The sequence below is a fragment of the Capra hircus genome, chromosome 25 (assembly GCF_001704415.2).
Source record: "Capra hircus breed San Clemente chromosome 25, ASM170441v1, whole genome shotgun sequence".
NCBI classification, from domain to species: domain Eukaryota; kingdom Metazoa; phylum Chordata; class Mammalia; order Artiodactyla; family Bovidae; genus Capra; species Capra hircus.
In genome coordinates, this window is record NC_030832.1 from 38,334,842 (window position 1) to 38,405,956 (window position 71,115).

The 71,115-nt window shown below is 49.2% G+C and overlaps 1 protein-coding gene and 1 long non-coding RNA gene across 4 annotated transcripts; both read right to left on the bottom strand.

Moving 5' to 3' along the window:
- Window positions 13,349-18,682, bottom strand: LOC108633923. Its single transcript, XR_001917295.1, has 3 exons — window positions 18,385-18,682; window positions 16,405-16,574; window positions 13,349-14,359 (listed from the first exon to the last, which is right to left on the bottom strand). It is a non-coding gene; the product is annotated as an uncharacterized LOC108633923 (long non-coding RNA).
- Window positions 35,991-48,083, bottom strand: NPTX2 (neuronal pentraxin 2). Of its 3 annotated transcripts, none has more exons than XR_001917282.1 (6): window positions 47,470-48,083; window positions 45,577-45,793; window positions 40,346-40,590; window positions 38,381-38,560; window positions 36,634-37,419; window positions 35,991-36,271 (listed from the first exon to the last, which is right to left on the bottom strand). XR_001917282.1 is itself a non-coding variant. In XM_018041059.1 (5 exons), the coding sequence occupies exons 1-5, from the start codon at window positions 47,893-47,895 to the stop codon at window positions 37,192-37,194; spliced, it is 1,296 nt and encodes a 431-aa protein (XP_017896548.1). In that variant the 5' UTR covers window positions 47,896-48,083; the 3' UTR covers window positions 35,991-37,191. The 3 variants fall into 3 exon arrangements, 1 of the variants encoding a protein (XP_017896548.1); XR_001917281.1 differs by having other exon boundaries at window positions 35,994-36,076; window positions 36,196-37,419; XM_018041059.1 differs by having other exon boundaries at window positions 35,991-37,419.

Genomic DNA, 71,115 nt, shown 5'->3' on the forward strand with positions numbered 1-71,115 from the left:
CAGGCTTTTTACATACATTATCCAACTGCTGCTGCTGCTGCTGCTAAGTCGCTTTAGTCGTGTCCGACTCTGTGCGACCCCAGAGACGGCAGCCCACCAGGGTCCCCCGTCCCTGGGATTCTCCAGGCAAGAACACTGGAGTGGGTTGCCATTGTCTTCTCCAATGCGTGAAAGTGAAAAGTGAAAGTGAAGTCGCTCAGTCGTGTCCGACTTTGCAACCCCATGGACTGCAGCCTACCAGGCTCCTCCATCCATGGGATTTTCCAGGCAAGAGGACTGGAGTGGGGTGCCCTTGAATGCCCCCTAAAAATCCTGTGGTTGTATTATCTACCCCTGCTTATGAATGAAGAGGCAGGGTATAAAGAGACAAAGTTCTATTTCACAAGGCTTACCATTTACCAAAGGCAGACTCACGATTTGAAAGCTGCTCTGTCTTCAAGTGTCACAGTCACAATTTTCTGATTGAGTGTGTGTGTGTGTGTGTGTGTGTGTGTGTGTGTGCGCGTGTGTGTGCTCAGTTGTATCCAACACTTTGCAGCCCCATAGACTGTAGCCCTCCAGGCTCCTCTGTCCATGGAATTTTCCAGGCAAGAATACTGAAGTGGGTTGCCACTTCCTCCTCCAGGGGATCTTCTCAGTCCAGGCATCAAATCCACGTCTCCTGTCTTGCAGGTGGGTTCTTTACCACTGCACCACCAGGGAAGTTCTTTGATTATAAGAGCAAACTTCTATTGGTCCTGGAGAGCTCACCTATCAGGACCTCAGGCTTGCTGAGCAAGCAGGTCTGACCTCTTGCTGACAGCTCGTCTGGTCCTGTAGGTCCCGGTGGGAGAGATTTAGCCAGGAGTCAAGTTGCCACCCAGCACCCAGGGCCACCCTATTAGAGTGTGGGATTCCCCTTCTGTCTCTGGACCCTCTTCCATGCTCTTCCACGCTGCTCTCTGCCAGGGGCTGCCCTGTGAGGCCACACCTGTTGGCTCCCTACCCACTGACTTCTTGGTTCAGTGATGGGGAGCCCAGCTGGTGATAGAGGGGGGAAGGTCTGTGGACGGAACCCTCAGCTCTCTTTTGGCAGAGTCACTGCAGGCTGGCTGCTCCCTATGACCAGGGCCACAGGCCCTCTCCCCTCGAGCCTCTACAGCGTCGGTCTCAGTGGCCATGGCTGCCTCCTATTAGAGTGTGGGATTCTCTCTCCTGCCCCTGGATGCTCTGGAAGTCATGGGGTCCAGGGCACTGCCCCAGCCTCCTGGTCTTCCTGTCCCCAGCTCACGCCTTTGACAAGGTTCTGGCAAGCTCTCCTCAGATAATCCTATTGTTTGATGTTTCCAAATATTGTCGGTATCAACACATTCCTCCTTTCTCATCACACTCAGCATTTGCTTCTCCTGGTGTGGTCCCTTGCGTTGGTACAGATCTGGGTCAGCCACCTACACCAATCAGAACCCAGCTACGCCGATACAATCAGAGCAGAGCGCAGGACATTTTGACTTCGGTTATGGGAAGCTGTTCTCTAACTCACTCTCCACATCCTCTCCCTTCCCACCCCTCACCATGAGAAGGATGACACCTGCAGCTGCAAGTCTGCTGGCAGCCGTCTTGTGACCATGAGGGAAACCAGCCCCGGGGATAAGCTAACAAGCGGAGGAGGGAAGATGAGAAACAGCAGAGAAACTGGGTCAGAGCCTGCTCAGACGGCCTGCTGTAGAACTCTTCCATTTCATAAGATAACAAATCTTGCTTAGCTCAAGCTCATTTGTATTGGATTTTCCACCATCTGCAAAATATACCCTCAAGTGATTTACTAAGGACAGTCCCTAAACCTCTTTACCTTCCTCATCTTTTCTCCTAATGGATTCTACTCTGCGTTTCATTTTCATTTCTCTCTTAGATACACAGCTGATTATTTCACTTCTAGAAAGAAAACCCGGTGCTTATCTTGTTTAAGTAACCACTTTCATTTCAGGTCTGTATAATCACGTTTATTCTTACCCCCGAGTCTGGCACCATCTTCCATTAATATGTCAGCGTTGAGTTCCCTGAAATAAAGTACCAGAGCACAATTGTTGAGTTGGGCTAATTAAAGATGTGTATCATGGGTGGAATTGTCTCTTTGGAACCAAGAAATTAATTATGTTTCTTTGGCCTGGTGACCAGATTTGGAAAACAAACCAGCAGATACACCTAATTGTTTGCTATCTAGAGTCCTCCCAATAAATTATCTCCGGTCCTCATTTACTTTCTCAGAGTCTATGGGTACCCGAGGATGACAGTCTAATGGGAACTAAGAAGACTGACTTCAGATGGGAACTTCTCAGAAACACTCTCTTTCCTCCCGGGACACGTGACCGGGGAGGAGGAGGAATCTGGAACCAAAGGGTGAGGCTCGCAGGGAGGGAGGGTCCACAGAGGGTCCGTCTCTCAGTGCCTCAGAAATGGATCTGCTTGTTTGCTGAAATCAGCAGAGAAGTGGGGATTTCTGAGACCCAGGTGGCAGCCGCCTGAAGTTCTGAGGAGGCGTAGCTGCTGCAAAGGGCCCTGTGGGACTCCTGCCCACCCTCTGTCACGTGCTCCAGACAGCCAGGTGTTCGGTGTGTGCCTTGCGAATGGTCCGCAAGACCACGCGCTTCTTTTTTAAAAACTATTTATTTGTTCATTCATGATTTCTTCTGCGGCTGTGCTGGGTCTTCATTGCTGCACTCAGGCTTTCTCTGGTGCGTGGTGCGCAGGCTGCTCATTGCAGTGGCTTCTCTCATGGCGCACAGGATCTAGGGAGCACTGACTTCGGTAGCTGGAGCACTCAGGCTCCCCTCGTGGCCCTGTGAGGGCTTAGTTGCCCCGCAGCATGTGGAATCTTCCCAGACCAGGGACTGAACCCAAGTCCCCTGCCCTGGCAGACAGATTCTTAACCCCTGAGCCACCAGGGAAGTCCCACTCTCACTTCTGACACCAGTGGGCCCTAAGACCACCCTCTAGTTGGGTAATTCACTAAAAGAATGCATGGAACACACTTGGAGCTGTGACACGCCTGCTGTTGCTGCTGCTAAGTCGCTTCAGTCGTGTCCGGCTCTGTGCGACCCCAGAGACGGCAGCCCACCAGGCTCCCCCGGCCCTGGGATTCTCCAGGCAAGAACCCTGGAGTGGGTTGCCATTTCCTTCTCCAATGCATGAAAGTGAAAAGTGAAAGTGAAGTCGCTCAATCGTGTCTGACTCTTAGCGACCCCATGGAGTGCAGCCTACCAGGCTCCTCTGTCCATGGGATTTTCCAGGCAGGAGTACCGGAGTGGGGTGCCATCGCCTTCTGTTACGTGCCTGGTCGTGATCTATTGCATACAGCAAAGGACACAAGTCTGTGCTCCCGGGCAGAGTCTTAGAAATTCTAAACATGGAGCTTCCAGCTGTCCCCACCAAGGGAGGCAGGACAGTGCTGACATCTCCCAGTAACAGCTAGCAGGGGTACTGCCCACTGGGAAACCCCCCGAGCCCTGGTGTCCAGTCTTTATCAGGCTGCATCACACAAACACAGCTGACTCAGCATGACTGACCTCAGTCTCCAGCCCCTCTGGAGGTCGAGCTGACTCCGTATGAACCCAATCCCTTATCCTAAATCACATTGTTAGACCATCTGGTATGTCCCAAGGCCCCCCAGGTAAATGAAGACGCTCTTATCAGGCAGGACATTCCAGGGGCTTAAAGATCACCTCCTAGGAGCGGAGGGCAAAGACTAGACCTCTCTGAGCAAAGGTTAAAATTCTTCAGTATATACCATCCCATTGTATTTTTTTTTCCCACCCATATTCGTCAGGCTTTAATTCACCTACAGTAAAGCACACAAACCTTAAGAAAGGAGCTTAATGAGTTTTCACACAAATACCATCAGGCAGTCATCATCCACAGGAAAACACATGGTATTTTCAGCCCCTAGAAGGCCCTACAGATGGGGGCACCCCCACCCAGTCAGCATCACCCCCCCGCCCAAGGCAGCCACTATCTTGCCTTCTATCACCACGAAATAGCTTTGCATGTGGTCTCAGCACAGCTTTGCATGTGCTCAGCGGTAAAGAATCAGCCTGCAGTGCGGAAGACACAGGTTCGATTCTTGTGTCGGGAAGGTCTCCTGGAGGAGGAAACGGCAACCGACTCCAGTATTCTTGCGGGGGAAATCCCACAGACAGAGGAGACTGGAGGGCCATAGTCTAGGGGGTCACAAAGAGGCGGACACAACTGAGCAACTGAGCACAACTTTCAAATAACCACCCTGTGGTTTGGAATCCGCGCGCTTGGTTTCATTGGCTCAGCATCCAGCCTGTGAGATTCATCCGGGCTGTGGTGGCCCAAATTGTTTTCCACTTTCACCTAAGCCCCACAATATGTCATGCATTCTGCTGTGGATGGACGTTTGGGTTCGTTCCAGCTTGGAGCAGTTCATACAAAAGCTGATGAGAAGGCCGGTGGCCCGGTCTGGTGGCACCTACATACTCCTTCACGTCTGTGGAGTGGAATTGCTGGGCCACGGGGCAGGGTAGGCATCAGTAGGTACTGCCGGATTTCTAAACTGGTTCTACCTATTTACTTATCCGATGCTGCTTGGAGCCATATTCTGAGATGAGTTGGGATAAGGGGACCTGGAGTCAGAAGTGGATTAATTTGCTGGTGCAGGTGGAGCGCCCCCCGCCCCCCAGCTGGAGGAGGGGTATAGACCCTGGAACACCAGGTGACCAGCTCCTCTTCAGGGCCCATTTCTGCCGTGGACTGTCCTCCTGCAGGAGCACACCTGGAAAGGGTTCCTCCCAGGCCGACTAGGCCTGGCACCTTGAATGCTTCACTGGGGACTTCCCTCTCCTTTTCACTTGCCCTAAGGAAGGTCCTGGTCCAGAGGGGGGTCCCAGGGGTGTCTGGCTATGACTTGTTTCTTTCTTTTTATTAAGAAAACCATCACATTTATTTATTTTATATAAAATAAGATTATATAATTTATATAAAATAAATTTACATAAAAATTTATAATTTTTTATTTTCTTTATTTGGCTGCATTAGGTCTAAGCTTCCTTACCTGGATCTTCACTGCATCAGGCGGCACATGGACTCTCTAGCTGTGGCTTGTAGACTTAGTTCCTCCAAGGCATGTGGGATCTTAGCTCCCAGAGACGAGGGATCGAACCTGAGTCCCCTGTATTGCAAGGCAGATTCTTAACCACTGGACCACCAGGGAAGTCCCATATGACTCGCTTCTTTAAAGGAACTCACGACTCTCGTAGGCACACCAGCCAAAAGTTCTTGGGTCTTTCCCACTTGCAACCCTTCACTTACACTGATTTTCTTCTCCAAAATCCTTGTTTCTTTCTATCTATCCAGCCAATCCCACCCATCTGATGAGGTTAACCCAGCCTACCTCCTGCTACAAAGCCTCAGAGACCCTCTTCAGCCTGGTTTCCTCCCCACAACCTCCCCAGAGAATAGCTTATCTTGCTTTTGCAAAAACAGTTACAAAAGGCACTGGGAAATTTGCCCAGAAGGCGAACCCAAATGCCCCAGCTCATCCCCTATACAGATTCTCTCCAGGATTTCAGGGTCTCCTCGAGTGCCAGGAATGAATAACAGAGCATTCCCCCAGAGTTATTTGAGCACAGTGCAGCCAGAATGTCCTGGGAGTCTGTTTTTCAGCTTTTCTACCAATGTCCAGATCCACTCATACAACATGGGGCTAAGACAAGCTACAGAAGTCACATTCTGAGGAGTAAATTGGAGTTTTAGAATTTGAGGGGGTCTTACAAGGAGAGTGCTTATATGCAGAGTAGATATACATGAGAAATATATATGAGAAATGCTGGGCTGAATGAAGCACAAGCTGGAATCAAGATTGCTGGGAGAAATATCAATAACCTCAGATACGCAGAAAGCAAAGAAGAACTAAAGAGCCTCTCGATGAAAGTGAAAGAGGAGAGTGAAAAAGTTGGCTTAAAACTCAACATTCAGAAAACGAAGATCATGGCATCTGGTCCCATCACTTCATGGCAAATAGATGGGGAAACAGTGGAAAGTGTCAGACTTTATTTTTTTGGGCTCCAAAATCACTGCAGATGGTGATTGCAGCCATGAAATTAAAAGATGCTTGCTTCATGGAAGAAAGTTATGACCAACCTAGACTGCAAATTAAAAAGCAGAGCCATTACTTTGCCAACAAAGGTCTGTCTAGTCAAAGCTATGATTTTTCCAGTAGTCATGTATGGATGTGAGAGTTGGACTATAAAGAAAGCTGAGTGCTAAAGAACTGATGCTTTTGAACTGTGGTGTTGGAGAAGACCCTTGAGAGTCCCTTGGACTGCAAGGAGATCCAACCAGTCCATTGTAAAAGAGATCAGTCCTGAATATTCCTTGGAAGGACTGATGCTGAAGCTGAAACTCCAATACTTTGGCCGTCTGATGTGAAGAACTACCTCACTGGAAAAGACCCTGATGGTGGGAAAGATTAAAGGCAGGAGGAGAAGGGGAGGGCAGAGGATGAGATGGTTGGATGGCATCACTGACTCAGTAGACATGAGTCTGAGTAGGCTCTGGGAGTTGGTGATGGACAGGGAAGCCTGGCGTGCTGCAGTCCATGGGGTCGCAAAGAATTGGACACAACTGAATGACTGAACTGAACTGAACTGAACAAGGAGAGAGCCTGGACCCAGCCCCTCATTTATAGATGAAAAACTAGGCTCAGACAAGGACGCAGGCTTACCTCCAATTCCTCCCCACCAGCCTCTATCTGTTTGCAGATAGAACCCACAGTTAAAAGGTTTTATAATTAATATAATGAATGTCATTCTGTGGGCCTTCTGTAAAACTGTCAGCTTAGAAAGGCTAAAGTGAAATCTTAGTATGATCACATTTTAAGCTCTGTGATTACCCAACAACACCGCTCACAGTCACAGAAAGTACAAGAACTGCTCCCAGCTAACACGGAGTTTTCATGAACACTGGTGATTGAGACGTAGGGAGACCCCCAAGACTGGGCCACTGCCCAACTTTAAGAAGGAAAGGTCAGATTGGAGAGTAAACAGAAGAGGCCCCAGATGACAGAGTTCGTGGAAACGGACCCTCCATTAAGGCGGCTTTCAGGCACATGTGCTGGGCTCTGAGCATCTTTTTATGGCTTTGTTATTCTTTTGCATTTGTTACCAAAAGCATCCTTTTCAGCTTTGGGTCCAATTTAAGGACACACATGTGTAATTAGGCCAGTGTTATATGGCTGCACATAAAGCCTGGTGACTGCGGAATCTCATTAGTTTTCGCTTTGGTAAATCACCAACCTCAGTCCACTCACCAAAGTGGCGGTGTGTCCTCTAAGTACCTGTCAGCAGGAAGACTGCCCGCTGGAAACTCCTTAATTATGAAGCACTCTCAAGAGCTCATTAGGAACTAAATTACATCCTAGTCACCAAGGAAGCCAACTTCTTGGTTTGCAAGGAAGCGCACTGGTTGGATAAAGGAGCGTTGCTGTATCACTCACGCACTCATTCCTTCATTCATTTACACGGTATCAAATTGGACATTGCTTCCTCTGCCTGGAACGTCTTTTCCCAGCAAAACTCATTTCTCCTGCTCCTTCCAGACTCAGATCAAGTATTCATGTCTATGACGCTTTCCGGATGGAAAGAAGTCCTTATTCTAAGGTGGAACAGAGCATTCAGAGAGGAGAGACTGAAACACAGGCAGCAACAGTCAGACGGACTGTGAGAAATAGAAATCGTCTAAACCACAGCCTGAGACGACTTTATCCCCTGGCAACTGCCCTAATTTTGTCCCTGCTTCCAATTTAGAGCCCACCAGAGAAAGCCAAATATACTCCCCAAACTAGTCCCATAGGCTGCTGCTCTGTGAGCCCGCCCCGGTCCCCCAGGCCAGCCTCCCCTTTGGTCCACTCTAAATCTTTCCTACCGACTTCTGTTAAGTCAGTTCAGTCACGTCCAACTCTGTGTGACCCCATAGACCGCAGCATGCCAGGCTTCCCTCCTTCACTGTCTTCCAGAGTCTGCTCAAACTCATGTCCATCAAGCCGGTAACGCCATCCAACCATCTCATCCTCTGCCACCCCCTTCTCCTCCTACCTTCAGTCTTTCCCAGCACCAGGATCTTTTCCAGTGAGTCAGTTCTTCACATCAGGTGGCCAAAGTATTGGAACTTCGGCTTCAGCATCAGTCCTTCCAATTAATATTCAGGACTGATTTCCTTTAGGATGGACTGGTTTGATCTCCTTGCAGTCCAAGGGACTCTCAAGAATGTTCTCCAGCACCACAGTTTGAAAGCATCAGTTCTTCAGTGCTCAGCCGCATTTATGGTACAACTCAATCCGTACATGACCACTGAAAAAACCATAGCTTTGACTATACGAACCTCTGTTGACTAAGTAATGTCTCTGCTTTTTAATATGCTGTCTAGGTTTGTCATAGCTTTTCTCCCAAGGAGCAAGTGCTTTTTAATTTCCTGGCTGCACTCACCATCTGCAGTGATTTTGGAGCCCAAGAAAATAAAGTCTGACACTGCTTCTCCTTCTTCCCCATCTATCTGCCAGTTCCCATAGGCACAACCTAAAAGTCAACCAACGCAGGGCAGTCTTGAGGATTCTGCGTGGACACGTGGAGGACTAACAAGTTTCTGAGTATCTCTAAGTGGAGTTGTAATTCCATCACTGATCTGCACCCCCAGGGGGCACCAATGAGCAATTTCCTCCCACCCCAACCCCTCCACCCCACCACACCCCCCCACCCCACTCCCCCCACCCCCTGCCCCCATCCCACTCTGTGGCTGGGCCTGACCCTGGGGGCAGAGGCCAGGGCGGGGCATTCGTGCTGCCAAGGCTGGGAGCCTCTGTTGAAAACAACCCCAAATGCCAAGCACCACGAATTATTCTGTGAATTTTACAGGAACCATAAATATTACATAGCGCATCGCTTCAGTCCTGCCAGCCCTGGAAGCAGGTGCTCTACACACTCCAATGCAGTAATCAGGCAAACTCAGCCAGGGATCAGCCTCGGCCATAAAGATACAGCCACTCGGCGCCTCCAGACCCGGCATTAGGAAAGACCAAGGTGAGAAGGGTCCAGGGCTGGATGATGTCCGGAGTCAGAGAGTCGCGTTTTTCGTTGTCTCCTAAGAACTCCAAATTTTATTTTAATTCTGATGCTGTCCAAGGCTGGTAACAGCCTCACCAAATCCAAATTAAATACACATTTTAGGGATTTTTAATCTAAGCCATTCCAGCAAATGTGCTGCTTTGGGAATGAATTATTTATTTGTTTGCATCTGAGGGGAGACTTCTACCGATAGACCAAGGCCCTGGGACAGTGGTCAATAAATTAAAAGGGTAGCCTGTAGCCAGGATAAGGGCGGTCTGCCCCTGGCTTGAGGTCCTGACAACCCACCTGGCCACCCTCACGTGTCGTGGAAAACAGACCACGTGGGCCCAGCCTAGAATTGCCTACTGAAGTGCTCACCTCAGACTTGGCTTTTCCGTGTGCTCTTGAAAGCATTTGTCTCTCAAAAGCAGACTTAAAATTTTTACGCTTTGAATCCCCATCGATTCGAGGAAACAAACTTCTAGAGAGAATATCAGATCAATCTGCCTTCTCATTCTGAGCTGGAAAGGATCTGAGTTTTCTTACCCATGCTGTTTGCAGAATTTTGTTGGGGTTTTGTCAAAGTACTGCAAGTTTAGATGGGGGCATTTTTGGGCCACGTGGAGCATGTGCCCTGATCCCAAACCCCTGAGAGTCTGAATTAACGTCCAGATGTGTTTTCATCGTTAATCAGTCATGTCTGACTCTTTGCGACCCCATGGACTACAGCACACTGGGCTTCCCTCTCCTTCACTGTCTCCTGGAGTTTGCTCAAACTCATGTCCACTGAGTCAGTGATGCTATCTAACCATCTCATCCTCTGCCGCCCTCTTCTCCTTCTGCCCTCAATCTTTCCCAGCATCAGGGTCTTTTCCAGTGAGTCAGCTCTTCGCATCATGTGGCCAAAGTATTGGAGCTTCAGCTTCAGCATTAGCCCTTCCAATGTATATTGCGGGTTGATCTCCTTTAGAATGGACTGGTTGGATCTCCTTGCAGTTCAAGGGACTCTCAAGAGTCTTCTCCAGCACCACAGTTCAGAAGCATCAATTCTTCGGCGCTCAGCTTTCTTCATGGTCCAACTCTCACATTTGCACGTGACTACTGGATAAAGCAGCAGTCAGGGCCCCAGCCCAGAGAACACGAAGGCCTGGATTCACCCTGTCCAGCGAAGCTTCCTGCCCCAGTGGAGCATTCCGCATCTGCACTCTCCAGCGCACTGGCCATGTGTGGCCACTGGACACTTGAAATGCCAGATCGTGTGACCAAGGAGCTGAACTTTTCATTTTTAAATTTCAGGTGTTTTTAGTTCATTTAAATTTTAGAAGAGCTACTTGATATAGTTATTGGAAAACTCTTAGGAATGCTTGGGACAACTTGGACATTTGAATCTCCTTTTTCTCAACTGCAAAGTTTATGGAGTCTAAATACAGACCAAGACTGTCAAATGAAAATTTAGGTCTGAATTGAGATACGCAGTGAGTATAAAATGTTTTGTTAATCATGTTTATATTGATTATATGTTGAGGTGATAAATGTTTTGGATAGATTGAGTTAAGGAAAATGTACTATTAAAATTCCTCGCTTCTGTTGCATTTTGCTGTTTTCACATGGCTCCTGGAGAATTCAGACCACCTGTGTGGTTTGTGCAGTGGCCCTGGTGGCAGTATTGATGGCTCAGCCTCAGCCAGGCTCTGGGCACAGAGGTGATGAGGTCTCAGCACTGTGGGGGAGAGAGAAAAATAAGCAAGCATGAAAATAGCACGAAAGAAGAATGTTCTGAAGAGACCCTACATATGCTTGGAACCAGTGTGTCTCCAACCTGAGCGACTGTACACGGCAGACTTGCCGGGGGCCCTGGACACTGCTCCCTAAAGCAAAAGCGGGACAATCAACAGCCAAGGCCCCGTGAAGTCCTGACACCAAGGCCTCGGTGCCCTCATTTTCAGAACAAAAATCAAACCCCAAGTCTAACAGCAAGATCTCCATTTGTAGTCTCAGCTCCTTTGGAAAACATGGACATCATATGTATTAATAAGACGGCCTGGGTGGAGAATACCACCCCCTGCCTCCCAGCTCCCCTCCTGACCTGGCCCTGCCCACGACTGTCACCACAATGACGCGTGGGGGCCTATGTTGCAGCAGGTGGTCCCATTCTTTATAATGGGACGGCCCTTTGCTGACGTCAGAAAAATCCACGTAATAGCCAAGGATGGCGGCTGTGCTCCAAGCATCTGTGGATTCAGACACCACTAGAGAACAAAGAGTGACTGTGAATTAATTCAGGCACATTTTAAAAATAATTTGAAATTTATTTATTGCAGCATTTACATACACTTGAGAATTAATCCCCGGTGGGGACACTTTCTCTGTACCAACTGCAGAACGGTGGTGCCGATTCGGGAAGCCTGGTGGTAAGCCCTGGGCTCAGGTGAGGGGAGGGAGCCATAAGCCAGAGGGAAGCTGGAAGGGGTCCAGGATACCCTTGGGACCCCCCAGGTCTTAAGTGCTGACGTCTCAGCTTGGATCCAGGAGGCATTTTTTTCTGCCCAAGAACCCCAGGAGGAAGGAAGTTTCCTGGGAGGTGTGTTACCTGCAGGAGAAACTGGGCCCAGGACTCAGGGTCCATGGGGCTGGACAAGCTGTGTCCAGACACGCTCTCTGTAGAAGCCACGGTTGAGTCAGTGATACTGAGCCAAGGCCTCGGGGAGGAGCCTTTGAGTGCTCCCCATGTCTTGGGTTGGGTCCCTAGAAGCCGGCTCTGAGATAAGAATTTGAGGGCAAGGTGGTTTATTGGCAGATAAAGTGATGGGATGGGGAAATGAGATGCGGGGATTAATCCCATGGGGGGACCCCAGGACCCCATCAGAGCCCAGTGTTGTCTCCTGGAGTATTTACACACTGTGTTAGTTACCTATTACTGCAGGAAAAAGATCATCCCAACTCATAACAGTTTAAAACAATGAACATTTACCATCATGCTCTCTGTACTCGGGAAATTCAGGGGAGATGCAGTCAGTGGTCCTTGCTTAGGGTCTCTTAGGAGGTTGCAGTTAAGACAGTGGCAGGAAAGTTCAGCTGGGGCAAGAGGATGTGTCCCTAAAATGGCCCCAAATGGCTTGCGAGTCAGTGCTCCGTCACCTGGCTCCAGGGTTATCTCGGCAGAGCACTGGAGCTCAGAGGAAATAGGAGTCTCTGCCCAGGAATCCAGGAAGGCTTCTCAGAGGAGGTGGCCATGGAGAGAGGTTTTCCAAGGGAAGAAGGTGCTCCCACCAGGGAGACACAATTCTTCAACTGGCTGACTTCAGAGACTGTCAGGTGCTGCGGCCAAGGGGAGCACAGTGACGGGGGTGAGAGATGTCATGTAGCCACGTGGCCCGAGGGGGCTGAGAGCGCAGGCTGTCCTGACAGAGACGTTGGTTTGTTGCTGTCCTGTGTTGAGCTTGGTTCTGAGGCTCCCTGTATATGGTCTCACTTAACGTTTTCTTGTGGTTTAGTCGCTCAGCCGTGTCCAACTCTTTTGCGACCCCGTGGACTATAGCCCATCAGGTTCCTCTGTCCGTGAGATTTCCCAGGCAAGGATACTGGAGTGGGTTGCTATTTTCTTCTCCAGGGGATCTTCCTGACCCAAGGATCAAACTCATGTCTCCTGCTTGGCAGGCAGATTCTTTACCACTGTGTCGCCTGGGAAGCCACACGTAAGGTTTACACACACTCTAAGACAAGCAACATTACTATCACCCCGCAGTTTACAGAAGGGGAAACCGAGGCACAGGAACGTCAAGTGGCTTATGTACCAGTTCAAGTTCATTATGGTTGCCAACAGCAGGGGTGTGGGGGAAGGAATAGTTAGGAAGTTAGGGAAGGTCATGTGCACACTGCTGTATTTAAAATGGGTAATTAACAAGGATCTGTTCTATAGTGCAGGGAACTCTGCTCAGTGTTATGTGGCAGCCTGGATGGGAGGGAGGTTTCGGGGGAATGGATACATATATATTTGTGTGGCTGAATCCCTTCAGTGTTCACCTGAAACTACCTCAACATTGTTCATCGGCTATACCCAATACACAAATAAAAAGTTTAAAGTTTGAAAAAAAAAAAACCACCCAAGTTTAAGTTCAGCCTTTCCTTGGCTGAGAGAAAAACAAGTGCAAAGGCCTTGAGGCACGAATGACCTTGGGGGTTAAAGAGAATTTCAAATAAGTGGGTCGAATCTGGTTCTAGGTCCGGCTCTGGGGGTGGGTGGGGGCCGGTGTCGGGGGGGGGGGGGCGGGGATGGGCTAAGTTGTTCCCGGCAGTGGCTCAGCCCACAGACCTCAGACAGAGGACTTGTGTAGCGGGTCCTCTGACTCCCTCCCCAGCTCCAGCCCCGCGTGGGGAGGCTGATCTCCCGAGAGCCAGCTGCGTCATATCTGTTTGGATTTGCCATTAGAACTGTCTTCTAATTTAATTTTTCCTTGGTGTCTCTCTCCGAGTGACTGAACTCTGAGTCATTTCTAAAGAAAACGTGCCAGAGGTAAAAATCAGTGGATTTTAAATGAAAATCGAGAGCTGCATACAGACACTTGGCAGCCTCCAAGGCTGGCCAGCAAGCCTGGCTGGCCCAGAGCAGCGCACACAGTCGGTGCTCAATGTATGCTGAGTGTCCATGAATGACATCACCGGATAGGACGCTCTGTCCCGTCCCTCACAGACCTTCCTACTGCAAAGGAGCATTGGGCAGAGGGAGGCCAGACCCCGGAGGTTTCAGGACACAGGCCGCACACAACAGTGAGTCAGGACGAGCTTCGGGCCAGCTTTCCATCGGGCCCAGTCTGTCTCTGGAGCAGTACCCGGCCCTCCCCGCCAAGCTGAATCTCTGGAGCACCTGCCAGGCCCCTCCCACTCGGGACACAGGGGTTGTGGTTGCTGCCTCCACACAACCCCGGGGTGTGTCCACATTACGGCTGCAGCCTGGATGGTCTTGGGTGGCCCAGGGCTCATCAGTCTCGTCCACTCTCCGTCTCTTGGTCCCTTTGAGGGGCTCTTTGAGGCCATCGGGCCAGATAAGCCAGGGCCAGAGCAGGAATTCTGTCTGCCTGGTCTTCTTACTCCCCGGTCCTCATCCCCACAGGACCCCAGGGGCTGCCCTGGCCGCAACCCCCAGCTCCCGAGTGAAGCCAGTTCCTCCGCTGCGGCCTGCGTTCTGCACGTGAGCGTCAGAGCAGAAATGAGACGCTCCCACGGCGGGATCGGCAGCCTCCAGCTTTCTTTTCATCTTTCCCCTGTTTATTCAAAAACAGAAGAAACAAACACAAACACAGGAAGTGGGGGTCGGGGTAGGGCTGGGGAGGGTTCTGGCTCCAGTGGGGAGAAGGGTGGGCTGGGCGTGCCTCTGGGTGATTCGAACTCTGCGATGCTCCCAGGCAGGCCTCTCACGTGGCCCCAGGACCTCGAGGGGCACACCCCTGCTCTGCTGCCTCTCTGCTGCCACTCCCCGACAGGCTCCAAAGGAAGACAGGGTAGCAGCTTTCACCCTCCTCCGCCTCAGACCTCTTCAAGTAAGACACCAAGCTGCCTCGGCAGGGACACTTCAGAATATATTTCAGTGTAATTTGGGACAGTTCAGTAATTTTCCAGAAGTACATTAACTAAGCCCGCTGCCTGCCTTTCATGTAAATGTTGTCTTCCCATTATAATAATTATCGTGATATTTATCATGCATTAAATGTGTACGTATTCCAGGCTCTGCCGTCCCGGAAGGGAGGTGTTGCTATTGTCCTCATTTTCCAAATGAATAAACAGAAGTTCAAATGAATCCTCTGTGGAGGTCGTGTTCTAAGTGACGTTGCCAGATCTGCCCATCTCTGGCAGACAGTGAGGATCGGATGCCCAAAGCCACTCACAACACCCTTTCTCTTGTTTTCTGCTGCTGCTGCTAAGCCGCTTCAGTCACGTCCAGCTCTTTGCAACCCCATGGACTGTAGCCCACCAGGCTGCAGTCCGCTGCATTCTCCAGGCAAGAATACTGGGGTGGGTTGCCATGCCCTTCTCCAGGGGATCTTACCAACCCAGGGATCCAAGCCACGTCTCTTATGTCTCCTGCATTGGCAGGAGGGTTCTTTACCACTAGAGCCACCTGGGAAGCCCGTCAGCAGGTATGAGAGGCAAAAGGGCCCAAGAGAGGGGCCCACACGACAAGGTCATGTGACCTGCTGCTGCCTGCTCTTCCATCGAAATACCTGACGAGCACGGTGGGACAGAAAGAACAAGCATCACTCGTTTGGCCATCGGAAGGTGAGGGACCAGGTGCACCTCCCCCCAGCTCCCCAGGAAGTGCTCAGTGTGGGCAGGTGCCAACACCGGCTTTGGACCTCACGACACCAGATGTCACAGAGCTCTGCCCTCATTTAACAGATGAGAACACTGAGGCCCAGAGATGCCAAGTCCCAACCAAGTCACATGGCTGCTTAGGCGGTCAGAGTAGGTTTTCAAACCCAGGGCTACTGAACGCAAAGCCTATTCTTCTAGTAGGTGGCTTAAGGTTGGCGGCAGCCTGGACTGCTGGCAGGGGGATTCCAACCTCAGTGATCCAGGAGGCTGGCAGCATTCTGGGAGAAATGGATCAAAAGGGATCTGGACAAGGGTTTGGAACAATGACTTAGGCTTGAGTCTGAAACCCCAGGGTGGTCTCCAGCCCACAATAGTCCTGGGAAGCAGAGGGAAACCCGAAGTACATGGTTGCACAGAACCAGCCCGGACTTCAGACGCCCACCTGCAGGGGACAGACAGACTCGGGTGCTCAGCGAACCCTGCGTGTCTGATATTCCTTCTCCAGCCTGTTATCCAAAGGCCTGGCCCGTTTCCCTTGGTACCTTTGCATTAAAATATTGTCTGCATATGGTGGGGAAATGAATGTCCCGCTTCCTTTTGGAGCTTTAATGACTTAATATGCAACAAAAGGAGAATTTTTCTCCTGGGAGACACTAACAGATGCTGCTATTTGAATCCGGGCTGTGCGTTCCCTTCCAGCTGCCGAGCCCGAATAATGTGGACGCTACACTCTGGTGTCAGAGCAGAGTCAGGACGTGGCTCAGCCTCGCAGTGGGGACTTTGAATCCAATCTGGGCTCTTTGTTTAAGGGAAGGAGATTTGAGCTTCCGTCAGGTGTTCCTGGTTTCCTCCCAAATTGAAAGGACAGTAGAATCAACGGGGATGCCCGCTCAGAACAGCCGTCTTGGGGACTCCTCGCCTCGCTGGAGAAAGCTCCAGATAAACAGACTTCCCAGTTCCCGCCCGCTCCCCATGACAGCCTTCCTCCTGGCCTCACCTCTGTTCAGATGGTGTTGTTCGCAGCCGCTCTCCCCTGAGTTCTTCCCATGACGCATGAGCAAATGTTCAGCTGCAGAGAGGAGATCTGGTTGTCAAGTGACAACGAAGGCTTAGAAATGAGCTGATCTAAGATTTCAAATCCTCTTCTGAGTGACCTGGGCCGAGTTCCTGTATTGAGCGGATGATACAGACATTTTAACATCCGGAGCCTTGTTGACCTTGGAGGGATGACTCACCAATTCTTAGAGGTGGTGAAGGACTCACTCGTTACTTCTATATGCAAACCAATCCATCCAGAGCTCGTACTCTCAACCCCCTCCTCTCTGAGGCTCTCACACTCTGGCCCAGAATCCACCTGCCCTCATCACCCCAGGACCAGGTGCCAGGCAAGTAGGGACTGCACTATTGCTTCAGAACCACTGGAATTATCCACATTAGCCCATCCTAAGCCTGCCTCCCTGTGGAAACCACCTGAAGGTTCTTGCCCATGAATTTCCCTCACTCCCTCTGCTGCCTGGCTGACCCTGGTGCTCCCCATGTGGCCCTGCAGGACATGCCGCCTCCTCTCAGAAGCTTCGTGTGACAAGCTCTCTTTTCTTTTTTTTAAATTTGGCTACCCTGGGTCTCAGTTGCAGCATGCAGGATCTAGTTCCCTGACCAGGGATTGAACCTGGGCCCCCTGCATTGGGAACATGGAGTCTTAGCGGCTGGACCACCAGGAAAGTTCCCAAACTATCTTTCCAATGGCAGTCATCACTGCTGGTCTCACCCCATCTGAATAATAATAAAGTGTTAGTTGCTCACTCATGTCAACTCTGCGACCCCATGGACCGTAGCCTGCCAGGCTCCTCTGTCCATGGAATTCTCCAGGCAAGAACACTGGAGTGGTTAGCCATTCCCTTCTCCAGGGGATCTTCCTGACCCACGGATCAAACCTAGGTCTCCCGTACTGTAGGCAGTTTCTTTTCCATCTGAACCACTGGGGGATCCCAATTTTAAAACAGTTCCTTAGCTATCTGGGCCTTAATTTCCTCATCTTTAAAATGGGGATAAAAATAGTATTTGCTGACTAGAGTGGTATTTAGGATCAGAGTTAATGATTGTGAATGCTAACCACACAGTCCCGCACTTAGCAAGTGCTCAATAATGTTAGTGATGATGATAACAACTAATAGTACATTGGCTGGGGGATTATTGTAGAAACAGCATGATTCTGAGGTCACAGGTTCAATTCCTGACTCTATCACTCCCTAGCGGGATGACCGGGAACTCAACCTTTGGGGCTTCAGTTTTCTCACAGGGAAAGTGGAGATGAGGACCATCAGCTGCCCAATATTAGTGAGAGGATATCACCTAAAGCGTCTGCTGAATGCTGGCACCTAGACCCACTCATAGAAGCAAGTGCTGTGCTGGAAACAGAGTATGTTTTTGCCAAATACAAAAGAACAGGCTTCAGGTCCAAAATATTGGCTGAGAGTTTATTTTGATCTCAGTCCCCAAGGGGGAGAGTTGATTTTTCTTTCATCCCTGGGCCTGATTTTTGCCACTTGGGATTTCTGAAAGCCAGCCTCTTGAGGGATGCGATACCTCATGCTTCCCACCACCCGGTGGTTATAAAAAGCTCTCACCTTCCAGAAGAGTGACTCAGGGTGTTAGCCCTAGAAGCACTGGAAAGTGAAAGTGTTAGCCGCTCAGTCGTGTCCTACTCTTTGTGACTCGCTGGACTGCAGCCTGGCAGCCTCTTTTGTCCATAGGATTCTCCAGGCAAGAATACCGGAGTGGGTTGCCATCCCTGCTCTGGGGGAATCATCCTGACCCAGGGCTTGAACCTGGGTCTCCTGCATTGCAGGCAAAGTACCGTCTGAGCCATGGGCTCAAATCCTGTCTCTGACACTCTGAAGGTGCCATGTGGAGAAGGTGCCTTGGTTTGCCCATCTGTAAAATGGGCTCTGGGGAGGCCAAGAAGGTCCAACCTTACCAAGTGCCCAGAGCAGCACTGTTTGTCACAGGCCCTGGTGTGTGGGGGTCAGCACCTCCTCTGGCCTTCTTGCTGTTCCCCAGAGACTCAGAGCTCAGAGCGCTGGTGGGGGGTCAAGCAACGTTCAGCCTCCTGCTTCACAGGCAAAACCGCAGGACCTAGGGGTACTTAATCTGGAAGAGAAAAGGCTCCCAAACGAACATTTACTGAGCACCTTGTTGTTGTTTAATTGCTAAGCAATGTCCGACTCTTCTATGACCTGTGGAATGTAGCCCACCAGGCTCTGCTCTCCATGGGACTTCCCAAGCAAGTATACCGGAGTGGGTAGCCGTTTCCTTCTCCAGGGAATCTTCTCGACCTAGGGCTCGAACCCGTGTCTCCTGCGTTGGCTCATTACCACTGAGCTACCAGTGAAGTCCTTGTTGTGTACCTACGATGTGCTAATTGCTGCTCTGGGGGCTGCATTTCAAACAGATGAGCCATCTCTGCTCGCATGGAGATGACAACCTATCAGAGGAGAAAGATAATAAAGAAACAAGTAAAACCCACAAAAGCATCACCTAAGGATAAGAGCTCTGGCTTCTAAGAGAAAGTGACGTGGAGGGGACAGTGTGAGATGAGAGAGGAGGGGGACCAAGACTGAGGCTGCCACCTCAGAAGACCAGGATCTGAGTCCGATTCCTATTCTCAGCCTGTCTGGGAAGCAAGGCAGGATCACGCCCACCTTCACCTTGGGGGCCTCCAGCCGGGTCGGGGTGGAGGAGCCCAGGAGGCCCCAGGAGAGCGTGAGAAGCCCCTCAGAGCTGTTTTAATTGAAAGACGGCTTCTTCCCTGTGTTCTCTGTAGGCAGCGGGGGCTTTGAATTAAACATGAGCCGTGATTTATTTATCAAGTCTTTGAAAAAGTCTCTCTCTGACTGTGACTCGGTGCAACCCTCCAGTTAACCCTTCCTGGCCTCTGAATGGGGGTGCTGAGAGCCTCCCCATCAGATCCATCTGCAGAGAGGCATGGGGGCGGAGGGGAGGGGTGATGCTGACTCACCCAGGAGGAGGGAAGAGGAGGCTGAAGAGGGCATCAAGCTGCCAGCTACTCGCTTTGATCAGCCCTCGGATCTCCACCGCTCCCTGGGTGCCTGAGCCTGACTCCGCAGACTTACCCCACCCTCCGAGTGGACTGACTTCTTGGTCACGATTCTTCACTCCCCTGTAGCAGAAACGCACTGCCAAACCCTTGCCAGGGTCTAGGGGCAGACAGAGTGGGCTTCCCGCCTACTAGCTGTGGGCATGGCCAAGGGCAGGCTAACGCAGGAGCTCTGCAGAAATCCCTAATGTGCTTGTGCAGCTTGGCCTGGCTTCTCAGGCTCCTGCCTTTCATGGAAAGAACATGCCCTGGGCAGCTGCATGGGCCACAGATATGAGATGTGAGTGAAGAGCTGCTGAACTGTGAGAGTAAATGACTCTTCTGTAAGCCACTGAAACCTGGGGCTTATTACGAAGTTTGAGACAAACCTGAGGCTGTTTGTTACCAGCCTCAGCATGGCAATATCTGACTAGTACACTCAGCCTCCATTGGAAGGCACCAGTGGGCCCGAGAGCTGGAGGAGATGTTCAGGTATCATCGCCCCATCAGCAATGGCCTTGCTTCCTGTCTGCTTTGCTGCGGTTCTAGAAGCTACAGTTCCCTGCCCTTGCCCATCAGGCCTGGAGGCGGTGACGACTTTCCACTTTTGGGAGTCTGTATCACCCTTCCTGGTTGATTCCTCAGTCCCGCCTCTACCTCTGAACACAGCCCTTCATCCGAAAATGCCAGGAAAGCACACCCATGTCATCGCACCATTATTCACAGTAGCCAAAACATGGACGCAACCCACGTGTCCATCAACAGGTGAACGGATAAACACGACGTGGTCCACTCACACAATGGAAGATTATGCAGCCTTAAAAGGAAGGAATTTGTGGCACGTGTGGCTGAATCCTGAAGACATCACGCTAAAAAGAATAAACCAATCACACATACACAAATTGAATACTGTATGATTCTACTCATATGATGTCCCTAGGGTAGTCAGGTTCATAGAGACAAAACGTAGAATGGTGGTTGCCAGGGGCTGAGATGAGGGAGGATGGGGAGCAGTGTTTAACGGGTGTGGAGTTTCCGTTTTAGAAGATGAAAAGAGTTCTGGAGATGATGGTAGTGATAGTTGTACAACATCATGACTGTATTTATTCAAAAAATTCTTTTTGGTCGCATGGTATGGCGTGTGGGATCTTAGTTCTACGACCAAGGATCGAACCTGGGGCCCTGGCAGTGAGAGTGCCAAGTCCTAACCCTTGGACCACCAGGGAATTTCCCATTTTGACTGTATTTGATATCACTGAACTGTTAGCTTAAAAATAGTTAAGATGATACATTTTATGTTGTACATATTTTACCACAATAAAAAAATTAGAAAAAAAAAAAAACTCCCAGAGGAGAGTGTGCCTGGTTGCCGTGCTGACCCTGAGTGATCTCTGGGGTGTGCCCTCTCTCATCTCCAGTCTCCATCTCCTACCCCACCTGAGGTCAGGCCTCAGGGCCAGAAGCTGAAAGGGACCATGTGAGGCTCCAGGCTCAAGCAGGGCTCTTCAGGGCCTGCGGACCAGCCCAGAGCATCACCCTCATGCATCCTCCCAGACACCGGTACCCAGGCACTTGGGGAGCTGAGCTGTAGCCATGACAATCCGCTGGGACAGCAGGTGACACTGGTCACCCAGTGAAGGACTCCGCCCCAAGGAGCGCAAGAGTCAGTCCTAAGGCCCCCCGTCTGGAGTGGTGAGAAGAAAGGTGTGAACTTGGCCCTGTGAACTTGAACCTGTGAGAGGTTCTGGGATGCCCTCATTGATGGGGGACTTCGGGTTACTCCTGTTCACTGTCCTTGTGGGCTGCCAGGACCCATGGCCTGGGAGTCACAGACCTGCTGGGTCCCCGTCGGTGGGAACATTTGAAATAAAGGATCATATGAGTCAGAGCTCTTTAAGTGGTAAGGAGCAGAAACCTCACTTTTACTTCCTTAAACTAAAAGGGTCTTTAATGTGAGAGTGAAAGCATTGTTCACTCGGTTGTGTCCGATTCTTTACGACCCCCTGGACTATAGCCCGCCAGGCTCCTCTGACCATGGGATTCTCCAGGCAGGAACACTGGAGTGGGTTGCCATTTCCTTCTCCAGGGGATCTTCCAGACCCAGGAAATCGAACCTGAGTCTCCTGCATTACAGGCAGATTCTTTACCATCTGAGCCACCAGGGAAGCCCCCAAAAGGGTCTTTATTAATTCACAAAACTGAAAAGTGCTGAGGAGGTGGGCTTCGAAGTTGGGCTCAATTCAGCTGTTTGACCACACCAAGGACCCGGATTCTTCTGTCTCTCTGCTCTGTCTTGGGCTTCCCCCAAGGCTGGCTTCCCTCTAGATGGGGAGTCGGGCAGCCAGGGAACTTGGCAGGATGTTGGGGGGAGCATAGCCCTGCAGCTGAGAGGCGGTTATTTGCTAAGTTCTCACTTCTGTGTTGACTGCCTCCCCCTCCTGGAATATCAGCCCTGTGAGAATGGGCACCGTCCAGCTGCCCCAGTGCCTGGGGGTGGGGGCGGGGGGAGTTAGGGGCAGAGAGCAGGGGCTCAAGAAACGTGGTGGAAGGGCAGTGTCTGGGGGTCTCGCTTGAAGGCAGAGGGGTGTGAGAGCCAGTAGGGAGTCCTGACCATCACCACTCTTCCCGGGCGTGGGATGACGATCGCCCAGGTCCTCCTTCCTGTCCCCTGGCCCAGCATTGCTCAGGGAGGGCCAGATGGCTCCCAGGAGCGGCGAGGCATGGTTGGGCGATTTGATTAACTTGCCTAATGAACTCTGAATTCGTTCCATTTTTTTTCCCCATGACAACTGTACTGTCTCCCTAAAACTGTTATTGACTCCTCGTTCGTGGGGACGTAGGTGTAACAGGAAAGCATGTTCTGCACACGGCCGACGAGAAACCGAGTGGTGTGGGTGGGGGGAGGCAGAGGCGGGGGAGGGGCTACATTAAGTCAAATGGCAGTCAGGTGGCGTCTTCAGGAGACTGACGTGGACCCAGCCACAAATCCTAGGCGCTGGAACAAGTGGAGAGGGCGCAGCGTTGCTATGTTGAGCAAATAAAAACACAGAAGGCCCAGTTAAATCCAAACTCAGATAAACAACAAAGTATTTTTTAGTAAGAGTCTAGCACGCGCCATTAAGGCCATTCATCTGGTAAGGCAACAAGGCAGGGAAAGGGCTCCCTGACAAGAGACAGAAGGGGACCCCAGCGCTGCTCCCCTGGACAGAGGTCACCGGTGACCCCTCTAGAGTCTCCCCACAGAGGGCCGCTAGTGTCCCAGTGGCAGAGAAGGGCCAGGGTGCCCACCCTCTGGCTAAGGATGTCCCCTAGGGTGGGCTGTGGGGCACCTGGGTGCCCACCTGTTACATTCCTGGGGCTGCAGGAACAAAGCATCTTCAAAACTGGGTGGATTGAAACAATAGGCATTTGTCCTCTCAGGGCTGGAGGCCAGGAGGCCACAGGCAGGACGCTTCGGGGGCCACGGTCCCCTCCAGACTCTGATGGAGCATCCTCCCCAGGCCTCGTCCGGCTTCTGGGGGCCCCCGGCAGCCCTTGGTGTCCTCCGCTTGTGGACGCAACGCTGTGATCTCTACCTCGGCCCTTACCTCCCCTCTCTGTGTTTCTGTGTGTCCTCTCTTCTTGTAATAAGATGCCAAGCAGGGCTTCCCTGCTGGCTCAGTGATAAAGAATCTGCCTGCCAATGCAGGAGACACAGGTTCTGTCCCTGGTCTGGGAAGATCACACCTGCCACAGGGCAACTCAGCCTGTGCGCCACAACTACTGAAGCCCGTGTGCCCTAGGGCCCGCGCTCCACAGCAAGAGAAGCCGCACACACATGGAAGAGCAGGCCCCGCTCTCTGCAACTAGAGAGGAGCCCACGCAGCCACGGAGACCCAGCACAGCCAAAAATCAAAACAAAACAAAAGAGACGCCAGTCACTGGGCGGAGGGCCCACCCTGATCCTGTGTGGTCTCATCGCAACTGATCACACCTGCAAAGACCCTGCGTCTACGGTCACATGCTGAGCCGCCAGATGGGCGTGAATTTGTTGGGGGGGGTGGGGGTGGTATGCTTTCCAGCCCAGGTCTCTCTTCTTCCAGAAACACGCTGAACGCTTTTCCCCAGGACTGCCCTCCACCTGTTCCGTGACCAGCAGCCCCTGCTCTGTTCCTCTGCTCTCCTGACCTCTCACCCAGGAGCGCCCCCCAGGACCCAGGGCCCCACCTGGACTCCCTTCAATGCAACCTCCATGCCTGGACCTCCCATGTTCCTAACCACAGCCTGACTGTCTCCCAACCTCTGGACCCCTGCAGGCACACCTGTGCGCACCTGCACACACCTCCACCTGATGCCAACAAACACCTCCGTCTCCACGGCCGACACTTGACCACATCACCACCCCCCACCCCGGTGCTCCGTCTCAGCCGATGGCATCGCACCGCCGTCCCCCGAGCTCCGGCCCGAACCTGAGTCATCCTCACGCCCTCCTCCTCTCGCACCCACAGCCGATCTGCCGGGAAACCCTGTCGGTTCTACTTTCAGAATCGATCCAGCATCCAAGCCCTCCTTACCACCCCCACTGCCGCCTCCCCGGGCTCAGCCACCATCACTTCCCTCCTGAGTCGGCAGGACAGGCTCCTCGTCCTCCCTGTCCCCACGTGAGCCAGGACGGTCCCGTGAACACCTGTCAGATGACACCGGGGTCTCCACTCTCCAGCGGCTTCCATGACGCTGAACAGAATCCAGAGTCCTCACTGGGGTGGCTCCAGAAGCTTCGGCTTGGAGACCTCCCCCACTCCCGTCTCACCACCTCCCTCCTTCTGCCACGCACAGGCTCTTCCTGCTCTGTTCTCACCACAGGGTCTCAGCACCTGCTGTTCTATTTATATATATCCTGTTGGTTGTCTCTCCAGAGAACCCTGATTAGAAAAATTACCACCTGACAATTTTACTACATCTGTGATAGAGAGAGAGATAGATGGGTATTGCATACATATTATCATGTAATACATTTACTAGAATATGAACTCCATCATAGCAGGAATTTCTTGTTTTTTTTTGTTTTTTTTTTTTTTTCTTTTTCTTTTTTTGACTCCACCATGTGGCTTGTGAGATCTTAGTTCCCTGACCAGGGATCAAACCTGCACCCCCTGCATTGGAAACATGGGGTCTTCACCACTGGGTGGCCAGAGAAGTCCAGGGATTTCTTTAAATTTTCTGAAATAGCACCTGGCACACTGTAGGTGCTCCACTGCTGCTGCTGCTGCTGCTAAGTCGCTTCAGTCGTGTCTGACTCTTAGCGACCCCATGGACTGCAGCCCACCAGGCTCCTCTGCCCACGGGGTTTTCCAGGCAAGAGTGCTGGAGTGGGGTGCCATCGCCTTCTCTGATGTGCTCCACTGTGTTGGCTAAAGTCATCATTATTGTCTTATTCTGCCCAGGCTGTCATAACAGAACACCTAAGACTGGGCCGCTTAAACAAACAGAAACTGACTTCTCCGAGTTCTGGAGGCTGGAAGTCCAAGATCAAAGTGCTGGCCACGTAGGTTTCATCCTGACGCTTCTCTTGGCTTGCAGATGGCTGCCTTCTCACCGTGTCCTCATATGGCAAAGGGAGAGAGTGCTGGTGTCTGTTCTTCTCTTTCCTTTTTTTTTTTTTAATTTTTTTATTGAAATATAGTTGATTTACAATGTTTCAGGAGAACAGCAAACTGATTTGGTTATACATACATAATCTTTTTCAGATTCTTTTCCATTATAGGTTATTAGAAGATATTGACTATACTGTTCTTTTTTAAAGACTTTTTTAAAAATGTGGACCATTTTTAAAGTCTTTATTGAATTTGTTACAATATTGCTTTTGATTTTTTATGTTTTGTTTTTTCTTGGCCGAGAAGCAGGTGGGATCTTTGCTCCCCAACCAGGGATGGAAATTGTACCCATTGCATTGTAAGGTGAAGTCTTAATCACTGGAACTGCCAGGGAGAGCCCTGTTCCTTTTTTTTTTTTTTTTAAGAAATATTTACTTTTATTTATTTATTTGGCTGCACAGGGTCCCAGATACAGCACACGGCATGCTGGGTCTTTTAGCTGTGGCACTTAGGATCCAGTTCCCCGACCAGGGATTGAACCCGGGCCCCCTGCATTGGGAGCTCAGAGTCTTAGCCACTGGACCACCAGGGAAGTCTCCCTGCTCCTCTTATAAGACAGCAATCTTATCAGATTAGGGCCCCCACACTTGTGACCCCACTGACCCTCCTCAAGACCTCATCTCCAAATACACTGAGATCCATGCAGCACAAGCTTTATTCAGTAGCCAAAGCATGGAGAAGGGGAACTTCGTGCACTGATCAACTTCCTTCCCACTTGGCGATGGGGATTTAATTTTAAAGAGAAGAGACAAAGGGAGGCAGAGTGAGATTCATAGTAAGGAGGCACCAACAGTCTGTGGGGGAGGGGCAGGGCTCTGCGAGGGAGTGAGGTGCCCCCTCTTTTCATCCATGTTTGGTCTTCACTGTCTGGTCTGTGTCATTCAATACAGAGTGTGAGACTCAAGGTCTGTTGGAGGTCAGATTCGCCCGTCTGGTTCCATCTGGATTTTTTTGTTTCTCCCTCTCTATTGCTTCCTTTCTTACGTCTGGACCCCACAGCCTAAAGATTTATGCTAATTCCTGCTAAAGGTTGGGGTTGGCGAGTTTTGAGCAAAGACCTAGGACAGCACTGGCCACATTCCCGAGCTCCGATTCCCCACAAAGAGAGACGCTGGGGCAGCCAGCACTGCTGGGAATGGTGGGGCTGATCCTGCTGCCCAGATGTGGACAGATCAGCCACCTGCGGCGGGTGCCTGGGGAGACCAGCCAAGCCCGTTAGACCCCCAAGCCCAGCGTCCTTCCCAGGGGGCTTCAGAGACCCAATCCTCAGGCCGTTGCCCAGTGGGTCCAGGGCGGCATGAGTGCCACAGTCCCTGAGGCCCTTTCCTGCCCCTCCTCAGTAAGGAAATGACCTCAGGACAGAGGACAGTCAGGGGGTCGGCCAGCCTCCTTCCTAGATGTATCCATGATCCCAGGAGGGACCCCCAAAAGAGAAAGCAGCCCCTGGCTGTGTCTGGGGCAAGGCCCAAAGAAAGCAGGTCCATGCTCGGGTCACAGTCACTCCTGGGGCCCTGGTGACGCCTGCAGGCAGAGTCTCTGTCCCACCCACACAGGACAGGGCCAGCTCCTCGGAGACGACAGAAGCCTGAGGATGCACTTTCGGCCTCCAGCGTGCCCAGCATGCAGCGGGGCTCCTCTAGTTGGCTAAGGACAGCCAGGGGGGCAGGTGTGGTCTCCCCTGCCTGACACAGTGGAGAAGGGGGTTAAAGAATGCTGGGGGCCGGAGGGTCCGGAACACTATGAACTGCTGTGCGGATGCAGGGGAGAAGTCAGTGTTCAGGGACACTTCCTGGAGGAGGTGGAAAGCAGCAGGGTCTGAGGATGAGCTGACTTTAGAGTTTAGAGAGATGGGGAAGAAAGGACATTCACTTGGGGCCATAGCCTGAGCAGGCCCTGACATCTTGGGACCTTACCAGGACCTTCTCTGGGGCTTAGCACACAGCACGTGCTTAATAGTTGCACAGCTGGCAATTGTACCCACAGTAGCCAGATGGCAGACCAGTAACGCCTTCATTCTTCTTGCTAAGTCACACTGCTTCCCCCACTTTTACCAGCGATCGCCCACATTTACCCAATAGAAAAGCCTGGAAACTCAATGGGCTCAAAGAAAGGCTGTTAAAATGTTCATGTTGATGCTGGAAACATGATTGACATTCCAGCAGAGCTGGTGTTTGTCTCCTTTTTTCCTTTGCTTCCCTGCTAATTGGGGTTTAATATTTGTCCCCACCACTCATTTGGGGGTGATTATGAATCTGTGTGCTAATTTGCTTCAGTCCTGTCCAACTCTCTGCAGCCCCTTTGTAGCCCGCCAGGCTCCTCTGGATTCTCTGGGCAAGAAGACTGGAGTGGGCAGCCACTCCCTCTGCCAGGGGATCTTCCCGACCCAGGGATCGAACCTGCACCTCTTATGCCTCTTGCATTGGTAGGCAGGTTCTTCACCACTAGCGCCAGTGGAAGTGGAAATGGGGCAGCTTCTCTTGCGACAAAGGCAACATGGCCTGGGTCTGAAACTGTAGCTGGAAAAGCTGATCCCAGGTACCCACAGAGGTCATGCTGGTCCTTGTCCCTGTCTCAAAATGTAACAGTCATTGCACCAGGCCTGGCAGGCACTCTTCTCACCTAGAAAATGTAACCTCTTCCCTTCTTCATTCACTTCCTGCAGACACTTACAAGAGAACTTGCTAGGTGCTGCAGGGGGCTGGGCTCTGGGGGAGCCAGAATGAATAATATAGACCTGCTTGCTGCTTCTCCAGGAGCTTCCTGTACCAGGGGAGACAATAATGATCAAGTCATCAATCAATCAATCAAAAACAAGCAATCAATATATCACTATATCACTTCATGGCAAATAGATGGGGAAACAATGGAAACAGTGGCAGACTGTACTTTCTTGGGCCCCATAATCATTGCAGATGGTGATTGCAGCCATGAAATCAGAAGATGCTTGCTTCTTGGAAGAAAAGCCATGACCAACCTTGACAGTATATTAAAAAGCAGAGACATTACTTTGTCAACAAAGGTCCATCTAGTCAAAGCTATGGTTTTTCCAGTAGTCAGGTAGAGATGAGAGAGTTGGACCATAAAGAAAGCTGAGTGCTGGAGAATTGATGCTTTTGAACTGTGGTGTTGGAGAAGACTCTTGAGAGTCCCTTGTACTGCAAGGAGATCCAACCAGTCCATCCTAAAGGAAATGAGTCCTGAATATTCATTGGAAGGACTGATGCTGAAGCTGAAACTCCAATATCTGGCCACTGATGTGAAGAACTGACTCATTGGAAAAGACCCTGATGGTGGGAAAGATTGTAGGCAGGAGGAGGAGGGGATGACAGAGGATGAGATGGTTGGATGGCATCACCGACTCAATGGACATGAGTTTAAGCAAGCTCTGGGAGTTGGTGACGGACAGGGAAGCCTGGCGTGCTGCAGTCCATGGGGCTGCAAAAAATCAGACACGGCTGAGTGACTGAACTGACTGACATGAGGGAATGGTGCAGAGCACTCTGCTCTGGAGAAGGAAAAACAGTCAAAGTTAGGAAGCATGGAGCATTTGAGACGGGGTCCAGGAGAGCCTCTCTGGAGCCATGTCATTTGAGCGGAGTCTCAGGCAATGGGAGGGCATTGGTGCATGGAGAGAATCTCATTCCAGGCTCTTGGTATCTCCCTGGCGCTTTGATGATCATTGAATTCATTCCTGGGCCCCAAGGAGAGTGAATGAAGCGGCAGAAACACAGGCAAGTAATGAGATGCTCAGGAAACTGCGGGCAAGGCGGCTGCTGCCTGAGGCTTGGCACAGACTCACACCAGAAAGCAGCGGTAAGAAAACAAGCAGGACCAGCTCCTCACGGACAGAGCTCACACGGTGACCAGCACTGTCCGCAGGGTGACAGGCAACTTCAGAGAGCGTCTCCAGGGACAAGAGGACCCAGGGCGTCCCCTCCACCCCAGCCTGCCTTCCTGCTCCACAGAGCACCCTCTGGGCTTCGGCCACTTTGGGAGAAGACGGGGGAGTGGTCCACGTGGCTTCTCAGCCATAACTGCCCCAGGCTGCCTGATTGAACCTGATCTCTGACTCCTGCTAGTCGTTTCTTGCTGGGCGGCAGCTCCTGCGTCTTCGCTCCCGGCCCTTGATCTGGTGGCCAAGTCTCCTGGTCTGGCCCCAGGGAGTTGCGCCTCCATTGCGCCTGCAGCCCCCGTTGTGGGTCTGGTCTTTTCTTCCTGCCTAAGTCTCGAGCCTAAGTCATTAGGCTTCTCCAGCCTGAGACGTTCCCGGCTCTGGGTTTGCACCCTGCATAACGAGTGGACCACCCCCGCATACTGAGGAGTCACTAGGTGCCAGTACCACCCTTTCCTCAAGTGGCAGCCAACCTTGAAGGTGGCCCCCGGGAACTCCACCTCCTGTGTGCGTGATCTTCAGCAGACCCCTCCCATGTGTGGCACCAAGGTTGGTCTATGGGACCCGTAGAAGACAGCAGATGTTTCTGAGATTAGGTTACAGAAGATTCAAGGTGCTCTCGAAATAGCCTTTGTGGGAAGTCAGCTGCCCTGTCTGGAGCAACCCACCTGGTACAGACTGAGGCCGCCTGCCCACAGCCGCGTGAGGGTGCCCTCTTGGAAAGGAGGTCTTCCAGCCCAGCGGGGCCCTCAGAGACCGCAGCCCGGCCAATATCCCAGCTGTCCAGAAGGATCCTGAACAAGAACCACCTAGCTAAGCCACTCCCGCATTCCTGACCCATGGAGACCGTGAGATCATAAAGGTGTGCTGTCTTCAGCCATTCAGATTTGGAGGGATTTGTTACGTGACAAGGGATGACTAACACACTCATCTCAGCTCTTTCAATCCTCAGAACAAGTCTACGCTGTGTAGTGATGGCTGTCTCATTATTCAGGCAGGAAACGGCTGCTCCAACATGTCAAGTCACTGGCCCCCAGTCTAGCAGAGAAGTTGTGTAGAAGAGTAACCTTGGGCATTTGCGTCCATTGTAACCAGACCTCTGGATTTCTATCCACTTACAGCCACATGTTCCCGCTCAGCGCATATGTTCTCAGCTGAGGGCTTTACTCCTCAAAATAAGCCCTGGGGAAATACTACTATTTGCAGCAACATGGATGCAACTAGAGAGTATCATACTAACCGAAGTAAGTCAGGAAAAAGACATATACCACAGGATATCACTTATATGTGGAATCTAAAAATGTAGCTCGACAACCTTGAACATTCACTGAAAGGACTGATGCTGAAGCTGAAGCTCCAATACTTTGGCCACCTGATGCAAAGAACCGACTCATTGGAAAAGACCCTGATGCTGGGAAAGATTGAAGGCAAGAGCAGAAGGGGACGACAGAGGATGAGATGGTTGGATGGCATCACCGACTCAATGGACAGGAGTTTGAGCAAGCTCTGGGAGTTGGTGACGGACAGGGAATGCCGGGTGTGCTGCAGTCCATGGGGTCTTAAATAGTCGGACACAAGTTTGTGACTGAACAACAAACAGAAACAGCCTCACAGATGCAGAGAACAGACTTGTGATTGAAAAAGGGGAGGGAGGAAGGCAAGGGATGGACTCGGAGTTCGGGGTTGGTAGACGCAAGTTATTACATTTATTTATTATTTTAAAAATATTTATTTATTTGGCTGCATCGGGTCTTAGTTGCGGCACTCAGAATTTTTAATCTGCAACTGCAGCACTTGGGATTTCTTCTTCTTCTTCTTCCTTTTTTTTTTTTTAAGCTGTGGCATGTGGGATCTAATTTCCTTACCAGGGCTTGAACCTGGGCCCTTGGCATTGGGAGCTCAGAGTCTTAGTCACTGGACCTCCTGGGAAGTCCCTGAAAACTATTGCAATTAAAATGGATAAACAACAAGGTCCTACTGTACAGCACACTAAACTATACCCAATACCCTGTGATCAACCAAAAAGGAAAAGAATATGAGAAAAGGAACGTACATGCACGGATAACGGAGTCACTTCACTGTACAGCAGAGATGGGCGCAACAATGCTTATCAGCTATTCTTCAAAAAAAAAAAAAGTCCTGGGGGTGCTTATTTTATAATCACCCTTATTTTATGGATGAGCAAACTAAGGCTCAAAGAACCCTGACTCACTCAGGATCCACAGCAGAGGTGGAGGGAATCTCATTAGAACTCAGTCCCCTGGGGTCATTGGAAGCTGCCTCGGGGGGGGGGGGGCACTTTTCAGAGCAGGGGTCAACCCCGGGCTGGAAGTGGGGCCTGTGTGACCTCAGGCTCTCCTTCCCCTACTCAGGGGTGCGGGGTCCCTCCTGAATCTCTCCCACCCCTCAGCCAGCAAAGGGCTCAAAGCATGGCATGATGGGGACTGCAGGACTGAGGTTTTGAGAAGCTGTTTACTCTAGGTCTTGAATTTTAAAGAGTTTAAAGTCCAACTTGGACCCTCAGCTCCTGGGATGCCTGTAACCATGGCAGCAGCTCACGAAAAATAGCAAATATTTGCTGATTGAAAGAGAGAGAAAGAGCCAGGTAGGGAGGGAAACAGGGAACAGGGCTTGTCCCGGGTGCCTATAGATGGCCTGGGGGCTGTCCCCAGGGGTCAAGCAGATACTTCCAGTAATAACTCCTCTGCCGAAGGGGCACATGCCCGTCTCTGGCCCATCCCCTGGGTTTCTGCTTGAAACATGCCTTCAGGACAGCATGTCCAGGGCCAGATTCTGGGTGGGCCTCTGCACTAATAATTCCTTGCTTTTCTCAAGCCTCAATTTTTTCATCTGTAAAATGGGAATAACAGACTTGTCTGCCTTTTTAGGGAAAGTCAGGTAAGCTTAACTAAAGGTCAGCTGCCCTGGAGCATCATCATGAGGAACTGTTGTAAAGACCACTCCCTCAATTGGATTCCAGATTGAAGAGAGGTCAGGAGCTCCAGGCCACCGTCCAGGTGGCCCAGAGAGGAGTAGGGGCTTGCTCAAGGACACACAGCAAGAGCAGCTGGACCCAGAAGCCAGCCACCCAGGCCTACTGTCATCTCAGGCCAGGAGGCCCTCCCCGACCAGCTGTCACCAGCTGAAAGGCTGTGAACAATGGCTGTCGGGTGCTTCCTTGCAGACATGCTTGGGGCTTAACTGGAATCTGGGTCAGGGCCTGGACAGTGTCTCAGCGGAGAGAAGCAGGGAAGCTGCTGAGAAGGGGCTCAGCGTTCCCTGTAGAAGCCTATGGAAGGAATCAGGGCTCTCCCCACAGGCCAGCCCCCTCACCTGGGGTTTCCAGGTCAGCTGCCTCATGTACACACCTTGATTTGTAAATAGGCCAATATTTTAAATTACATTCTAGTGAAAAAAAAAAAATAATTGGCCTCCCTAGTGGCTCAGTGGTAAATAATTCACCTGCCAAGAAGGAGACGCGGGTTCGATCCCTGGGTCAGAAAGATGCCCTGGAGAAGGAAATGGCTCCCACTCCAGTATTCTTGCCTGGAGAATCCCACAGGCAGAGGAACCTGGTGGGCTACAGTCCATGGGGTCGCAAAGAGCCGGCATGACTTAGCAACAAAGCAACACACACAAAAAACAAAAAGATTGCATCATATTATCAAGAGAAGAAGGTGTGCGGACCAAGCACACAGAATGTACTAAAGGCCTGGAATTGAATCTTAGGTGTTTTAGAAATTTGGGGCCTCAGTCTCCCCACAGGTAAGCAGGGCCCAAGCTGGGAGCCAGTCTGAATGTTCTCAGGAGACACTGCTCTGAAAGTTTCCTCGGACCCCTCTCCACTCGGCCTCCTCTCTCGGCTGGAAGCAAGAATACATTTATTTATTCCATTTTCCTATTTCTTGCCCTGGAAACTCCTAAAATAGAACAGGAGGTGGGGCCATGAGGAGAGGTCCCTGGGCTCTGAAATCTCCTCTCTGAGGGACCACAGGCACCTGGGACTCTGCCCCAAGGTCGGGGGTGAGGGCGGGTGGAAGTGGGGGTGTTACCTGAGCTCACCCCGCCACACCCACGCTGCGCAGACCTGTCCTGGGTCCAAGAGGATGGGATCTTTTTGGTTGCAAACTATGGCCAAAGCCATACCTCGATTCTTCTGCTTTGCCAGAGGCCCTGGCTTCTAACGGGTGGCTTGGGAACCAGCGCTGCTGCCCTGGGGAAAATGACGGGTGTGTCTGCAGCAACAGCGTGGCCCTGGTCCCCGGGGGGTAGAAAGACAAAGCCAGCTGGGAAGGAGCTGGGCCTGCCCTTGTCTCCAGGAGGCGTGGTCAACCTCCGGGGGTGTGGCTGACCCCAGGGGACCACCCTGCTCCAACCGAAGCCCTAACCGGCCAGTTCAAAACAGCAGGGACTCCAAGGGCTCATAGTGCCTGTTCCCAAACGAAGGACTTCGGAGAGCTCCCCGCCACAGTCAGATCCATTGCCCTTTGGGGGGCAGACAGATACCACTCAGTCATTCCACTGTCCCTAGACAGGGATGCCTGGCCTGCTGTAGTCCATGGGGTCGCAGAGAGTCAGACAGGACTTAGTGACAGAACAAGAGCAAGAAACAGGCAGGAACCCAGGCGCCCCGCCTTGGCAGCATGGAGTCTTGGGCACTGGACCACCAGAAGCTCCTGAACAAACATTTCTTAAATAGAGCTGTTGGTTGTTGGTACGCAATTTATGCTTACTCCTTAAACTGTGCCTATGCATTACATGTCTGTTATATATATGGTATCTGAGGACAAATAGCCTTCAAAGAAAGTAAATGCAGTATTTCTTGCCAGTCCTGAGTCTTGAGCCAAGATACAGACCCTTCATGACCCATGCCACTCCCTTAAGCACAGAAAGCCAGGGTTTTGGGTGCATTATTCCCGCAGGACCTGGTCTCTGGTATATCATGAGTGACAAGGAAACGTCAATCTACCCACACGCTTTAGTCTCTGTGTTTTATTTCTGCTTGAACAAGGTTTTAAAATGTGCTCATAAATATTTGCCCTGACAACTACAGAGACCAGGACGACTGCTTTGTAGAGAGAAGTAAAACCGTCTGGTAAATTTGCCTAGTGCTTCCTGGAGAAAACAATGGGAAGCCAGCAGCCTGTCAAGGCCAAAGTCACATAACCAAACACGCGCAGTCCTGGCCTTGACAGGCTGCCTTGTTATGTTGAAGTCCCCGGTAACGATCAAATCACTTCCATGTGACTGCACACCACCAACCGCAGGCAGTCAACTGGTGGTTCTCTGAGCCATCGAGGTTGAGGTCAATGGCCGCGCTGAATGTGGAGCAAGGAATCGTTAAGGAAGAAGACCCCCATGGAAAATGCCCAGCCCCCAGCACTGACCGCCTACAGCCTTTTTTTTTTTTTTTTTTGGCTGTGCCAAGTCTCAGCTGTGGCAGGGGATCTTTGATCTTTGTTGCAGCATGCGGGATCTTTGGTTGTGGCAGAGGTCAGTGTTCTGGAAGGAGTACTTTGGTCCCATGTTCTGGGTTCAGAGCTTCTCCAGCTGCAGGAAGGAAATTATCTGACTCAGCAGGGGTTCAAAACCCTGATGCAAAGGTTTGCTCCTGGAAGAGGCCATGTCAGGGAATCGGGTAAGGTGAGCCCAGTGCCTAGCATGGGTAAGAAATAAGAAAACTCCTCAGTGCTGTTCAAGGGGAGATCTGAGTAGCTGCTGGTTTCATCATGAAGGAGCTTCCAAGTAAACCGCTCTCCACCTGATCTCAGCACTTTGGATTCCACGGGCCCCCAAGCAGAGAATCTGGCCCAATTTCATGTTCCGCCCGACACGAATGATCGAGTTCCTGCCAAGTCATATACACGACATTGAAAGTGGACTCCAGGGACCTCAGTGACCCAGGGATGAGCCTGGTTTTAGAAGTCACGGCTTCCATTGCGGCCTCAGTATCGAGTACACCCAGCACATAGTGTCGTTTGGTTCCAAGACTGGACTCTGCTCCCTTAAAATAGACATTCAGGTATTCCCACTTGGGAAAGGGACAAGCTGAGTTATACTCTGCGGCTACTGAAATGGAATAAAGATACAAACTAGAAAGTGCTTGTGAGGGGGGCATTCCTGACCTTGGGGGAGATGAGGGAAAATACTGACACGCCTTCCAGGGCCAGTGGACACAGAGAGAGGCACTGGCAGGGCACGTTGGCACTGGTCCCCTCGGAGCCGAAAGCCAGAAGGCGGGGGTGGGCGTGGAGGGACCTTCAGAGTCACAGGCTGGCTTGGGTCCCACCTCCGCCCTGGGTCAGTTGTGTGTTCCCAAAGTCACTGCTTTAATTGTTCCATGTATTCACCTGTCAGTTGGGGTGAACTCTTATAGGGGGTTGCGAATAGGATTAAATGAGATTTTATGGCAGAGCATACACAGAGCGGGCTTCCTGGGTGGCTCAGTGGTAAAGAACCCATCTGCCAATGCCGGAGACGTGCGTTCGACCCCTGGGTCAGGAAGATCCCCTGGAGAAGGAAATGGCAACCCTCTCTGGTATTCTTGCCTGGGAAATCCCACAGAGGGAGGAGCCTGGAGGGCTCCAGTCCACAGGGTGGCAAAGAGCTGGACACGATTTAGCAACTCAACAAGGACAATACACAGAGCAGATGCTGAGCAGGTGCCCCATCTGGGGCAGGGTCATCAAGCGAAGCCGGATTCCCAGTTGGGACGACAGGGACAGGCTGGGGACAGAGACTGGGTGGAGCCTGCAACGCACCCCCAGACTGAGCCTGGCTGCGGCTGGGGAGGCGAGGGCGGTCCAGCACCACACCCTCCCCCCGGCGTTCTGCACTCCCCTGGGGCTGCCCACTGGGGCCCAGCCCAGGCGGACCAGAGAAGCTAGCCTTCTGCCAGAGGTCGCGAAGCCCCAACGCTCCCTGCCCTCAGCCCCAGACACGGAGAAAGCAGACACCGAGGCTGTCTTCCAGTGCATTTTAATCAAAATTCCATCATCAGAAGAGTTCTTGTAGCATACAGCGTGAGGATGGGCGTGTCAGCTTGGTCCTACAAACGGAACGTTCACAGATTTGCACTTTGAACATGTATGAAAAATAAAATATATAATATTTAGCTGTATAAATTTCCCCACCGAACCACGTCTATCTTTTAAAATGAATGATGACCTCTGTCCAATCAACGAAGCAGCCTGGAGTCACTAAGCAGGCACCAGCCCGACAACATCCGTTTCCTGAAGAAGTTCTGGGGGAAATAGTGGAGACAGTCGGATGTTCACAGGAATCCACGCAAATTAAACCGAGCACGTGCCTCACAGTGGGGCGAGCCGTCGAAAAGCAGGGAGTGGGTTAATGGCTGCTCTTTTCTGTTTTGGGGGGGTGGTTAAAAAAATAAATTCCCCAAACCACATGGCATGGTTGTAAAAGCTGCAACTGAACTTTTGGCACCAGTGGGAAGAAGACACCTTTCAAAGCCAGCCAGGATTCCGCCAAAGCACGGGTCAGAGGGCAAGCTGACAGAGGGCGGGTGGACAGTGGCCCGGGCCCTTCTGTGTGCAGGGTTCCCGTTCACAGCCCCCTCCCTGGAGCCATGGACGCGCCCCCCACCTTGGAGATCAGTCAGGGCAGTGTCCGGACAGCCTGCCTTCCTCCGCAAGCTCAGGAGTTCCTGGGACATAAAGATTCACAGCGTAAAGAACACCAAGGGAAAGGCCCTTTTTTGAGGGGTGAGGGAGAGAAGGGAGGGGCTTCGCTGTGTGCTCAGCTGACAGCAAGGGTGTACACAACACACAAGGGACACAGCCACTCTGGCAGGACAATGCACAGCCTTCGAAGGGGACGGACAGATGGCGCACACGGAACACCAGGGATCCGTGAAAGCGGGCAGGGTTGGGGCGCGCTAGCGTTTACAGGGGTTCTGAGCAGGAGTCAGGAGTCCGCCCACCTGCGGCTCAGGGCTTCCTCCCCGCCCCAAACCAACAAAATCATGGTTCGGAACAGATAAGCTGGTGACAGATGCCGCCACAGAGCCTCAGGCTTAGAGATGCTCTGGGTGGGAGCTTTGGGGGCCCCCCCGCCCACTGTGGCAGGAGGTTTGCACACAGTTCCACTGGGGGCGTGAGGGGAACGGCCCGGCCACTGCCTCCCGGACAGAGGGGCGGGTGGCTACAAGTCAAGGAGACGCTCCTCGCAGGTCTCCACCGGCCACTTGGAAGCCCCTCCGAACACGTCCACGTTGTTGTCCACCCAGGGGATGATGTTGCCTGGCATGTTCGTGGAGCAGTTGGCAATGTTGATGATCTCCTGTGCGCGGAGGACGCGGTCCCAGATGTTGAACTGGCTGAGCTCCCCGACAAATGCCTGCGTGGCGTCGAACCTGCCGCCGACCGTGTCCTGGGGAAGGGGGACGGAGTGAGCGGGGGCAGGCTCGGGGCGGACGTGTCTGTCCCCTCTCCCAGGCGTGTGACCCGCCTGGCAGGGGAGCGCCAGCTTGGAAGGGACGTGGGGAAGGGGCGGACTCCCCTGACTCAGATGGCACCCCGTGACCACCAAGTCCTGCTGCTTCCAAAGCTCTAGGGCTCGTGAGGCCCGGGAGAGGGCGTGACTCAAACCACCCCACTTTACGGAGGGGAGACTAATGAGAGAGATCCTCCAAGTTCCCTGAACTGGAACTGGACCCGGGTCGCTCGACTCCCAGCCCCTCCCAGGGGAGAAGTAACAGGGAAGTGTGTGGGTGGGTGGGGTGTGGAGAGAGCCAAGAGCCCCGACTCAAGGCCCCCCAGAGGACCGGGGTCTATTCCCTTGACTTCCACCAGCAAACCCCAAACACGGGCTGAGATGTGAACTCTTCTCTGCCCTCCGCTCCAGGGGCGAACTTTCTGAGGGCGGCCTCTGAGCCCCTGACCCATCTCAACCATAGATGTGGTTCCCCAGGTGGCCGTGCTGGGGATCAAGGTCATGACCCTGAGCCAGGAGCCCCTGGAAGATGCCAGTACCAGCCAGGGCCCAGCATTCTGAGTCAATACAGTGGCAGGCAGAGGCCAAACGGCCAGAGATGGCCTGGGGTCCCTGGGGCTCTGGGGACACTCCTGCCTGTGTTGGACAGACTCCACTCTAGAATCTATAGAACACACCACATCAACCTGGTCCCTGCTAGGAAGGGCAGGACGTATCCCCATCCCCGCCCTCACCCCCTCAGGCCATAGGACAGCCCGAGCTAGGCCGGCAGGGACCCCAGGCGTCCAGCCTGGCTGTCATGCCGCGGTGACCAAGGCCAGGTCCAGCAGGCAGAAGGCTAGGCAGGGCCCCAGGCAGGGAGATAGCCGTGTGCTGCGTGGCCAGCCGCCGCACTCACCTGCTCCTGCCCGAGGATGAGCACACCGCCCGGCTTGATGGGGTGCCAGGGGGCCAGGTTCTCCCCGGTGCCCAGCTTCTCCCCGTCCTGGAAGGCCTCCCACATGCCGTCCCGCGTCGTCCAGGTGACACAGATGTGGTGCCACTTGCCGTCACTGACAAACAGGGGCAACTGGGCGACCTGCGGGTGGCAACGTGCAGGTAAGGGCCCCTCGGGGTTCCCAGGAGTTGGACCTGGGGGGACTGGAGGCCCTGAGCCCACTGCCGCTCTCATCGGGGACGGGGGGGTCCCTTCTGATCTCCCCCCCTCTGCTCTGTGGGTAACACGCCCAACCCTGCCAGCTCACAGGGACCCTTGGACTGGAGACACCACATATGTCACAGACTCTTAAGGGGAAAGGGGCAGCCTGGGTACAAGCCCCTGACCCCAGGGGGGCCCTGCTCTCGACTGGACACACTTGGATCCTGGCTTGGCTGAAGGTCTGGGATACTGCGCAGACCAAGCAGATGAGATGGACAGCTCCCTGCTCCTACGCTTGTTCTGAACACCTCTCGTTGGAGAACCCAAAGGGAAGTCAGAGCTCTACTGGGTAACTTCTTTGGAAAACAGTCAGACAAGGCATCTACACTCTGCTAGTAGGGTCCCAACAGCCATCACGACACTTGGGGGTCTACGTGTGTGTGTGTCCCCCTGGGCAGGCTGCCTACCATTATGTGTGAGCGTGAGGGGGGAGGGTGGGAGTGCACACAGGGCCTTTCTGCCCCACACCATCTCCCTGAGGTCCTGTAAGTCCTCTACAGACCAGCTCTGCCATCAAGCATCATGTTGTTACTGTTGGTGTCCTAGCAACCCGGAGCTCCCTCCCAGGAACTGGCTGTTTACACGACATCGAAACCGAGAGGAAAACAAGGCTCTCGGCTCTGCTTCGTCCAAGCGCGTTATTTAGAACAATTAATCCCCAGCTCAAGGACGTGGTCACTGCCAGAAGGAGCCCCTCAGGTGGATTCTGTAGTGTTTCCCAGTTAAACAACTCTAGCCAGAGCAGTTCAGAAGAGACAGGCAGGGTGGGGGCTGAGTGCCTGGTGAGCCCTCCAGGGCTGTGCAGCCATCCACCACTCAGCCCCAGGAAGGAGGATGTGAGGCTGCCTGTTGGGTGATGTGCAGCCCACCTTATATTTAAGTGAGGCTGCAGGAGGGTCCCACAGATGCCCAGAGCTGATCTCTTAAGGAGACCACATTCCTGAATGTCAAAATAAGCCAGTTTATCAAAAAGGGACATTTACTCTGGAAAAGGCAGGACTGGAGGGATGGGAGACAGATGGGTGGTTGCCACAGGCTGGGGTGGGAGCAGGAGGTGACTATAAAAGGGAATGAAAATCAACACAACATTGTAAAGCAATTATCTTCCAATCTAAAAAAGGGCAAGGAGGAAATCTGGGGAAAGAGGAAACTGTTTTATATTTTAATTGTGGTGGTTACACAGTTATGCATTTGTCAAAACTGGCTGAACTAAAAAGTATAAATTCTACTGTATGTAAATGTATTTCAAGCCCCCCCCACCACCTGCTGAAAGACATGCTCATGAGAAATATCACACAATCGCACACACATACACACACCCCCTCCCCTATTCCTGGGGAACCACCCTGACTGACTGGCCTGAGGGCCTCTGAAAACTCAGGTTGTCCCGAGCAGGCCCAGTTCATTCTGATCCTTCGTGGCCTCTGTGCTTGGACCCTCCGCGGCTTCTTGGTGGGACTTACCGCTTGGATCCCCACAAGCTACAGCTGCCTGGACCCCTGCCCCCTGCCTGGTCACCTGCCCAGAGTGGGACTGAGTCAGGGCCAAACCGTCCCCTTTGGGGAGAGGACAGCCTTGTGGTTAGATGTCAGACTTCCTGCAACATCTCAACCTTGGTGGCCACCGGGATAGGGGGAAGAGTGGGGGCCTTCCCAGTGGGCTCACCTTGTCATTGATGAGCAGCTCGATGGGGTTGTTGCCCCACTCAATCAGCACGATCTCGTTGGCCTGCCCAGGCACGGCGTAAGAGAACGGGGTGCCGATGCCCGGCGAGGCGCTGGACCGCAACCACAGGCAGATGGTGAAGGCATACAGCTCAGGCAGCGTCTTCTTGATCTTCCCATACAGGTAGTTTGTGCGGAGGGGTAGGGACACTTTGAACGCATCTGGCGACTTGAACGCACTGTTGCCTGGGGGCGGGCGAGATGGGGAGGAGGGGTTGACAGCATGTGAGCGCCTCCCTCTCTTTCCCCACAACCAGCACAGCCCAGAGCAGCAGTTGACCTGGACCCCCTCCCTGCAAGCAGGTCCCCCAAGCACAGCGCACCTGCTACAGACTGGCTGCTGTCCAAGGTGCTGAAGTGGGAACCAGGCACATCCTTGCTCTTGGAAGCTCGAGGAAGGGGGAAGAGGCACGCTGGATTTAACCTTCTGGTTAAACTAAGCCAAAAAATCCTTCCTCGGCCATGTCCTATTGCCTCTGCTGTTTCCTAGAAATCTCGGCCCCTTCAGCAGGGCTGGGCGGGGGCCTGCTGACTTGGGCTTGGAGGCGGGACCCCAGCGCCCCATAAACACTCATCCACCAATGAGTCCATGTCACTTCTCCCCGAGAAGAATCACCACCACCCGAGGTAAAGAAGTCAGGCACCCGTGACTCGACACTACAGCTGAACTCAGAAGTGGCTTTTGGACTAAATCCCTGAGTGAATTGCTTTGCTCAGGACCTGCCCTTCCCTCCTTGAGAGAAAACCAAGTTTACTGACCCGTTTCCAGCAGGAGGCAGAGACTAGCCTGACCCACTGAGGTGAGCCCACCCGCCCTGAGCCTTGATCCCTTGGGGCCTACCTGGGGCTGTCCCCAAGCATGTGGCGCTTCCAAAACCTTTGGCAAACAACTGAAACTCTTAAACAGGTCTAAGTCATTTTCTGTACAGTTTTGGTTGAAGCTCAAAATTAACAACATTATAACTAAACACACAGAGGACAAGCCCCTGTGTGCTCATCACAGATCCCAGCGTTTGCAGGGGACTGCAGACTCTGCACCGTCACAGCAAAAACTTCTCTCTCGTTGGGGACCAGATGCTGCCGGGGAGGGAACCTAAATGTCCATCACTCCCTCAACAAGTATTTGTTAAGCACTGACGAGGGGCCAGAGGATCCTCATTTCCATCAAAGACAGGCAGGCTCCCTCGGCCTGGAACCACACTGCCCGTGTCACTAGTGAATGAAATCTGCTCCTTCCTTGCCCCGCTCTGTAGAATAGGAGCCAGAATGGATGAACCATTCTCCACCACGAGCCCCCAGTTTCATTTTTTTAAAAAAAGATTTTTGATGTGGGCCATTTTTAAAGCCTTTATTGAGTTTGTTACAATAATGTTTCTGTGTTTTATGTTTTGGTTTTTTGGCTATGAGTCATGGGATCTTAGCTCCCTCTGTGTTTTATGTTTTGGGTTTTTGGCTATGAGTCATGGGATTTTAGCTCCCCCAACCAGGGGCTGAACCTGCACTGTCTGCATCGGAAAGCAAAGTCTTCACTGCTGGGCTGCCAGGGAAGTCCCACCCCAGACCCATTTTCTGCCACAGTGAGCAGCACAGACACGTGAGAGAAGCCCCTTGGTGCCACAGCTCACACGCCACCCAAGGACCTTCCACCACGGAAGGCTGCAGGGCCCACCATCACCCTTCCAGCCTCTCTGGAACAGGCAATGTAGAAACATCAGAGTCTAAGCTTCACACGTAGTAGTTCTTTCTATCTGCTGACCATGCAGTCTTGCCTGATCCCCCCTGACCTCCCAAGGCTGCGGAGCACCGGGAGAGGGATGGGAAGACCTCATTGCATGGGGAAGCTGAGGGCAGGGCCAGGCCAGAGGTTGAAGCAAAGCTGAGAGATCCAGAAAGTCCTGGATCCCTGATTTTGCAAACTGCACAGTGGTGGCACCAAGGCTCAGAGAAGGGCACCAACTTACCCCAGGTCACACAGCCCATAAATGACAGAGCCAGGAACGGACGCTGTGCTTCCCAAGACATGCAGCTGCAAATACTTAATGTGCAAATGCTTGTGTTTTCATGAGATGTGATTATCTAATAGAGAGAAATGGCTTCTCTCCTTGCAGGTGGGCAGGCTTGCTAATTTGATCAGGCTCGGGGTCAGTAATATCGTTAGCCCAGTGATAACAGATTGGTTCCATCAGGGCTGGGAGAGCCGAGGGGCGGCCATACCCTGAAAGCCGGCGCCCTCTATTCATATAAAACAGCTTGGAGGTTCAGAGGAAACTTAGTTAAAACCAATTAAGGAATTAAAGGGCCTGACCGATAAATCAGAGACTGCAGGTAGCCGACAAGCCAAGGATGGGGAGCAGCCTGGGGCTAAGAGACAAGGGTTCCAGTGTTTACTTCCGCTCTGAGCTGGCCTCTGCCTGGCTGGAGCGCCCGGAGTCCAGAGGCCCCCACAGATGAGCAGGTCTCCCAGTAAAGAAAACGAGCACCCTTGGAACCTGGGCGGCAGGAGCATCCACACACAGGTTGGAAGCTCAGCACTGGGCTAGGAGGAGCCTCCCACCCAGCAGGGCTGAGGCCCATGTGCCGCTCCAGGCTGCAGCCTCCGTGACTCTGGTCCTTGGGGGTCGCCGCCTAACACCACCCCAGCTCTGCAGTCTGCCGGCCACGTGAATGCGGGCGTCACTCAGCTCTGACTCAGTCCCTCATCTCACCAAATCCCATCTCACTGGGTTGTCGCGGGGATTACAGAAGACAGAACGTGGAGCTCAGAGCCCGGCATCTGGCGCAGAACAGGCACTTAACAGGCAGGAAATGGTGCACCAAAGGCCTGAGAACCCCGAGGGGCCCCCTCCGTGTGTGGTTGAGGTCCGTCTCCCCTGGGCTCAGCAGGATGCTTCTAAGGAACACAGTGTGCTTAGAGGGAACACATTCATGGTACATTTTGGGGGCTGGCAGCTTACATCTCTGCTCACACCTGTCACATACATGACAGACAAGAGAACTGCTCAGAAGACAGATGATCACCTTCCTTAAAGACTCACCCTGGGGCTGGGTGGAGCACAGGATTACAGAGCTCTCATCCAGTGGTCGAGAGGTGGCGGACCCTGAGCCACTGCTCACTGCCAGGGTCTGCAGGCTCTGCAAGAATGGCCCTGTCCTTGGGGAGTCCAGCTCTGGTCTGGACACGGACCTCCCCTCTGTGCCAGGTGAGCTCGGCGGGCTTCCCACAGCACCCAAAGTGTGTAGGTACAGGAATCAGACTGGCTGAGGTGAGCCCTGACTGTGGCTTTCTGGCTGCGAACAGACACACCAAGGTCGGGAGGGAGAGTCACAAAGGGGCAGCCCCTGGGTGGCCAAAGCCATGATGAAGGAGTTTGGAGGAAGCCATGTGAAACTCAGAACCGCCCTGGAGTCACAGAACAAGATGGGGAGGGGCAGGGTTATGTGCCTGTTGCCGTCCATTAGCCAGTGGCCTGGGCCCCACCTCGACCCCCTCTCCCCGAGACAGATGACAGATCTGGCTGAGAACCTCGGAGCACTCTTTCTCATCTATGAAATGGGTATAACAAGAGTCCTGTTTCCACACTCGAACTCAGTAGACTTCTACTAACCCGCTTCCATTAACTCACTTCCTCGTAGCAACTCAGCCACCAGGCCAAGCGAGGTACACGGCCACCAAGGTCTCTGACAAAGCCCTCCCCTCACTCTGCAGCCATCCCCTCCTGTCAAGATACTGAGTAACTGCAGTGTGCCCGCTCTCTTGGCCTGCAGGTCCCATGAGGGGGAAGCTGGGCAAGGGAAGGTGAGCCATCCATCCCTGGCCCCAATGGTGCCTTCCTCTCCTCCTGCCCAGTGACAGAGAGCTAAGTTGCAGCTGCTCTGCTTTTGGGGAAGGGCTTTGAGACCTGAGGAGCTTCCTGGTCACCCAGCAATGGAGGTGAGGCAGAGAGGGCTTTTTCAAACTCAAGAATCCAAGTGCAATAATAATGATAAGGAAGGAAGAATAGGCTTTCCTGGAAGAAGAGAGCAGGAAAGGGATGAAGGAACCCTTTGACTTTGGGAATGCTGCTGAAAAAACAACTAAATCAAATGAAACAGAAACACTCTCTCCTTGGATGCCTCCATCTGGCCCAGCTGAGCCGATGTAACTGGAAGAGTACGCGGACATTCTGCCACTGGACATTCACCTGCCAATTCACACAACTGAGTCATCAGAAGCTGCCCTTGTCGGGTTAGTGCATTTGAAAGGTTATAATCCTATACCCACAACCAGCAAACCTAAAACTTCACACCCAGCACAGTCTGAATGATCTAGGGCCCTTGATCCCTTCCCTTCCTGTTTCCTGTGGGAGAAACTCACCCACCAGAATCTGAGCAGAGAAAAGAAAGAGACTCAGAGTCCGCTGCAGGGTCTAGTTAAGAAGGGACTGAACTGCCTGCGTGGCAGGAGGTCAGGAATCAGACTGGATGAGCGGATCCTGAGTGTTTTGCTTTTTCATGGACAATGCCAGTGGGGCTGGGGATGGGGTTAATTCCAGAGACGGCTGTTGTCAGTCACCCCGATTGTTTGCTCAAACAGCCAGGAACCACCAGGCAAGCAGGGCCACAATCATTGCTGAAAACGGGGTCTGAGCATAGGTGATGCAAACCAGGACCCTCCCAGCCGCTAGCAGCGCCCCCTCCATCTCCACTGAGCCTCTGACCAGTGCCTACAGGGCCAACTCTTTGTGCACCACGAGATGACTCGGGTTGAAACAGCAACACCTGGCCTGAGAGGTGAGAGGCAGGAGAGGCGGGCTGCGGCTGGGATGGTAAGCAGTCAGGTGGTTTTCTGCCCCCAGCATTGGAGGATCAGAGGTGAGGACGGGAGAGCAGTCTCAGAACCGAACAAACTCAGGAGAGCTCCCCGCCGAGTGACCAGGCAGGGGTCTAGCAGTGACCGCTCCCTCAGGGGCCCAAGTGGCCGTGTCTGTCAGGGGGCAAGACGGCAGTGCCGTGGGCTCCTCCGGGCCTTCCCTCCCTTGCTCTGAGCCCCGCTTCACCCCCTTACACGGCAGCCAAGTACGGAGACGATGGGCTGGGGGCGGGGCGGGGGGGGTGGTGGTGAGGGGGCGGGGGTGGAGAGGCGGCTGATGGACGGCCGCCAGGGGGCGGCAGAGACACCAGCCCGGCGCTCACCTCGCTCCAGCTCGGTGACCCTCTGCAGCAGCGCGTTCAGGGCGCTCTCGGTCTTCTGGCGGTGAGCCGAGGTCTCGTTGTGGAGCAGGGACTTCTCGTCCTCCAGCTCGGCCACCTTGCGCAGCAGCTGTCTCTCCAGCTCCCCCAGCCGCCGCTGGAGCACCTCCCGAAAGTCGCCGGGCAGCACCCCGCTGGACACGTTCGCTCGGAGCTGGTGCTTTCGGTGGAGGAGGGAAGGGGGCAGGGGGCACAGGCGGGAGAAGCATTAGGGCCAGTTTAAAAACGAATTGTGAAATGGAGCTCTGATGGCCCCCACCACACAGGGAGAAGCTTCCCAAATGGGAATATTAAATCGTGCCAATGGCGGGAACGGGAGCATTTCACTCATTTGTGTGTGTGTGTGTGTGTGCGCGCGCGCGGGAGGGGGGGCGGGGTACGGAAAGGATTTCAAAGTCAAACAGAAATTACTCTGCTGCAATATTTTAAATTTAGGAATCTCATTTCCCTTCTCAGGAAGCTGTGTTCCTCCTCTCACTAAAAAGTCAAAAATTTAACCAACATCCATCATTCCCAAGTAAGGACCAAACCGCAGCTAGGATTATTTTTTTAAAGAGGTAATCAAATGGTCCTCAAGGAAGACGAGCTTTCATCTAGCCGCCCCCCTCCCTCCAACCCCCGCAACCTCCAAGTTCCGGTAGGGCCCGAAAGTGCATGACTATGCTTGCAGAGATGTTACCGGAAAATAAGAACTCTAAAACAGGGCTAGTCTGAATTCCAGGAATCTTTGCTTTTAATGCTGCTTTTAAATCCTCACTTCCTATTTCTTTTATTCCTCTACCATTCTGCTGGCTCTGGAGGATGCCGGCTGCTGTCTAGCCACCGGTCTTTGGCAAGCTGTCTACCCCTCCCTCTAAGTGTTCCAAATTGTAAAACAGATTATAGGATCTGCCTGGGGGGGGGGTTGTTGCACGGGTTAAAATTAGACAATATGCCTGGCGCATATTTAGTGTTCCAGAAACGTTAGCTCTTATTAATCATAATGAATCGAGGGATATACAGATGCTGGAAATACTGTATTTAGCCATCATGCCAGAGGAAACTCTCAAATAATTTTGCAATAATTACCACCTGTAATTGAAATCTAGTTTTGCTAAGAAGTATTTTTGTGAACGTGTGTAACAGAAACATCCACACTTCTTACACGGGGCGGAGAGTAAAAGATGGAAGTTAAATGAAGATTTCTCTCAAAGTTCCAAACTGCAGACACCTTCCGAGAAGGGAAGGTCTCTTCCCCCAGAGCAATCGGGAGGGGCACCCTAGGATCTGCGCGCGCAATTGGGGGACAGCGTCTTTGAAGTTAACCAGCTTAGAGGTGCGCCTGGTGTGAACCGTGACCCGCCCACGCTCGCCTTCCGCCGAGACCCGGGGGCCTCCGCCTGCTCTGGTCCAGCCGAATTTGATTTATAAAAGGTAACACCGGACGCCCGGGGCTGCTGACCTCCCGCGGAAGCTCCCTGTCCCCTGAGACAAGGTCTAGGAGCGCGTCCGACTCGGGGAGACTGGGAGATTTATAAAGAGAGAGAGGGGGCCGTCCCCATTCGCCAGGCTGGACCTCGGGGAGTGAATGACCCCACAGCTGGCAGGCCTGGCACGGCTGGGTGGGGTGGGCGGGAATTTAACCTTTTCCTTCCAGCAAAGAGGTGGGGAGGAGGGATGAGAGCCAAGCAAGTTTCGGAGCCAGACCGAGAGCGCCCCTGACCCCAAACCCAGCTCGCCTGGCGTCCGAGCGCGCCCGGGCGGCGGTGTCCCGCGCAGCCCAGAGGCCAGGACCACGCGCCCCTCCTCTGCCCCGCTCCTCGGGGGCGTCCCCCCAGGGACCCCGCGCCCTGCTACCTCCAGGCTCTCCAGGCGGTCTTTGAGGGTCTGCAGAGAGCGGCTGAGCTGCTCCACGACGTGGCCCGGGTCCCGCGGCAGATCGCCCATGGTGTCCTTGCCCGAGGCTCCCCGGCCCGGCGCCTTGCCACCTGCCAGCCCCTCGCAGCGCGCCAGCTTGGCCGTGAGCTCGCGGATGGCCTCGCGCTGCGAGCCCAGCGTCTCTTTCTGCTGCACGACGGTCTCACGCAGCTGCAGCACCGCGGCCCGCAGCTCCTCCTCGGGGCTCAGCGCGCCGCCCTGCATGGGCATCGCGGGCAGCGGGCAGCCGGCGCGCGCCGCCTCCGGGGGCAACGCCGTGCACACGAAACGGTTGCTGGGCGCCGGGCCGTCCTGGGCTCCGGCGGCCATGGCGAGCGCCACGCCGGCGGCCAGCAGCGCCAGCATCCCGCCGCTGCCGCCGCGCTCACTCCAGCGTCCGCGGGCGGGCAGGCGAGCCGGCGCCGTCGGGGCGCGCGGCGGGGGGCGCCTGCGCGGTGGGCTGCAGCCGGGCTTTCCGCCCGAGGGCAACGCGAACGCAGGAGCCCGCGGAAGCCGCCCGCCGTCGCGGAAGCCGCGCGCTCCGTCCGGCTCTGCGCTCTGACCCGGCCGGGCCCGCGCGCCCTTTCTTAAGCTGGAAGGGCGGGGGGGGCCCGGCGCGTGGGGCGCGGCGCCGCGAGCTCTGATTGGCCCAGCCTGGCGCGCGTCACGCAGGGGCGGGGCGGGGGCGCCTACTCGCCGAGCGGCGTACCAGCCGGCGGGCGCGTGGGCCAGAGCCGGGGGCGCGAGCCTAGGGCCCGCGGCCCTCAGGAGGGGACGGCTGAGGTAAAAAACCAAAAAAGGTCCTGGGTGCCTTCAGGAGCCTCGGCCGACGAGTCCAGGCGCCCCCTCGGACTCCCGCGTCGTGGGCTGTGGATAAGCCAAGAGCCCCCTGGTGCCCCGGCGGCCCCTGAGGCGGCGCTGAGGGCGCCAGGCCTCGCTCTGCGGTCGCCTCAGCTCCCGGGCGGGGACGACCCCCGTTTCACAAATGAGGAGGCGCCCCGGGGGGGACTCGAACCTTGGGCTCCCGTCGCCGCCCGCCCGCGGCCGGCGTGGGCCACCCGGGGCGGGGCCGCGGCCACCTCACTCCAAAGGCGGGAAAGAGAGGCACGACGGGTCGCGTCCGCAGTCCCGTCTCCGAAAGAATTCTCAGGTCTGCGGGGACCAGAAACAGGCGGCAGATGCCGACGGCGAGGAGGGGTCGCCCGCGCACCCTCGCGCCATGCTCCGTCCAGCTTGGGGCGCAGAGTCGCGAGGCCACTCGCACGACTGTCTGGCGCGGGTCCCGGCGACAGCCCGCCGGGTGGTGATCTTCGCAGCAAGGCCTGGGCCACATGGGTGATCCGACCCGCAGTCGTCGCCATGGTGCCAACGTGGTGAAACAGCGCCCCACCCTCGGGAACAGGGTGCCCACCGTGTCCAGTGTCCCTGTTAGAGACGCTGTCCTCAGATTCTTGGAGGAAACAGAAACAGAGAGAAACCCCCCAAAGCAGGAGCAGATTGGTTTCAGAATCTGAGCTGTGGTTTGCAAACAAGTTCGCAGAGATTTTGATGCAAAGCAACAGACAGAGCTGGTTTACTGCACATTATAAATGGAAATCTTTTACTTTTTTTCTTCGTTTTTAAGAAATCCTGTGGCAAGGTCATTAATCATATTATCCATTATACCCGAAACAAATGGATTTGTCACTTCTGCACAGAAGCTGAGGTTGATTCTGAAAACAAACTGTATCAAAATAAATGAAATTATTATGATAATGTAAAATAGACTGCAGTGATTAATCTCCAGAAACCGAATTTTTGACCTGCTTTGCACTTCAAACAATAGCTTCTGTTATGTAAATAGTTGTGGGATTTTCAAGGATAATGTGGCTAAATTACCAGAAAAGTTCTATACATGAAAATCTCCTCATGGATAAACATTAGAGACAGGGAATCTGGTCTACATAACACCAGAGGCAGAGGACAGTGGAAGTAATGATGGCTCAGGTAAGAATATTCATTAGTGGAAAATATAGGGTGTCGGGGTGGACGATGGGCTAATGTCTCTTGGTCAGCAACACCTGGAAGTATCCCTTTCAAGTTGTAAGTATGACCTTGAATAGATTCAGTCCTCCTACATTCTTTTCACTTTAGCTCTTTAAAAAACTCCCCAAGTTCAAATGAGCCCTCCTATACACTGAGCGACTGAACTGACTGGCTGATACACCGATTGCAAAATGAAGGTAACAAAGTTGCAAAGCACTTAAAATGTTACATTTTAAATGACTCCACAGTGCACCAAATCCAGACATGTTCAGAGTTATTCAGACTTCTCAAATTTTCACTCACAGGTTTGATGTTTTTTTAACTCACAGACCTTGGTGGATCTTAATTGGATGTAACAATTAGGGTAGTATGCCTGTATTTTTCCATATAGCCTTTCTTGGCATAGACTGATAGAGTCATATTTGCAACTTGAAATAGAGGCTTGTTCCTTTAATAATTAAATAAAATCGACTGTATTTCCAGAATTCTAATTTCCTCCTGAATGAAGAAAACAGTGTACAAGAAGACTCAGAAATAACAGAGCATATATCCCAAAGTGTTTACTCTTAAGTTTCTCCGAAGATTTTCAATATGAGAAGTTACCAGTGAAACTTCTAAGGCCCAGATGGAACGACCCAGGCATTTAAGATGTTATACTCTTCAGAGGCAGTATAATTAGAGGGCTTACTGAACAGGGTCTATGCTATTTGGGGCTGTGTTTTGTTTTCCTGGTGCAGTGGAAAGTCTGCTGGCTCAGGAATGAGCCCTCATACCAACTCTGTCACTAGCTAAGTGGTTTGGGACGAGTCATTTCTCCTCTCTGGACATCAGTTTCCTTGTGTATGAGAAGAAGGGATTAGAGCAGACTCTCCAAAGGCCCTTCTGACGATGCTCAAGGACTGGTAATTTGAGAAAGAATCACTGTTCGGTATGATGAACATTCCAGAGCCTTGTTCTTTCCTTTTGTGTTGTGAACCACCTGTAACCAAGAGTGACTCTGGGAAGGCAGAGCATTTGTGATACAGCAGGTAAGCCTTCACGGAAGGAGAGGCCATAGCTGGCGTTGAAATCTGCTCTTGACAACATGGAGGTTTATCCTCGATTTACTCACAGCACAGCAACCTTGTCTACCTGAAGGACCCTGAATACCTGACTCATGCCACCCATGAGGGTGGTTACGTGTGTGGCAGAGATCAGGGCCCACAGAATCTCCTTCACTTGAAAAGTCGTGCAGCTCTGCAGCTGTGAATCAGCTCCACCTAATCTCTTAGTGTAACATGCTGCAGCATAGTAACCACCCACTCATTCACTATGTCTCCTGGCTCCCAGGTTAGCTGAGAGCCCACTATGGAGGTAAACCGTGTGCTGGGAATCCTGATGAGCTCATTCCGCCTCCATTTTATTGCCCCATCTGTTTGGTTCTCCGGTTCTTCTCACATGCGTTTTTATCTTGGTCTTCTGGGAAATGTGCTAATTTCCACCATGGTGTCAGAGGATCCCACCTTATACTTTTTTACATTTCCTCCTCTCTTTCTCAGTGCCACTTGGGAAGTCAAGAATGGGGGTGTGAGCTCACTAACAGAATCCAAGGACAACTTCCTGCAAACATGACTCAGGAACTGTCCTCGGTTCTGAATTTCAATTAAGAGGGAGGGAGAACTATGAGTGTGTGGTTGGTGGTGGCTGTTTCTGGTTTTGTTTTTTTTTTTTTCTCAAATGTAGGATTCAGTGCACATATAACAGAATTTGGAGGTTCCAGAGAATCCTAACTAGTAAAAATTAAAAAAATTCTAAATAATAATATTTTATGCTTAAAATGCTAAGACCCTCTTAAGAGTGGATTTTTGATTAGAATGAACTGCATGGTCAAGTAGAAAGTGCTTGAGCTTCAGAGTCAGACAGCAGTTGCTTCAGTTCTAGTTTTAATAACTTGCCATTTGACCTTGAGAGGATAGCTTAACCCCTGTAAGCCTCAGTTTTCTCAACTTGAACATCAAAGCTTAATTTACTACAAAGTATTGTCAGGCTTAAGGTAATGTATGTGAACATGTTTGGCATAGAACAGGTGCAAAATAGATCCTGATTATCCTTTTCTTCCCTCTTTCACCACTGAATTCAAAGATGAATTATATGCATTAAAAAAAAACTTTGAAAAATGTCCTTTATTTTCTATGACACCAAGTAAGAAAGGATTCTTGGGAAAGAACACACCAGCATCTTTGGAGGAAAGGCAAGATGAGAATTTTAGAAAAAACTTACTGGTGTCTCAGCAAGAGAATGTTTTCCTAATTTGTGTGTATTTATTTAAGATAAGCCACTATTTATTAACTTGAATCAGAGAGGATTCAGTCAAAATGAACTATTTTACATCAACATTAACTTAATATATGTACCACCTGATGCAAAGAGTCCACTCATTGGAAAAGACCCTAATGCTGGGGGGAAATGAGGGCAGGAGGAGAAGGGGGAGGTAGAAGATGAGATGGTTAGATAGCATCACCGACTCAATGGACATGAATTTGAGCAAATTCCAGGAGATAGTGGAGGACAGAGGAGCCTGGCATGCTGTAATCCATGGGGTCACAAAGAGTCGGACACAACTTAATGACTGAACAACAACAAAAATAAATGTGCCTGGACCTAAATAAAAGATTTGTAATCATTAACATTATAGTGACTCTGCATTTGTATTGCTAAGGGATCCCAGTAGAAACAGGGCCACCAAATAAAGCAAATGTTCTTTCCTCAGTGCATCTGGGTTCTTCTCAGATAACATATTTCTGGTTTAATTTTGGGAGCATGTGATATGAGACACTGAGTTTCAGGAAGTGTTCCTGTACTAGTGTATGATCACATGTGACTGGAAACCCATGATTTAGGGGGGTTGATTATTAATATTACCCAACTGATTTCAACAAACAAAAAAGAGGCTTTTGGTGGCATTCTCTGACTTCAAGCATTAGAACAAGACAGTGGATAAACTGAGGATAATGTCTTAGCTCAGTTTTTAAAAGTAAAGGATGATAGGGGATGGGAGGAACTGGAGGAGGAAACCTCATCATCTTGGTTTTCTTGGAGGAAATACTCTGAGAACATAGTCTCAGTTTTTCTATATTAGGAAACAGAAAGGGCCTTGGTTTTACACAGACTATAGCTAGTGAAATTGACACATATCATAAATATTTGTAGCTCAGTGTCGCCGTGTGGTTTAGGTACATGAGTAGCTTGCTTCAACCTCTGAAAGTGAGAGTTGACAGATTTTATAGAATTTTGAAGTTTAGGAAATAGTTTAAGAAAGGTCAAAAGGTCATATGGCCACTTAGCAGCAGAGCCAAGCTGACAGGTTCTCTGGTTCCCAGTCACGGGCTCTTTCCTCTGTACCCTTCCCTAGCTTACTAATTAACCCTTTAGCAGGCTTGGCTTCTTCAAAAATAGCTTTCTTAAAATTAATAATTTGCCATGCCTGATCCAATGATCATTTTCATATATTTCTCCTGGAACTCATTATAGCATTCAACATTGCTGGCTAGGTCTCTCTTTCTTTTTTTAATTAAAACTTTCTGTTATTGCTTTCTATGGTATTGTATTCTTCTGATTTTTTTTTCTTGCTTTCTGGGAGTTTATTCTTTCTTCTCTGGATCTTCTTTCATTACCTGTACATGTGTCCAAACAGTTTTGTGCTTCCTGCTCTGGTCTCTATTTAGTCTTTTTTCCTGATTTTTACAGAGCTTCATGATAAACATGATAAACCAATTGCATGCTGGACATCTCAAGGATATGCTACCAGCAGTCCTAACTCAATATGTCCTCAACTAAATTAATTTTTCTCTTCCCCATCTCTCTCTTTTCTTCATCTTTTCTTCATGTATTAATGCTTCTCAAGTTATCCAAATTTAAAACTTTGGAATCTCCTTTCCAATGTTCCAAATCCATTCAAATTCTAGTCAGTTTCTAAGTTCTAATTCTTCTTTTACAACATGTCAACTCTGTCCTCACTGATACGACCTCATTACTTTTATTCTAAACTATATGGTTACCTTCTAACTAAACTCTGCAAGTCTGCCAGCTCCATTTCAGCTTACATTCTATTGCCAGATCAGTTTTCCTGAAGCACAACTCTAAAGCACTTAACACTTCCGCTCAGAAGCCTCAGTATCTCCTCATGCATGTTTGTAAACTCTTTAGTCTCCATTATCTGTCTCCCAAAACTTCTTAGTCATCCCTTTCCCTACTATGTCCCTTAATCTACCCTTCACCCTAATCAGAGTAAACTGTGCTTTTCATACATGATGCACACTTTCCATCCTTCAGATTTGGAGCTCTGGTCTTGTCTACATCTGTAATGACCTTTCCACCAATTCTGAAGAAAACTCACCCATCCTACGCAGTTCTGCCATACATGTCACCTTGTCCACAAAGTTTACATGATTTTACCCAGTCTGAAGTGATATTATAAAGGACAGCAGTTTGTCTTTGCATTTCTTATTTCTCTTGCTCCTTCAGCCTTTATTATAATTACCTGCTATACTGGGCTATGAGCTCCTTAAGGGCAACATCTAGGTCTGATGTACTTCCTCTTTTCAATAAATGTCTCCTTGGGTATCTTTATGCACAACAGTGGTGTGTGTTCGTGTGTGCGTGCTCAGTCGTGTCCTACCCTTCTCAACCCCATGGACTGTAGCCCACCAAGCTCCTCTGTGCATGGAATTTTCCAGGCAAGAGTACTGGAGTGGGTGGCCATTTCCCTCTCCAGGGGATCTTCCCGCCCCAGGGATCAAACCCGCGTCTCCTGCTTCCCCGGCATTGGCAGGCAGGTTCTTTGCTGCTGCGCCACCTGGGAAGTCCTCAACAGGGGTAGTGCTATGAAAGAGAAACACAGTTTTGCTCAATACATAACTAGTGTTTTTGGCAGAAAGAAAGTCATAGTATTGGAATTGCAAGGGACAATTTCATGGAGAAGTTGGGAATTAACCCTTGAAAGGAACAATGAAAAGCATAGCAGATAGAAAGTGTTGCGCATCTGAAGGAACGTGCAAGAGAAGGGAAGTTAAAACCACTGGGAAGAAAACAAGAGATGTAGTTGGTAATCTCTGACTTTAAGTCCTCTGTTCCAAGTCTGTTCTCTGTTTCCAAGGATACCTTAAGATAAATTTATCTCATTTCCAGTAGATATCACTCATCTAGCATCCATAAGGAAAGACAGGGCCGTTATTTTGGCTAGGTTACCACGATTGTTACTTTCAAGAATGAACAAAGTGTGAGTAGTAACAATTTTTTTTTTTTAATTGAGCAAAGGAAAGTGGGAATTTGTGTCTGAAATGTCTACACATTCCAGACTTTCTGAAATGCTCCCATCTGGATACCCAGATGGAAGTGTCACAGAAATGGTAGGGAAGGGTTAGTGATTTTTTTTTTCTTCTGGGGGTTAATGTGAAATTACAAAAGAATGAAACTCTCTCCCAGTATTGTCAGAGGTTCTGAGCCCTAGGAGCCATTGAAGTTAGAGGGTCAGAGATAAAATAAGTTCTCCAGTGACGTTTATTCTCAACACATTAGGTTCAGTGCATCCTTGAGCTCCGAGCTAAAATTTTTATTGGCTCTTTCATCTCAGCTGAATCAGTTATTCCCCCTAGAATCCTGATGTTCACACCTGGAACAGCCTTTGCTGGGAAAAAAAAAAAGTGCAAAGAGACCGCAAATTATAGATTGCTAATCAGAGAGGAACTGCAAGTTAGCAGCTTCCATCAGGAAGTGTGCTCATGGGCGCTCCAGATATCTCATCGCCATTTCCTCTCAGCCCTAGACCACCCTTCATGTGCATCCCTGCTTTTGTTGCAGAGATGGCAGCCTATTCCATCCAGACTTTTTCTTTTGCTCTGTGATTCAGTCCGGCTAATGAACAACCCTTCTGGGTGAAGAGAAGAGAAGACATTGTTCCTGAAACTTAAGAAACCTAAAACAAATAAATTCCCCAGCCATTTCCCCCCCCTCTTCAATAAGAACCAGTTAGACCATCTCTATTTTACTCCCCAACTCAAATTAATCCCAGTTGGGATTTATTAAGAAATATTTAAAAGCGCTTAGGATGAGGGAAAAAATCTTTTGTGGAAAGAGATACTGTGTTATGATTAGTTTTTAGGTCTAGCTTCCTGAAAACTACATAAAGTAGTAAAAGGGTTCTGAGAACAAAGGAATAATGCTGTACTGCAGCCTTGAGTCTTTGGGTTTGACAGATAAGGTCAATTTAATGCTAAAAAAAAACAGAAAAAAAGACCAAAAATCTCTCATGACATGTGAAAGCAAAAGAATCTGAGTCAATGTGTGGTATTTTAGGTCAAATCTTAGGCCTCATTCTTTTTATTATATTTCATATTTTTCTTTGCCATTTTGGCACTGGAAAGAATTCTCTCAATTTCCAAACCCCATAACAGAATAAATATGTATTTAGTATACTACTTGAAATTGCAGCTCATGCTTTGATGTTTAATCTTTATTTTTAAACAAATAAGCAGTATCATGAATCCTGATTTGAAAACAACCTAGGCCAGGAAGTGTAAAAAATGTGTGTTTGCTGAGGGCTATGGCAGGGGTGGGTGGTGGGGTGGGGAAACTGTAATTTCCTTTGCAATTGAAGGAATATTAATCTTCAAATTATTGCATAAATGCAATTCATGTTGCTTCAAATCTTGCTGACATTTTTGCCTATAGAGTAAACTGGCTAGGAAATATTACCTCAATTGACAATGATAAAGGATTAATGCTTCGTTTTTGTTTATTTCTGTGTCTCTAGCACTAGACTAGTGCCTGGCACATCATAAGCACTCAATGAATATTTGTTGTGAAAGGTGTGTTGTTGTGTAGAGGGGCTGTATGCTTCACCCAATATTTCCATGAATAGGTGGTATCCTAGCTTCTTGAGACAGAGGATTACTCGGTGGTCTGATTTGCTTCTGAAAACTTCAGGCAAGACTACCACGCTGCATTTTTAATTACACAGTGGAAATGTGTAAGTCCAGGAAAAACTAGAGAAGCAGAAGCCCTCCTAATTTTGACTTCCTCTTAGGGAATTAGAGAATGGTGAAATGGCCTCACCCAAGAGTATCCTTTGGAAAGAAGGATCCAAAAACAGAATAAGCCTGAAAAGGTTTTTCCATGGGAATAAGCCTCAATTATTCTGTCTACATCATTGTAATTAACAGTCCTTATGGAAACTCAGGCTTCCCTGGTGGCTCAGTGATAAAGAATCTGCCTGCAATTCAGGAGACAAACGTTCAATCTCTGGGTCAGGAAGACCCCCTGGAGAAGGAAATGACAATCCACTCCAGTATTCTTGCCTGGAAAATCCCATGGACAGAGCAGCTTGGTGGGCTACAGTCCACAGGGTCCTGAAAGAGTCAGACATGACTTAGTGATTAAACAGCAACAACAATATGGAATCTCAGCCACCACCCAAGCTACATAGACACACAGACATTGCAAGTGGAATTTTGGAACTACAAAGCAAAATGATGATTTACCTCCAGTATTTCTTGTACCCTGGTTGCTATTATTCTGGAGCTATAATGTTTACTGTAAACACAACTGTTGGGTTGACTTGGGTTGAGCAGGAATTTTTTCCTATGACCCTCCTATCCCCATGGGCTAACATTGATAGCTCGAAGATACAAAGGGCTTAGCCCAAATTAAAAGTGACCCCCCCCTTAAGTCTTGAATCATCAATCATCATCACATGCCTTTAGAAGGCTATTTTGACAAATCTAAAACAGAAATGGTTTTGTTAAGAGCTAGCACATTGACCTGTCTTCTGATCAGTATCTGAGCTGGCAGTTTAGAAAAGAATGGTATTGAAACTCAATTTCACAACACATCTTTCTGGTGGAAGAAATGAAAAGCAACCCAAAAAGTTAGCAGCAGAATGAGGGGGAGGGCCTGCCCATCGAAATTTGACATTTTTTCTAGTATCTGTAGAAGGACTAGGGAATATGGCTTAAGAACTGACTATGAAATAAGAACTTGAGATCATGTCAAGTAGTTGATGATCTAACAGCTCAGCCAGTACCCTCTTATATAATGCCAATTTTCATTCCAGACTGAACATCCTAATCTTTGAACACAACTGATACTAAATCAGAGATTCGCTGTGGAAATGGAGCCTGTTCTTTCGGTCATTATCGCATAAGTTGGGTGAAGATAAATTATGCCATCAAATTCCCAGTCCACTGGAACACCCCTATCTTTAGGGACTTAGGGCAGTAATAAATCAATTCCCTTAGTGGCCAAGTGTGGCCTCAGTATTCTGCATATTTCTCTCAGTTTCTGATTTCCCTAGGACTTTCTTACTATCTTCTCAGGCCCTTTGAAGTTTTAAAGGAATTTTTTTAAAAAACTGAAGTACAGGGATTTTCCTGGTGGTTCAATGGCTAAGACTCCACACTCCCAGTGCAGGGGGCCTGGGTTTGATCCCTGGTCAGGGAACTAGATCCCACATGCCACAGCTAAGACCCAGTTCAACCAAATAAATAAATAATAAATAATTTTTAAAAATTAAAGTATAGTTGACTTGTAATGTTGTATTAGATGCCAGTGTACAACAAGTTCAGTTCAGTCACTCAGTCGTGTCTGACTCTTTGCAACCTCATGGACTGCAGCATGCCAGGCCTCCCTGTCCAGCACCAACTCCCAGAGCCTACTCAAACTCATGTCCATTGAGTCGGTGATGCCATCCAACCATCTCATCCTCTGTCATCCCCTTCTCTTCCTACCTTCAATCTTTCCCATCATCAGGGTCTTTTCTAATTAGTTGGCTCTACGCATCAGGTGGCCAAAGTATTGGAGTTTCAGCTTCAGCATCAGTCCTTCCAATGAATATTCAGGACTGATTTCCTTTAGGATGGACTGGTTGGATCTCCTTGCAGTCCAAGAGACTCTCAAGAGTCTTCTCCAACACCACAGTTCAAAAGCATCAATTCTTCGGTGCTCAGGTTTCTTTATAGTCCATCTCCCACATCCATACATGACTACTGGAAAAACCATAGCTTTGATTATATGGACCTTTGTTGGCAAAGTACTGTCTCTGCTTTTTAATATGCTGCTTTTTAATGCTGTCTTTTTAATATCCTGGTCATAACTTATCTTCCAAGGAGCCAGCATCTTTTAATTTCATGGCTACAGTCACTATCTGCAATGATTTTGGAGCCCCCCCCCCAAATAAAATCTGTCACTGTTTCCATTGTTTCCCCATCTATTTGCTATGAACTGATGGGACCAGATGCCATGATCTTAGTTTTTTGAATGTTAAGTTTTAAGCCAACTTTTTCACTCTCTTCTTTCACATTCATCAAGAGGCTCTTAAGTTCTTCTTTGCTTTCTGCCATAAGTCTGGTGTCATCTGCATATCTGAGGTTATTTCTCCTGGCAATCTTGATTCCAGCTTGTGCTCACCCAGCCCAGCATTTCTCATGATGTACTCTGCATATAAGTTAAATAAGCAGGGTGGCAATATACAGTCTTGACATACTCCTTTCCCAATTTGGAACCAGTCTGTTGTTCCATGTCTAGCTCTAACTGTTGCTTCTTGACCTGCATACAGATTTCTCAGAAGGCAGGTCAGATGGTCTGGTATTTGCATCTCTTTAAGAATTTTCTGCAGTTTGTTATAATCCACATAGTCAAAGGTTTTGGCATGGTCAATAAAGCAGAAGTAGGTGTTTTTCTGGAACTATCTTGCTTTTTCGATGATCCAAGGGATGTTGGCAATTTGGTCTCTGGTTCCCCTGCCTTTTCTAAATCCAGCTTGAACATCTGGAAGTTCACAGTTCACGTACTGTTGAAGCCTGACTTGGAAAATTTTGAGCATTACTTTGCTAGTGTGTGAGATGAGTGCAATTGTGTGGTAGTCTGAGCATTCTTTGGCATTGCCTTTCTTTGGGATTAGAATGAAAACTGACCTTTTCCAGTCCTGTAGCCACTGTTGAGTTTTCCAAATTTGCTGGCATATTGAGTGCAGCACTTTCACAGCATCATCTTTCAGGATTTGAAATAGCTCAACTGGAATTCCATCCCCTCCACTAGCTTTGTTTGTAGTGATGCTTTCTAAGGCCCACTTGACTTCATGTTCCAGGATGTCTGGCTCTAGGTGAGTGATCACACCATCATGATTATCTGGTTAATGAAGATCTTTTTTGTATAGTTCATCTGTGTATTCCTGCCACCTCTTCTTAATATCTTCTGCTTCTGTTAGGTCCATACAATTTCTGTCCTTTATGGTGCCCATCTTTGCATGAGATATTCCCTTGGTATCTCTAATTTTCTTGAAGAGATCTTTAGTCTCTCCCATTGTATTGTTTTCCTCTATTTCTTTGCATTGATCACTGAGGAAGGCTTTCTTATCTCTTCTTGCTATTCTTTGGAACTCTGCGTTCAAATGGATATATCTTTCCTTTTCTCCTTTGCCTTTCACTTCTCTTCTTTTCACAACTATTTGTAAGGCCTCCTCAGACAACCGTTTTGCCTTTTTGCATTTCTTTTTTGGGGGTATGGTCTTGATCACTGCCTCCTGTACAATGTCATGGACCTCCATCCATAATTCTTCAGGCACTCTATCAGATCTAATCCCTTGAATCTATTTGTCACTTCTACTGTATAATCATAAGGGATTTGATTTAGGTCATATCTGGATGATCTAGTGGTTTTCCCTACTTTCTTCAATTTAAGTCTCAGTTTGGCATGAGTAGTTCATGATCTGAGTCACAGTCAGCTCCTCGTCTTGTTTTTGCTGACTGTATATAGCTTCTCCATCTTTGGCTGCAAAGAATATAATCAGTCCGACCATCTGATGATGTCCATATGTAGAGTCTTCTCTTGTGTTGTTGGAAGAGGGTGTTTGCTATAAACAGTGCATTCTCTTGGCAAAACTCTATTAGCCTTTGCCCTGCTTCATTCTGTACTCCAGGGCCAAATGTTCCTGTTATTCCAGGTATTTCTTGACTTCCTACCTTTGCGTTCCATTCTCCTGTGATGAAAAGGACATCTTTTTTGGGGTGTTAGTTCAAGAAGGTCTTATAAGTCTTCATAGAACCACTCAACTTCAGCTTCTTCAGCATTACTGGTCGGGCCATAGACTTGGATTACTGTGATAGTGAATGGTTTTGCCTTGGAAATGGATAGAGATCATTCTGTTGTTTTTGAGATTGCACCCAAGTACTGCATTTCAGACTCTTGTTGACTATGAGGGCTACTCCCTTTCTTCTAAGGGATTCTTGCCCACAGTGGTAGATACAATGGTTATCTGAGTTAAATTCACCCACTGCAGTCCATTTTAGTTCACTGATTCCTAAAATGTCAATGTTCACTCTTGCTATCTTCTGTTTGACCACTTCCAGTTTGCCTTGATTCATGGACCTAACATTCCAGGTTCCTATGCAATATTGCTCTTTACAGCATCAGACTTTACTTCCATCACCAGTCATATCCACAACTGGCTATTGTTTTTGATTTGGCTCCATTTCTTCATTCTTTCTGGAGTTATTTCCCCACTGATCTCCAGTAGCATATTGGGGATGTACCAACCTGGGTCGTTCATCTTTCCAGTGTCCTATCTTTTTGCCTTTTCATACCATTCATGTGGTTCTCAAGGCAAGAATACTGAAGTGGTTTGCCATTCCCTTCTCCAGTGTCCAGCAAAATGATTTATAATAGTTTAATATATATATATATGTATATATACTTCTAATATTTTCCATTATAGCTTATTACAAGATATTAAATATTGTTCCCCATGTTTAGCTATTTGTATCTGTTAATCCTAAACTCTTAATATATCTCTCCCCCTGAAAGGAATTTTTAAAAGCAGATTTTAATTGTTTTCAGTGACAGGATTGGTTCAAATACTCTAGTTCCCTAACTCTGTTGAGCTCAAATTGTTCACACTAGTTAACTCAGAGGGGAGAAGATGAACAGATGCTAGGCATGTGTGAGGATATGAGATTGCCGTTCTTTCCTTCCCTCTCCTCTCATCAAAATTTACCCAGAATCAAAAATGGTGTAAATTAGAGGGAAGCTTGGGTGTCATTTGGAACCACTCCCAGAATGTATACACGTGTACATGTGGCCGAGTCCCTTGGATGATTACCTGAAACTAGTATAACATTGTTAATCGGTTATATCCCAATACAAAATAAAACATTTAAAGTTAAAAAAAATTAAAAAGCAGACTTGTAAATGAGAAAAAGAAAAGAACTACTCCCAGATTCTAGGGTTTAGAATGTTGAGATTCATAAAGATATAGGGACTAACCTAAAGTCACATAGTTAATTTGGTGCAGTATGAACAAGGAACTTTTGACTTTTCATCCGGCATGTTTCTCATCTTACCTTGATTATTTCTTTGTCCACCTCTTCTGCAAGGATGTATCAAAGGCCAATTGCATTGACTTCACTATGTCTTCTCTGTGGGCTACAGTTGTTTATCTTTTGGGTCATCTAAAACAACCCAGTGAAGTCACTGGAGTCTGGGACAGAGAGAAGAAAGAAAGGGGGCAGAAAAAAAATGTTTGAAGAAATAATAGCCCAAAAGTTTCCAAAACTGACATAAACTATAAATGCATAGATCCAGGAACTCAGTGAATCCAAGGCACGATAAATATAAATACAATTACAGTGAGACACATAGTCGAATTTCTTAAAGCCAGTGATAAAGAGAAAAGTATTAAAAGCTATCAGGGAAGCCCTAAAAGCAGCTAGAACATCTTTAAATTACTGAGAGAAAAATCTGTCAATCTAGAATTCTATAACCTGATAAAAATACCTTTCAAAGACTGAAGAAAAATATAGACTTCTCCAGACATTTGAAGTCACAGAAGATTTATCACCAATATATCTCAGTATAAGAAATGTTAAAAGAGGGGACTTCCCTGGTGGTCAGCGGTTAAGAATCCAACCTGTAATGCAGGGGAGGCAGGCTCGATCCCGGGTTGGAGAACTAAGATTCCACATGCCAAGGGGCAACTAAGTCTGTGCGCCCCCACTAGAGAGCCTGCATGCCGCAACTACTGAAGCCTTGCTCTTTGCAGCCCATGTGCCGAAACTAAGACCTGATGCCGCCAAGTAAATTTTAAAAAGAAAATAAATGTTAAAGGAAATCTTTAAGCATAAGAAGAAATATTCCAGGTGGATATACAGATATAAATGAAGGAGTAATGAACACCAGAAATGGTAACTACATAGACTACGTGATTGTCTATGGAGAAAATCCTATGGAATCTCCCCCCCCCCCCACCCCCCCGCCAAAAAAAAAAGCTACTAGAACTAAAAAATGAGTTGAAGATTTCAGGATTCAAGATCAATGTACACAAATCTGTGATATTTCTATATACTAACAGCAATTGGGAATTTTAAATTTATAAGAGCACCACAAATATGAAACACTTAGAAATATCTATCAAAAGATGTGCAAGACTAGGACACTAAAAACTACAAAATGTTGCTGAGAAAACAATTAAAGGATGCCCTAGTTAATGGAGAAATACGCCATGTTTGTGGACTGGAAGACTCACCATTGTTAAGATGTCAGTTCTCTCACGTTTCACCTCAAGATTCAATGTAATCCTAATCAAAATTCTACAAAGCTATTTTGTAGAAATCAATAACCTACTCAGAAAACTCATATGAGATTCAAAGGACCTATAACAGACAAAACATTTGTGAAAAAAAAAGAACAAAGTTAGAGGACTTACACTATCTGATTTTGCAGCTCTTATTTTAAAGCTGCAGGTAATCAGGATAATGTGATTTTTGAATAATGCTAGGTAAATAGACCAATGATACAGAATTAAAAGTCCATAAATAGTCCCCTCATATATAGTCAATGGATTTCTGACAAAGGTGGAAAGTCTAATGGAAAAAGGAACAGTTAAAAAAAAGTGTTTTTGATTCCCATGCCAAAAAATACCAACAACGAACTTTGGTCCATTCCCCACATATTAAAAATATATTATAAATTTAAATATTAGGCCTAAAGACCAACCTAGACAGCATATTAAAAAGCAGAGACATTACTTTGCCAATAAATTTCCGTCTAGTCAAAACTATGGTTTTTCTAGTAGTCATGTATGGATGTGAGAGTTGAACTATAAAGAAAGCTGAGTGCTGAAGAATTGATGCTTTTGAACTGTGGTGTTGGAGAAGACTCTTGAGAGTCTTTTGGACTGCAAGGAGATCCAACCAGTCAATCCTAAAGGGAATCAGTCCTGAATATTCATTGGAAGGACTGATGCTGAAGCTGAAACTCCAGTACTTTGGCTACCTGATGCCTAGAGTCAACTCATTAGAAAAGACCCTGATGCTGAGGAACATTGAAGGTGGGAGGAGAAAGGGATGACAGAGGATGAGATGGTTGGATGGCATCACCAACTCAATGGACATGAGTTTGGGTAGGCTCTGGGAGTTGATGCTGTACAGGGAAGCCTGGCATGCTGCAGTCCATGGGGTCGCAAAGAGTCAGACACAACTGAGCAGCTGAACTGAACTGAAAGCTATAAAAACTTCTAGAACAATCATAGAAAATCTTTGTGACCTTGGGTTAGGCAAAGATTGCTTAGATATAACACCAACAGCACAATCCATTTTTTAAGAATAATCCATTAGATTTCACACAAATTAAGAACTTTTGCTCTTTAAAAGGCACTAGTAAATGAATTTTTTAAAAGCCATAGACTTAGAGAAAATATTTTCACTTTATAAATCTGACCAAACACTTGTATTCAGAATATATAAAGAATGGTTAAAACCTTAATTATAAGGAACAAAAACCCAGTTCATAAGTAGCAAAAGATTTAAACAGATACCTCACCAAAGATATATATAGATATCTATATATATAGATAGATATAGATATATATGGCTAATAAGCATATGAAAAGATGTTCAGCATTCATTAGCCATTGAGGAAATGCATGTTTATACCAGGAGATACCACTCACACCCACCAGAATGTCTAAAATAAAGAGACTTACCCTATTAAGTGTTGGCAAGGATGTAGAACAGCCTGAACTCTCATACACTGCTATAGAGTATAAAGTGATACAATCACTGTGGGAAAGTTTTGTTTCCTAAAAAGTTAAACATATGCTGTACATGTGGTTCAGCCATTCTACTGCAAGGTATTTACCAAAGAGACATTAAAGCTACGTTTACACAAAAACATTGTAAGTAACTGTTTATCACAGCTTGATTTGTAATAGCTGGAACGTGGAAACAATCCACATGTGCATCAGTAAATTGATGGGTAAGTGAAAGGCGCTCAGTTGTGTCTGACTCTTTTCAACCCCATGGACTGTATAGTCCATGGAATTCTCCAGGCCAGAATACTGGAGTGGGTAGCCTTTCCCTTCTCCAGGGGATCTTCCCAACCCAGGGATTGAACCCAGGTCTCCTTTGCATTGCAGGTGGATTCTTTACCAGCTGAGCCACAAGGGAAGCCCTGATGGGTAAGTAAATTATAGTAAATATTCATCAATAAGTTGGAATGAGCTATCAGCAAATATGCATCAATAGGGGTGAATCTCAAAATAATTATGCTGACTGAAAGGAGCTAGAGAAAAAAGAGTAATTCTCATGATTCCATTTATATAAAATTCTACAAAGTGCAAAATTAACGCAGATAAGCAAGGGGAAGGCAAAGCAAAGAAGGGCAGTGCCAGAGAATGTTCAGACTACCACACAATTGCGCTCATTTCACATGCTAGCAAGGCCCTTGGACTGCAAGGAGATCCAACCAGTCTATTCTGAAGGAGATCAGCGCCGGGATTTCTTTGTAGAGAATGATGCTAAAGCTGAAACTCTAGTACTTTGGCCACCTCATGTGAAGGGTTGACTCATTGGAAATGACTCTGATGCTGGGAGGGATTGAGGGCAGGAGGAAAAGGGGATGACAGAGGATGAGATGGCTGGATGGCATCACTGACTCGATGGACGTGAGTCTGAGTGAACTCCGGGAGTTGGTGATGGACAGGGAGGCCTGGCGTGCTGCGATTCATGGGGTCGCAAAGAGTCGGACACGACTGAGCGCCTGAACTGAACTGAACTGAGCAAGGCAATGCTCAAAATCCTTCAAGCTAGGCTTCAAAAGTACGTGAACAGAGAACTTTGAGATGTACACCTGGATTTAGAAAAGGCAGAGGAACCAGAGATTAAATTGCCAACATCTGTCGGATCGTAGAAAAGGTAAGGGAATTCCAGGAAACCATCTACTGCTGCTTCATTGACTACACTAAAGCCTTTGACTGTATGAATTAAAATTCTTAAAGAGATGGGAGTGCCAGACCACCTTACCTGCCTCCTGAGAAACCTGTATGTGGGTCAAGAAGCAACGTTAGAACCAGACATGGAACCACTGACTGGTTCAAAACTGAAAAAGGACTACATCAAGGCTGTATATTGTCACCCTGCTTATTTAACTTCTATGCAGAGTACATCATGTGAAATGCTGGGCTGGATGAAGCACAATCTGGAATCAAGATTGCAGAGAGAAATATCACAACTCATATGTATGCAAATGATGCCACTCTAATGGTTAGAAAGCGAAGAGGAACTAAAGAGCCTCTTGATGAAGGTGAAAAAGGAGAGTGAAAAATCTGGCTTAAAACTCAACATTCAAAAAGCTAAGATCATGACATCTAGTCTCACCACTTCATGGCAAACAGATGGGTGAAAAATGGCAACAGTGGCAGATTTTATTTTCTTGGGCTCCAAAATCACTGCAGATGATGACTGCAGCCATGAAATTAAAATGTGCTTGCTCCTTGGAAGGAAAGCTATGACAAACAGACCACATATTAAAAAGCAGAGACATCACTTTGGCAACAAAGGTCCATATAGTCAAACCTCAGATATGCAAATGATGCCACCCTAATGGTTTTTCCAGTGGTCATGTATGAACATAAGAGTTGGACTATAAAGAAGGCTCAGTGCCAAAGAATTGATGCTTTCAAATTATGGTACTGAAGAAGACTCTTGAGAGTCCCTTGGACAGCAAGGAGTCAAACCAGTCAATTCTAAAGAAATCAACCCTGAATATTCATTGGAAGGACTGAAACTGAAGCTGAATACTTTGGCCACCTGATGTGAAGAGCCAACTCATTGAAAAAGACCTTGATGCTGGGAAAAATTGAAGGCAAGAGGAAAAGGGGACGACAGAGGATGAGATGGGTGGATGGCATCACCGACTTAACAGACTTGAGTCCATCTGAGCAAACTCTGGTAGATACTCAAGGACAGGGAAGCCTGGTGTGCTGCAGTCCATGGGGTCGCAAAGAGTTGGACACAACTCAGCAACTGAACAACGACAAGAAGCAAGGAGAATAGGGTACTAGAAAGGAGCTAAGAGGGATTACACATGGCTAACAGAAGACTTCTAGAAGTGATGGATATATTCATTATATCAATTGTGGTGATGGTTTCACAGGTGTAGTATACATATGTAAAAACTTAACCAAATTGCAGGCATTAAGTATGTGAAGTTTATTTCATATCAATTATACCTCAATGTGGCTTCCCTGGTAGTTCAGCAGTAAAGAACCCACCTGCAATGCAGGAGACTCGAGTTTGATTCCTGGGTCAAGAAGATCCCCTGGAAAGGAAATGACAGTCCAGTCCAGTATTCTTGCCTCAGAAATCCCCTGGATAGAGGGGCCTGGTGGGCTGCAGTAAATGGGGTCGAGAAAGAGTCGGACGTGCCTTAGCCACTAAACACCACCACCACCAACATACCTCAATAAAGCATCATGAAAAATGGAGGAAAAGCATAAGCCAATGATCACATTGGTGCATCTAATATAACATGCATAAACATGAGATCAGGTGGATGAGATGCAGTTTTGTGCATATGGGATTATGTAAATTAAGTAATGTAGTATATGGTATAACTGTATGTAAAGGGTAATGGATACACTGGAGAAGCCATAAGTACGCATTTGAGATAACACATCACATCCCATGGCATTTGTAGTGGGGCCTAGCATGGAAATGTAACGTGATTTTAATAGAGGAAAACCATAGAATACATTTTCATCCAATGAGCGTTAATTTCCTTCCTCCCTCCTGAACTAACAGTCCCGGCTCATGACATGAGTAACCTATTTCCTGCTGTGAACCACCTTATCTTATTACTTACTTCGACCTCAATAAGAAAAACACAATAGTTAAGCCTTCCATGGCTCTCAGATATAAGCCGGCAGCCTGTTCACACAGCACACCATTTGTTCAGGGACATTGCAGGTTAAGTCAAGAGGATTACTCCCTGAAACAAAATACTTTCAATAAAGCCACAAAGGAGAAAATGCCACCTCTTAGAGAAGCACATTGGGTAAAAGATGGAGAATTTAAAAAAAAAAACAAAATTATTCTTTGCTTTCTGCAAGAGGCCAAGTCCAGGACTTGAGTTAGTGCAAACCCACAAGGAAGCAGAGAAAAGCAATTCTCAACAATTCAGTTGGACCTTGATTGATTTTTTTTTCAAGGTTAGTAAAACCGATCCTTAGAGAACCTTCCTGACATAATACAGGAAAAGACAGTTATATAAAATTGTGACAGTAATGCGAGTCTTTTATACCATTCACTTTCCCTCCTTCCTTCTCTCTCTCCCTGCCTTCCTCCCCCAACTCACTCTCAGCACACACATTCCTCCTGCCACTCTTTCCTCCCCACGCACCCCAATACAGTAAATCTGTGAAAGAATACCTCTGGGTGACACTCCCTCATCTGTAAAATGAAGAGTTGCAGTATCTCTGAGGCTGTGAGAGAGTATCCAGCTTGCAAATGCTCTGAGATACATAGTTCAGTTGATCACTGGGGTTCTAGCAAAGGCTATATATTGAGGCACAGACTAAAATCTTCCACGAGATTGTGCTGTGTGATGTCAGAAAGTTGAAGAATTTTAAAAATTTAGTAACTCAACCTGTCTTTAAGATCTGAATGACATCAGCTGGTTTAACTGATTTTTTTCAATGGATTAAAATCATATCTGCATAAATGAGTCTCAACCTTGCCTGTCCATTAGACTCACCTGGGGATTTAGTTAGTCTGATGGCGGGGCCATGAAGGGTTTTGTCATTCTTTCTGTTGCTCATATTCTTAGGCATTCAGGCCAAGTCTAATGCGTGGTCAGGGCTGATAACCCTTCATCTATACTTCACCAAATATCAGGTTAAAAACAGGCCACAGTCTAGCTCTCAGAAACTTGAATATTTGGATCTTACTGGCTTTGTGTAGATCCAGCCTGAATCTGAGACAACACCTGGGATTTTTGACTATTTCTTCGCTGAAACCCAGGCCTGTCATCCCCTGGATGGGTCACACAGGTCACTGTGTAAATCAAAAAGTCTGTTTGTGCAAAGCAATGGTCTTTTCAATATTTTTAAAATTTCGCAGGTAATTCTTGCTCTTTGTAATGTTCAAATAACTCAGGGGTAAATAAATTTATTTAATGTAGCACCCATAGAAATTTCTTCAGTGAACTAGATGGAAGAAAGGGTCAGCAGGGCTGTTGATTGTACCTTTTCTCTTGTCCCAGTTTTTGCTTAAAAAAAAAAAAAGTGCTTGTTTCTGATTTGTTGTCCACTGCTCAGCAAAGCACTTCCAAGATTTATTTATTTTATTTTGGCTATCCCACGAGGTATGTGGGATCCTAGTTTTCTCACCAGGGATTGAACCTTCACTTCCTAAATTGGAAGCACAGAGTCTTAACCACTGGATCACCAGGAAAGTCCCAAGGGGCAAATAAATTTTAAAATAATAGTGTTCCCCTTCCTCTCTAACACAACTTCCCTGGTATAACTCATAACTAATGTCAGTGGCAGGGAGTTATTGAAATTCACACACAAGCACATACAAATCTATGAATTCATGTATTACGGTTTTGTTCTTTTTTCTTTCTCCCTTTGTCATATACAGAAAAGAGACATCTTTGTATTTTTTTCCCTGCTGTGCTTTATTCACTTAATCTATATCCTGAGAGTTCAGTAAAACCTGGTGGATTAAATACCCTCCTGCAACCTCACTTAAAATGGCAGCAGAGGGACTAAAAAGGACATGAGCTGCAAGGATAAAGAGACAGCAAAGGAGACGAGAACAATAAAATCTCGGAGCTGGAAGGCAGATGGGGGAGCTGCAGCTGTTTCAGGAAATGGAGAGATGAGAACCGGACCTTGGAGAGAAGCCCCCAGACCCTGCTGCTTTCCAATACAAAACCCGAGGCCACGGAATCGGGGGCCCAGATCCTTCTGCACATGGGTGTGCAGCTGATGCTGTTGTTTTCCATCTTCATGTAGCCAGCGTTTCTCACCAAGCGAAGAATAACTGTTAAATTGTGAACGTGATGCTGAAAAAGAAAGCCCACAGCTAGCAGTGGCGTTGTATACAGTTGGAGAATCCAGGCTTCAGATTAAACAGCCTGTGTTCAAACCCTGGCTTCATCTCTACAGCACTCTTGTAACTTGGGGCCAATTACCTAACTGCTGATATTTCATTTCCTCTCCTGTTTGTTGTTACTCAGTCACTCCGTCGTGTCCACCTCCTTTCGACCCCTTGGACTGCAGCATGCCAGGCTTCCCTGTCCTTCACCATCTCCCAGAGCTTGCTCAAACTCATGTCCATCGAGTCAGTCATGCCATGAAACCATCTCATCCTCTGTCGTCCCCTTCTCCTCCTTTCTTCAGTCTTTCCCAGCATCACGGTCTTCTCAAATGAGTCACCTCTTCGCATCGGGTAGTAAAAGTATTGGAGCTTCAGCATCAGCCCTTCCAATGAATTCAGGACTGATCTCCTTTAGGATGGACTGGTTGGATCTCCTTGCAGTCCAAGGGACTCTCAAGAGTCTTCTTCCACACCACAGTTCAAAAGCATCAATTCTTCTACGCTCAGCCTTCTTTACGGTCCAACTCTCACATGACTACTGGAAAAACCATAGCTTTGACTAGACGGACATTTGTTGGCAAAGTAATGTCTCTGCTTTTTAATATGCTGTCTAGGTTGGTCATAGCTTTTCTTCCAAGGAGCAAGAGTCTTTTCATTTCATGGCTGCAGTCACCATCTGCAACCTCTCCTGTAAAGAGCTTACTAATTAACATCATCTCATTGGGTTGTTTCGGGGGTTATAGATGAAATACTCTCTTTTTGTACCAGAGCATGGTACCTGGTAAAAAGCAGCAATAATAATAATTAGTAGTAGTATTAGAAATACTAAACTAGTATTACGTGTACTAGTAGTAGTAGTAACAGTAGTGGTAACCACAAAAATGAAGAGATCTGATAAAGTGATATCATTGACTCATAAATGTCAAGGACTTGTACATGTTCAGTGTTCAGTTTGCCCTTTATTATACCAATACTCTGTCAAAAAAAGAATCCTATTTCTTATTTTTCTTTCATCCATGGTGAGATGGATTTTTCATTCTACACATGGCCTTTTGGGAAAAGGCCTTAAAGCTTATATCTCTATCTGTAACTATTTCTGAAACACAGCTTCAAGGTTTGAAAGCCTTCTCTTGTCTACTTCTCATTGTTAACA

What these genes read in the sequence shown, in the direction of transcription:
- NPTX2 (XM_018041059.1), bottom strand. Translation starts at nt 47,895, where the DNA reads ATGCTGGCGCTGCTGGCCGCCGGCGTGGCGCTCGCCATGGCCGCCGGA. An exon ending in AGCTGCTCATCAATGACAAG is followed by an intron (nt 38,561 to 40,345) that starts GTGAGCCCACTG and finishes TGCCACCCGCAG; the next exon opens with GTCGCCCAGTTGCCCCTGTT. An exon ending in TCATCCTCGGGCAGGAGCAG is followed by an intron (nt 37,420 to 38,380) that starts GTGAGTGCGGCG and finishes CCCCTTCCCCAG; the next exon opens with GACACGGTCGGCGGCAGGTT.